This window comes from Crocodylus siamensis, chromosome 1 (assembly GCF_052110815.1).
Source record: "Crocodylus siamensis isolate JL-2025a chromosome 1, ASM5211081v1, whole genome shotgun sequence".
Lineage (NCBI taxonomy): Eukaryota > Metazoa > Chordata > Crocodylia > Crocodylidae > Crocodylus > Crocodylus siamensis.
The window spans coordinates 25877225-25948300 of record NC_143395.1 but is presented as its reverse complement, the minus strand read 5'-3'; the positions used below and the strand labels follow the sequence as shown (position 1 = coordinate 25948300).

Sequence of the window (71076 nt, the reverse complement as noted above, 5' to 3'; positions counted from 1 at the left end):
CACAAGCCCCCGCTGCTCTCGGCTCCGGGCCGCCCGGGGGGTGTCCCTGAGGCGCGGGGCGGGCTGGACTGGGCTGGGCTGGGTCCCTTCCCCTCGCGTCTATGTTGCTCTGGGGCTGGGCAGGAACCGCCGCCTTCCCCCCGGGGAGCGCTTCCTGCTCCTCCGGCCGGCGGGGGCTTGGCGGGTGCCCGGCGGGTCATCCCGCCCGCCTGCCCGCAGCTGCTCACTATTTTGGGGGAGGGGGGGCCCCACGCGGCTGCGGGAACTTCACCTTCCCGGCGGGCGGGAGCCGCTTCCTCCGCAGTGTCTGCCCCGCCCCGCTCGGCTCGGGGTGAGGTGAGGTGAGGACACACTGCTAGGCGCCCTCAGCCCTGTGGGCGGCTGCCAGTTCCGCCCAGGCTTCCCCCGCGCTCGGTCCGGTTTGTGTAAGAGGATGTACGGTAGGGGAATGACCCTCGGGGAGGACAGGACTTGCTTCAAGCTGTCTATTCGGAAACCTTTGTGGCAGCGATGCCCGGGCTTTGCTGGCTCCTGCGCATGGTACTAAGCAAGTTGCGCCTTCACGGACACTGCGGCGTGAGCTGTCCCTGTGTCCTGTCTTCCGTGGCAGTGGGCTGTGCCCGAGGGTCTTTGAGTACAGGCAGGTGGGAAGGAGCTGGCACAAACCTCTGTGCATGTCAGGTGCCGGCCCAGTGGGGTCTGTGTTCTGGGCGGCGGTCTTTGATTTACAGCAGTAATAATGGGGACTGATCTGCTGTATCAGTAATGTAGCTGAGAGGTTGAGATTGTTTGTTTGTTTGTTTGTTTGTTTGTTTGTTGGAGTGGTTTCTCTTTTAATTGATTTAAAAAAAAAGGCTTAAGGATTGTTTAAATTGGATTTTTGAACCCTGAAAGCTTCATATCTGCCATGGCTTGTCATTGGTTGGAGCACTTCCTGCAGATCTGATAGATACCAGCCTTTTCCACCCAATGTGTTTAATATGCCTGGCATGAGTGTGTGTTGCTGTATCTCTGTTTATATGTACACAGTTAGCTATCTGCATGGCCTCAGATAGCTCTGAGTCATGGGGCACAATCCTAGGCTCATTGTAGTCAATGATCAAACTTTTTTGACTTCCTTGGAAGCAGTGTTTTTACTCAGGGTATCCTTTCTGCTTCAGCTGTCTTGCTAGTTGTTGTCAGTGCAGTATCTTAGCATTGTCTGCAGGAGCTTATGAGTCCAAGGTCCTGATTCTTCATTCCTTGCCCACGCAGATTTCCAGCTGACCCCAGTTAGTTTTGTGTGCTCAGGAATGGAGAATTGGACCCTTAGTTAAAGCAAGATCGATGATGGGGAACAGTGGGGAAAGAGATATATCAGTGATAGTCTGTGGCTGCTAGGATCAACACAGCAGGCTCTGTAAAACTCATTCATTTTTCCACCACGGAAAGAAAGATCACAATTTGACCCAGACACTAGTACATGAATACAGCAGTTACTTTTGGAAACAAATTGGAGGGAGTGGAGTTTCTCTCCTGTCTCCAAATGCACTAATTAAAATCATTTGTTACTTGTTCAGAGTACCCTACAGATTAATAGTCCTCAAAATGCCCCTGTATCTGTGAATATTCCTGTCTTGGTTTCCTCATCTGTAAAATAGGAGATAAATGACTGAAATTGTTTTTGCACCTTGAAAGCAGCCAGGCTTTTTTTTTTTTTTTTTTTTTGATCTTGAGAGCCCTGCCTCTCTGTTCTGAACTTGTGCTTTTTAAGCTGTAGTAAATATTAGACTGATTTTAATTCAGCAGTCTCTTTCCAATCCAGAAAGTGGCCATGTCCAAGCAAAGTAGGAAGTAATATGTGGAGGAGGGGGTGTAAAGGAGGGGGATGATGTATTTCTTTAGAGCAACATAATCCAAGGAAGTTACTTTGGAAACCTCAGCTACATGCTATGTGTATTGGTTCCTGTCCAGCAAGGCATTCCTTCCCTGCCCCAGGCTACTTGTACCATACTGCATCTTGTCTTTTTTTAGAAAAGGGCTGGGAAAGGTTTTCCTACTCAAGAATGAGTTATTGGCAAAAATCTTGCCTTGGACATCCAATTCCCAACAACCTTCATTATGTGCAGACAGTGTATCAGCTTTGTTTTCTGACTTGTCCTAACAGCTGTTGATTCAATTGCCTTTAGGTTGACATTGTGGACATATATGAGTCTATACGTGAAAGACAACGGCATGACAGCGAAAGGTCTACGTGTAGTACCCTGGAGCAGAACGATATAGAAGCAGTCAAGGCACTTGTTTGTATGAGCTCCTGGGGTCAAAGATCACAGAAAGGTGACCTATTAAAGATAAGGCCGCTTACACCTATCTCGGATTCAGGTGATTTCACAATGCACACTGAGACTACAATGGAATTGCCAAAGGATTTCCACTCTCTGTCTACCCTGGTAAGAAAAAATAAATACATTCAAAATGAATGTGCATGGTCATATATTATATTGTTAGGGACCTGTTCAAATTGTGACTTTACATTTTTCGCAGAAGCTGCAACTTGAGGCAGTTTCCACAAAAAGCAGCGCTCCCTGTGATTTGAAGCAGAATAGCTGGAAAGGAAAAAAACCAAAAAAACTTACTGAAAATAAAATTCTGGCTCACCAGTGAGAGTCGTCGGCAGTCCTCACAGCTGCTGGCACAAAGAAAGGGAACCAAGATGGTGGCCTCCCCATCTCCCTCTGCCACTAATTGGCCAGGAGGGCTGGCTGTTGAGGGGCAGAGCCACACTCAGCCAATTAATGGCAAGAGGTGGGGCCACCACCAGAGCCCTTGGCCAGTCGGTGGCATGGGGGGATGGGGAGGCTACCATGAAAAACTATGAAAATGGCAGCAGGTGCTGTGATTGGTCTGCTTTGATTTTTGGCAGGTCTCTAGTTGTTGCTGATCTCCATTCCAGTTTAATTGCTTTGTTTTTGAGGACAGAAATGCCTTTTTACTCTTTTTTAAGCTGCTTGTTAAAATATAATTTTTGCCTCCTAACTTGTCCCTAGAAGTATAATATTGCTGTTAGCACATAAAGTGAATGTTCCTCAGTATAAGTATCTTTGTCATTGTTTGTGGCATCTCTTCTGTTACTTGAATAACGTTCTCATCTCCCAGCAGAATTTGGTTGACAGTGCATTCATTTTAACAGATGTCCTGGGGAAGCTTGTTGGGATGGTCTGTTGTAGGCATCTGTTGTGTTAGACGCCTACTCTTACCTTGAATTACTCATACTCTGAGCATGAGAGAGAAGCCTGGTGATTCTGCATTTCTTTACCTGCAAAGATAAGAAAAGATGTTCTAAATGCAGTACAAATCTTACTAAAGATATTAACAAAGTGTAAACATTAATTGCAAATCAGTTTACTGCTTCATTATGGTAATTTGTGGCTTATGAGTTTCAACATGTAGCCTCTTTTTGGACAAACTGCTGGTCCCCTCTCACCAATGAGTGGTGTTGGTTAGCTTCTACTTCTCTGCAGCAGTTTATAGCTAAGAAAAAAACTTGGATAAAGAAATTGGCTTTTCCCCATTCAGTTTAAGGCATTTATTTGACCCACAAGATGTTCATTAAGTAAAAGCAGTAGGAGAAATGTTGACGGGGAGTGATAGATCTACTATGTCACATACTGTTTCTGGCTGGGGGCGGGGGGTGGTTCTGCAGCAGAGGACAAAATAGACATGACCTGTCAATAGCTAATAGAAGAAGACTCCTGCCATTAGTTTTCTAATGCAAGATGCACTGAGCATCAAGTGTGTGGATCACTACATGTACTTTTATGTTGTGATTATTGCATTTCTTTATATAAGCTCTTCTTTACTGAGTTCATTCAGCCTCCCCTGCAGGGCACAGGGGTTTTCCTGCCTCTGGCAGCATCAGCACTAGGAGGGGAAGGTCTCTTTTTTTCCCCCCCCTACTTTGAGTCCAGCTCCCGAGACCCAGAGTCAGGCTGTGGGGGAGGAGTAGCCTGGTTTCTCCAGGCCTGGAATGGTCCTGTGATCCTGCCCTGGGCAGAGGGAGGAGAGCTGGGAATCTGGCCCAGAGACCACCTAGCCCTAGGTAGCCAGAAAGTCTCTCACTTCCCCTGTCAGGTGTGCTGGGCAGGCTCAGGCAGCTGCCCCAGGCTGGGGTTCAAGGGCATCATGTGGAAGAGCAGGTGGCTGCAGGGCTCCACATAGCCAGTCACAGGCACTGCTAGGCCAGCCCTGCCTGCTGCCATTGGCAGTAGGCACTTCTACATATGCTGTGGGGGCAGGGCAGCACTTTAATTAGAGCAGCTCCAACAGCCACTCTAATTAGTGCTGCAGCGTCTCATGTATCAGTGTCACCACGCTTAAAAATGGTGTTGGGGCTGCTTGAACTAAAACTCATTTGACAAGCTTTAGTTCAAGTGCCCCTACTACCATTTTTAAGCCCAGGGGCACTGATGCATGAAATGCAGGAGGCTGCTAGAGCGCACCCCAAAAAAGGTTTGTTTATGTCAGTAGTTTAAAATGCCTTGCATTACTACTAAATATCAGTTATCGGCTCAGCATCAGCTGATATGCTTGGTTAATAATCAGTTTTTGGTATTGGCCAACAAAATCTTTATTGGTGCACCTCTAGTCTTAGCTGTGTAAAATGTGGTCCCTGAGAATCTCTGTTGCTTTATAAATGTTTATCAAAGACGTATTTCTTTATAAACAACACTAGAGATCCCAAAGGTACATTTGTACCTGGCATTATGTTTTATTACAAAGCTGTAGTAATTGTTTTCTTTCTGTAGTGCATGACCCCGCCTCACAGCCCTGACTTTGTTGAGCCCTCTGCTGCAATGCTCCTCTCTTCACAAGTCACTTATTCCAAACCAAGGACTGTTATGGCAAATACATCTGCCTGCTTGGTCACATCCACAAACTGTGCCTCTGCTGTAGCCGCACCATCTGTCATAAATCTGGAGAGGCAGTCCAGTCAGAAGGCAGCAATATCTGAACCCCCTGGCCCTCCACCTTGCAGGGCCATGGCAACTAGCGTGATACGTCATACGGGCGATAGTTCTGCTTACCACCACATTCCAACTGTGCAAGAGAAAATAAAGGTAACTTCAGGCAATGGCAATTCCAGAGACTGGTGTGGAGCTGAAGATCAGAAACATTCCAGAGTTTCACAAGACAAGTGTACTCCTGGTGGCTTAGTTAGCAAGACTTCACCACAACACCAGCCCTGTTTGCACAACTCCAGTAACAATGCTACCTGTAAAGGTGAACAGTCAGTACAGTCTGTTTCTCTGCAGACTACTTTACCAAAGTTTTGTGAAAATGACCTACAAAAAAAAGCCACCCAGCTAACACCTATCCCAGTTTCAAACCCTCAAGTCCTCTGTCAAATGATCCCTCTGAACAGCCAAAGAGGAATGATTTCTGCCTATCTGAAGCCTCCGACTCAGACGGTCACGACGCCTGTCAAACCTATTTTGCCCCAAACAGCCCCAATTTCTCAACCTGTGCTCATGGGACCTTCTGTGCCTCAGGGGGCTGTTATGTTGGTTCTTCCACAAACTGCTGTTGCACAGACACCACAGTGCCCACAAACAGTAATGACTGTTGGAAGCACTAAGTTACTGCCCCTTGCTCCTGCTCCAGTTTTCATTACTTCTGGTCAAAGCTGTGCACCTCAGATGGACTTCTGTCGAAGGAGAAATTATGTTTGCAACTTCCCAGGCTGCAGGAAAACATACTTTAAAAGTTCTCACCTCAAAGCCCATCTTCGTACTCACACTGGTGCGTTCCACAGAATGAGTCCTCTTGGTTTGGTAAAGGGGAATTGCTTTGGGATTCTGATGAGGGCGGGGGGAGTGGGTGGCCTAGAATCCTTTTACTCCTACTGGGCAAAGAGGGGCATAGATCCTTCGAGGACAAACGGACAAATTCTCTTCCAACAGACCTTGATTAATCCCACTGATGCTGGCTTTCACAAAAAGGGAGGGCAGTCTGCAGGAGGGTGCGAGGTGAGTTTAGGGCACAAGTTTAGATTTCTATTTAGTTCAATAGTTTATCTCTAAAAATAACTAAAAATGAAAGGGAATATTTATTTTTCCATATTCCCCACAAATGAGAACCTAATGCTCTTACTCATTGCCATTGAGGCAGAAGCTAGGGCAGGGTGGCACCTCACAAACTAACTGGTTCAAAGGCATGTGCTTTTGGAAGCCATAGCCTAATTTGTTAGATGCATCTCTCTGCTGTTCAGGGTGAGTTGGCTGTAGTGGGTTACTCAGCTAATTAGCACAGTGCAGAATAGCCAGGGAATTAAGGCAGGTGCTTTAGAACATGCATCTATGATGGGGGGCTAGGCAAACTATGGCCCACAGGCCAGATTTGGCCCACCAACTGATTTGTGTCTGGCCTGTAGATTGGCAGCCCCGAAGTCAGGAGCTGGTCCATAGGAAGCCAGTGGTTCCAACTCCTGCATTGTGCTAGGTGGGCAAGCATGCATTGGCCCCATCCACCAGCTCCCGCCCCATATGCTGGAAAAAGCACTGGGTGCATACTAGCATCAGCTGTAGATGCTGCCTGCAGGTTCCTACTAGAGATCGGGGCAACTGCCTGGAACCACAGCTGATGCAGGTAATACTGCTACAGACCTAGAAGGACACCCTTATCCCCAGGGGGAAGCTGCTGTCTGCATCCAAAGCTGACGCTGGTGTCCACCTGCAACTGTTTCTGGCACACAGGTCAGGAGCTGGTATAAGCTGCAGGGCCGTGCTATAGGTGCGGAACAGTTTCGTATTGGAAATGATGGTGCGGTATGTTTGCTACTATGTAGTACGTGTATGCGGTTATCAGACACTAACAAGCAATTCTACAACCCTGAGCTCACTCTTGCATCCCTTGGGCATCCAGAACTGTTGAAGTCTCATGTGAAGTGTAGGTGTCCAGAGAACAGAATCAGCCTTTGAATTTGGCCTGTTGCACACGTTTGCTGCATACATATGATAACTACTTGTTGGGGAAATTGATGAACAGTTTGGTTCTAATTAGAAACAGAACCATAGTTGAGTCTGAGATTTTGAATCATTTCTGTGAGCAGCTGGAGGGGGAGGAGGTGTGTTCATTTGCAGAACTGGATGGATTTTTTGTGAAAACTGAGATCAGATCCAAGACTTTATTGCAGATAGTAGGTCTTCCTGACAGTGTGGCACAGGCTTTGACTCTTACTACTAAGGAAAGGGTTTTGAATTCAGTATCAGAAGATATTGTAGCTTTATGAAGAGTATTTTGTTGAACAGTTCCTAGATTAGGGAAAATGTCTAACAAAAAAATTAAAACACTAAACATTATGCTGTTGTGTAAGACTCTGCAGCATAACCACACACATTAGTTTCATCTAGTCAGGTGCTTAAATGGTTCCAAGGCTGGGATCTAATTCAGTGGTTCTTAAAACCTCATTGTATTTGTTAGTAGATCTTTTTAATGTATTTAAGTAAAGTCTTGTTTTTCTTTGCATCCATTCAGGAGAAAAACCTTTTAGCTGCAACTGGGAAGGCTGTGACAAAAAATTCGCCCGCTCAGATGAACTTTCTCGCCACCGTCGAACTCATACTGGGGAGAAGAAATTTGCTTGTCCTGTGTGTGATCGTCGTTTCATGCGCAGCGATCACCTGACAAAACACACTCGGCGCCATATGACTACAAAGAAAATGCCCAGTTGGCAGACAGAAGTGGGAAAACTGAACAGAATCACTACAGCGGAGAAACCGAAAAGCACTGGCACATTGAACATGCTCATCCCCATGCCACCACCTACTTGAGTGGACATGTTGATAAAAAATCTGTTCTTGGAACTTTCTAACAGTTGGGAAGCGCTACAGTGGCTAAAACAAAATTGACAATGGCTTCCTAATTTCTGTTTGCTTTTGTGCATTTCCATGGGGGGGGAGAAACTGTCCTTTTTTGGTTCAGTGTAACAAGTCTTTTGTCCTTTAATTGTTTTTTTGTTTTTAATTTGATAGTTAGGAAACCACAATCACCAGCACTTATGAAAAACTGAACTCTTTGAATCTATGTTGGCAATAGACTCACTTAAGGAACATTTTATTGTTACTGTTTTTGATGGAAAGTGAAACAGGGTGATATTTTTAATTTTTATACTAAAATTTTCTATACGAGATATTTTTTGTATTTGTTCAATCAGGTCCTGGCACACAGTCAGTGAAACAGTTTGCATAACAAAAGGTGGAAACTCCTTTTAATTAAACCTAAAGAAACATAGTTAAAAGCATCGTATAAACTCTTAATGGTGGTCAACTCAGACTGTTTTTGAGTGTTATGCATTTAGATCCTTATCTAGCAGTAGCTAAGCACACTCAGACCCTCTCATAGATGAGATATGCAGGGTTTGGACATAAAAGCCTGTCGCCATTTAAGAATGTCTCCAGGAAAAGATGTAGGCTTCTTGAAACCCACACTTGTTCATCAAATAAGATCCTTTGCAGGGTGGGGAACAGAAAATGCATTGAATACATCTCAGAACATTTGCAATGGAAAGGCATTGTGATTTTGAGGTAAAAACTTGAACTTCTCTATTCTTGAGTTGTTGTTCTAACTGAGCAAAATTAGATGAGCCAAGATTACTCAAATGGAAGCACATTCACAATTACTTCTGAAGAATTTTGTCACTAGTAAATGATTTTACCTTCAGTCTTACTGGAGCCAGCAAACCAGAGTTTACAGTAAACACAAAACCAATAAGGTCATGACAAAACAAGCTATCTTGATCTCTGATTTATATTTCTCCTGTGCTACAATTATAGACTTTCAGATGCTTATAGTTTATTGTAGATTTTTGCACAGCTAGTAAACTGTTCTTCAAGACTTCCATCTATTTGTATAAAAATCACCAAAAAAATTTAACTTTGAAACGCAGCCACTTTGTTAAAATCATGATCCTCTTGTGGCCTTATATTTCACGATACTTTGTATACAGAAACACCCTTTTTATTAAATGAAATATTCTCTCTGTTGAATGGACTTTCTTTTACACCAGAGTACAGCTTGACTAAGATCAATTGCAAACTTGCCAGTGTCATAGTTATAAACTATTTTATAACTATGCCAATTGCAAACTGATGTGTTTATAGTTATATCTAGTAGCATGGTATGAGTAACAACATTAGATGTATGCAGCACAATTAGACCTCTCAAGTTCCATGTCATGAAGTTTGGTCTGAAGAAAATGAACATGCATATTTTAGGAAACAATGATTTGTTGTCATGCACTGAGGTTACATAAGTAGTGTATCACCTTTCATTTCCTTAGTACTCACAAGTATTGGCTCTAGAACAGGCATAAACAACTCCTGTGCCTTTTTTAATGCAAATATTTCTGTTTTCATTTGTTAATTTCCTGTGATCTTTCCTCATTCCAACATTTCCTTCTTTCAACATTGAAACTATTTTGAGCTTAGAGAAGAAAATTTAATTTTTCAAGCGAGTAAGACATGGATAACTGGGTTACTTTATTAGTCTTCAAACCTTGTTTTGCTCTGCTGTTTGTAAGCAGGGTTCTGCTCTCCCCTGGACTGCTGCAAACTGGACTAAGTAGCAGTTCACCCATACTTATTGCTATTGTTCATTTGTAACAGAACAAAATGTACCCCTATATTTAGGTTTTTGAACCTGTGGTTATAAATATTGACAATTAATCTTAAGACTTTGCTTAATGGGCATGTTGTGCTCGGTGTACTAAAGCTTTAGGCCTAGCCTTTAAAATATCCTTTCCTAGTTCCTTGACATTTGTAGTGATGTCATTGACCATAATGTATGTGTTGGTACTTATGCAAATGTCATTTGTACTTTCCAAAGGGCTCCATTGTAATTCCTCTTTTTTGTAAAATGGATGCTTGAACTTTTGTTTGTGTTTGTATCCAACATGCCAACATGTTGCACAACAGATACAGTCCTGCTATTCTTGCTTCAGGGAGCAAAAGAGGGAAAAGGTCTGCCTTTTGGATATCTTAGCATAGCTGTACTGTGGTGGTCTTGGAACCTGACCTGATCATGCCTTCTCGGTTTCAGAACCCTGTTATGCTTTTTAAATGACAAAATGCTTGATAATGCCCATCAGCAAAACAATTTAGGAACATCTTGCAAGTAATTGAGATGGCTTTGTTCTCTGGTAGCATCTTGGGACAGGGAGGTGGGGGAAGACGCTCTGAAGAATATGTGGTCTCTTTCAAACGTGCATGCTTGAAGTCATTGATCCTATGTAGTGTTTGCATGCTCCCATTCAGAGGAGTTGAGGCCCACTTAGAAGTCAGGTGTAGCTATGTGTTAAGGCCACTTTATCCCTGGCTTTTGGAACTTGAAGGGCACCTGGGAGACATGGCTATGCTTGTGAACATGCATGAATATCTAAGCCAAAATGTGGTTCCTTTTTGTTTTCGTTTTACTATTTTGTTGACTCAGACTGTGTAAGTCTTGTCCATGGATTAAGCATGACTAGACAAACTGTCCCAGTGCACTTTATTGCCTGAGCAATTTTGTTCACACCCTTTACTTTGAGCTTGTTTAAAAAAGAATAACATTTTTGTAAGTGTTTTTAACCTTTATTTAATAAAACAGTGTAATATGGCTGTTTTAAATCATAAATACGCCTTTCTTTATCCAAGTGGCTAGTCCAAGAACCATGTAAAAAAAAATAAAAGTAGATTAGGCATAGTTAGACAAAGTTGTTGGAAGAAGTTTTATGTATTTGGTGCAATATAGAACTGAATTAAAAATGATTACTTTTTGTGTGCCTTCTGAAAGCAAGAGCTCCGCTTAGAATAATTTGCCTATACGATCTGATGTGGCACTTGCTGCTAATACATATTCATGATACAAAATTCTGCACTGCCGCTTGTCCTTTAATTCCATTTTCTCTCAGTGGAAAAATACTAAGTCTGAAGTGAAATGAAACTGGTTCTTCATTCCACTGTGCACATTTATTCCATTGCATTCATTCAATTAATTGAAAGTTGCTTGTCCAGATAATTCTGGGTTTTGTCGTTAGCTGTCAAGCAGAGAATTCTATAATGGCAAAGAATTTTTTTTCTGCTATCCATGGTTTCCTTTTTTCTAACCAAGTCATTGTTTTAAATGTCTATTTCTGGCTTAGTCTACAGCAATGCATTGGAAACTCATGGACACATTAAGACTTAAGCAAGAGAACTGAAGAGAACCATCTGCAGTAAGATTAGTTGGTAACCTTTCAGTCTGACCTCACTTTGGTAGTGGGATCAAAGCTGCTGCAAGCGTGAGGAGAACGCATCACAGCCCACTTTCCCTGGAAAGAGCAGACTTTCCTCAGATCTTTGAAACGGGAAGAGTCTGAAGAGGAAAAGAACTCATGGAGATAGGGTTCGTCTCCTCAGTAGGGTACTCTGTGTCCTCCATGGAGGAGGCCTTTGTGCAGGATCCATCTCCTGGTGTTAGCTAAAATGCATCCTCTCCCACAAAGCACAGTTCTCTTTTTCCCTGATGTCTGTCTCCCCTTAGGCAGCAGGACAAGCAGGATATTTGCCTAACCCCATCTTTCTTTACTTGCAGGACTTCTGGTTAACAAATTAGACTCTACTACTTCCCACTTTGTGCTACACTTTGGGCAATAGCATACAGGAAGCTTTGTTCATGTTTTGACTCCTCATTGCATCTTACTCTCCACCCTTCACATTTTGGCTGAGCTATTTAGCTGCAGCCACTGCTACTCTTGCAGGAACACAGACCCCCATGCACCTACATGTTTTGTGTTAGCCAGTTGCTCCATGGGTTAAAACAATCACAGTTTCTGTTTTGGAAGTTTTTAGCTAAAAACCAGCTGGCGGCAGAAGGATGAGTGTAAACTGGCCCTGAATAAATTTGGCCTAGAAGAAGGTTTCTAAGTATCAGAGGAGCGAGTCATGGAATGGCCTTTCAGTAAGAAAAGTGAAGGTGAGAAACCTAGCTAAGGTGATAAAGTAGATCTTCAGTTTATGAAGGGGATTACATGATTTGGCGATGTGGTTGTCTGCAACAGATATGGACTGGATTTGATGGTACAGGAAGTCCTTTGTGGTCATACACCACTACTGGGGGACTAAGTTTGGAAAGCTTTCATCTGACTGGCCTACCTGGCTAAGTGAAAGCTGAGGGAAAGTATTATGGCTGTAATGGACCCATGAATCTCTGAACAGAGTTGAGAAGATGCAGTGCTTTATCTTGCCCACAATGACTGCTTACTGGTGCACAGAGGATGTAGATAAATGCAGACTGAGAAAATATTGGTACTTAGAGGTAAGTGCATATTTGTGGTTTTTCTTGAGCAATTTTGTTGTTCTACCTCAAATTAGTGCATGTGTTTTCCACTCCTGGTACACACATGCCCCATATATAAGACATGTTTTGAATAGCACTCTCCATAAGGGCTATGCCTGCACCCAGCATGTCTTTCCAGGGCCCTGTACTGGGAGGCTTAAATGGCAAGTGGCCACAACAAAACACCTTGGCTTTCCGCATTCCTGCGAACTGCCCAGTAAGTTTTTAGTTGTTTGTAATGTAACTAGTTAGTCTCACTCTTCTTTTTCCTACCAGCTTAAAGAAGAATAGAATTTAGAGGGCTTTGAAATCAGGAGGTTCCCAAATATATCCTTCAAGGTGCATGAGATGCACAATCTGCAAGACAGCTTTTCTTTGAATAATGGTAATTTTTGACTGCCTCTTTTCCCTCTGAAGCACAACATGCTGTACCCTGTGAATTGCTCCTTTTCCAGCCGCTGAAGTAAAAGGGCATGTGCAGACGAAACGGGCCCTAAATTGAAGTAGTGGACTTTTAAAAACACCACTTCAATTTAGGGTGGAGTAAACTGCCGTGTCATGTACATCCATGTTTTACCTGACTCTGGTGGCAGGGAGGGGAGGGCAAGCTGCTGGTGGGGGGGCAGAGCAGTCCCTTGCTGGGGGAGGGGTGGGAGAAGCTAGTGCTTCCCTCCACAGCAGCAGCAGCAGTACCTGCCCATAGGCATCCAGCTCAGGCGTTCCCAGGGGGCACCACAGCTGTGGAGGGAAGGAGTGGGTCCCCGTACAGCTCATGCAGGCAGGCAGGCTCCAGGAAAAGAAAAAAAAAAAAAAGGCGCTCTGATGCCGGGCTGCCTGCCCAGTCCCTGAGCCTCATGGAGCCCAGTGCTTTGCTCCACAGCTGTAGGGCAGCAACTAAAACTCCTCAGAGGTGTTTTAGTTTGCTGCACCCCAAAGTCATTTAAGGACCATTACACCACCAAATGTGCTAAAGCAGCTGGAACTAATGTGCAATAAGCCTCTGACACGTGCAAACACCAGCACTATTGAAGTGATGCAAAAGAATTTAACCTGCTTCAAAGTGTCATGTATGTCTACACACACCACCTGACTACTGAGAGCACTCTGGGTTCCTGAGCCTATTTGGCATAAATGAAGACTTATTCCTCTGCTATGGAGTTGGGCATGGCTTTCCTGTCATCCTCTGCTCAGTTTTCTGAAGGAGGAAAGCATAAAGAAACAGCATTGTCCTATAGTGACCAGAAACACCGGTTGGTTCCAGGTTAATCCAGGTTAAAAGGCAGTTTAAAGGCCAAGATAGGTCCCACAGATGTCCTGGCACCATGTGGCCACTGTGTGATGTCAGTGCAATTTTCCAAGGACTCTGGTATGTCATGTGCTCATGGCCAAACATCAAAATAGTCAACATAAAATGTTTTGGTGTCAAGGCTGGCAACACAGGAGTTGTGCATTAGACCTTGTCCTGTCAGCGCTAACGACTGAACTTGGGACAAACTGAGTTGTTCCAACTTTGCTCAATAACTATCAGATCTTCCAAGAACTTTTCAAGCAAGTGCCTGATGCCTTGCAAACTACAGTCAAAATAGAGGTCTCATGCACTTGTGGGCATACTGTACTCATCAGTTGCTGACAAGTTAACCATAGAATCATAGAAAATTAGGGTTGGAAGGGACCTCTGGAGGTCAGCAGGACCATCCCCAACTAGATCATCCAAAGTTTTGTCTAGCCAGGTCTTGAAAACCTCCAAGTATGGAGGTTCCCACAACTGCCCTGAGAAACCTGTTCCAGTATTTTACTACCCTCCTAGTATTAATGATACCTCCAAACAAAGGTATAATAGAAACAGACAGAGAGCTTTGGCAGACCCTAACCTGTGGGATATCCATCTTGAAGAAGATGTACAAGCTCTCCTCAGTCTCTGAGGGGTTCAGATATTTGTATAACCAGTTGAAATAAGGATCTTTGGCCATGGCATTGTCCAGGAGAAGTCTAAACAACAGGGGATGTGCAAAGGAATACCTAAGGATGAAGACTGAAAAGTGGGAACTCTGGCCATAACTTGTCTTCCTCAGCCAGCCTACAATACTTGCCAGGGACTACCAAATCCTCTTGGCTAAATGCATCTTCCTAAATTGTGATTGGGTATCCTAGGTCTTCCTCACAAGCACAAGGAAGGGCTCAAGTCCCTGCACCAGGGACTTGAGCCACACATGGACCTGTGTGGTTGAAGCATTCAGGAATATGAAGTAGATTCCAGCAACCACTGAGGGCCTCTTCTCAGGGTTGCAGCCTCTTCATCAGAACACGTATGTTTGGTTTTGGTTTCTTCAACTAGGGGGTGGTGTTTCAGGAAGATGGACTGCTGGGGAGACATAGAATCCATCTGATAAAACGAGGGAAGATTGTCTTTGTGTACAGGCTCACTCACCTAGTGAGGAGAGCTTTAAACTGAGTTCACTGGGATATGGAGACAAAAGCCCAGAGGTAAGTAAAGAGCCTGGGGATCAGGATAAAAACTTAGTAAGGGGAAGCAATATTGAAAATCTTAGCATTGTTCCCAGGGAGAGGATATTTCAGTCAGTTAGGTCACTGAAATGTTTTCTTTAAACAACTGGCAGAAGCTTCCAGATTGCAGGACCTGTAGTGAAAAGAGTTAGACTTGGGAGACAATCCCTTACAAAGGAATGTCTTATCATGTGAGGAATTTTAACATGATCCCTGGAGAGTAAGGAGAAATCAAGATGGAGGCAGTCACCTGGTCTATGTTGGAAGAACCTGTGCTGCGGTATTATTAAAGGTCTGTTCTCTTCCTCATTCATCATTGCTGTTATTCACTGAGGGACCTAAATCATAACATGGTCTCAGAGTGGTGAATGAGGAAGATGGGATGGATCTGCAGTGTTATCCCTAGCAGAATGCTGGTAATTTAGGGCCTCTGCAAGGCAGAAGTGTAACCAGCTCAGACACAGTTAAACATATATGCGCTACAAGCCCCTTCTTGCCTTTCATTGTCAGGCAATATAGCTTAGAATTGGAGAAAATTTAGACAAAGGTTTGAGTTGAATTTAGTTGCTATAGGAGCAGAAGAGAAAACTGATAAAGTTAAATCATCCATTTTCCTGCATGTGGTAAGGGAAGAGGCACTTGAGATGTACAACTTTGGATTTGCTCCAGGCCAAAACATGAAGTTAAATGAGATGCTGAATAAATTTGAAGAATATTGTGTGCCAAAACACAATGAGACTTTTGAAAGACATATATTTTTTTTATGTGCACACAAAAACCAGATGAAAGTATAGAGCACTATATCACAGAATTAAAAAGACTCAGTAAGACCTGTCTTTTTGGGGGCGTAATGGATTCTCTGATCAGGGATAGAATCATTTGTGGCATTATAGACAGTGGAATAAGAGAGAAGCTCCTATGGGAAGGAGGCCTATCCCTAGAAAAAATTATACAGATTTGTAGAGCAGCTGAAACTGAAGGCTCAGACCAAAGAGCTGAATGCAGTTGACGGCGTTTTCCAGGCAATATACAGTAAACACGGACAGAAAAGGCCATTTCAAATGGACATTGCCTCAGCTACCACAACTACTACTAAGGGGCAGATGGAGTACAGGCAAGCATGCAGCCAGTGTGGAAAGCAGCATGGCTCCAAACAATGTGCTGCATTAGGAAAGCTTTGTTTTAATTGTGGTAAGAATAATCATTTTGCCAAATAATGCAAGGTACAAGCCCATAAAGTCCAGGTGCATACAGCTGAAGTTACTCCAGAGGGAGAGTATTATATAGATACAGTAGAATCAAACAGAGCTACTGAGAAGGACGAGATCCTGCCACTGGACGTTTATGGGATAGTGATTCCATTCAAACTGGATACAGGGGCTCAGGTGAACATTTTACTGGAGCAAGATTATAAAAAGCTGAAAAGTAAACCAAAACTGAGGCCTACAAAAGTAGCCATAACTGCGTATTCAGGAGCAAAGATACTAGTCAAGAGAAAGTGCCTAGCCTGCATCAAACATAAAAAATGTGGTGTACAATCTTGCATTCTTTGTAGTACCTAAGGAGGTGACACCTATTTTGGGCCTAGCAGCTTGTGAAAAGCTCAGTTTAGTTAAATGGGTGCTTGCATTAGAATATTCTGGCTTGGGTTATGAGGATCTTATCTTGGAATATCAGTATTTGTTTCAAGGCCTTGCTTGCTTACCAAGGGAACATACAATTGAGATAAATAAACAGGTCCCCTCCAGTTATATACCCATGAAGAAAGGTGCCTTTTGCCCTCTGTGATAAAGTAAAGGCAGAGCTAAAATGGATGGAGGAAGCCCAGGTAATACAGAAGATTGAGGAGCCAACAGAGTGGGTGAACTGCCTAGTTATTGTGGAGAAAAATAATGGATAGCTGCAGGTATGCTTGGACCCAAGGGATCTCAATAAGACCATAAAGAGAGAACTTTTTAAGTTCCCCACCAGAGAAGAGATTATGGTTCAGTTTGTGAATGCGCAGTTCTTAAGTAAATTGGATGCTTCCTTGGGATTCTGGCAGCTGAAGTTAACAGAGGAAAGTTCTAAAGTATGCCCATTCAATACTCCATTTAGAAGGTATCCGTTTCTGTGTTTACCTTTCAGTATAGCTTCAGCTTCAGAAGTGTATCACAAAACTATACATATAATCTATGAGCATATTCCAGGTGTAGACACCTCTATGGATGATATCTGGGGCTCCACCAAAGAAGAGCATGATCGCAGGCTCTGAGAGGTGTTGGAGGCAACTAGAGATGCACATTTGAAACTCAATAGACAGAAATGTGTTTTTGGAGGGACAGAACTGACATTTGTGGGAGACATTATTTCTAGAGAAGATTCATAGATTCATAGATTCATAGATTTTAGGGTTGGAGGGGACCTCAATAGATCATCGAATCCAACCCCTTGTATAGGCAGGAAAGACTGCTGGGTTCAGATGACCCCAGCCAGATGCCTATCTAACCTCCTCGTGAAGACCCCCAGGGTAGGGGAGAGCACCACCTCCCTTGGGAGCCTATTGCAGATTTTGGCCACTCTAACTGTGAAGAAGTTCCTTCTAATGTCCAGTCTACATCTGCTCTCTGTTAGCTTATGGCCGTTATTTCTTGCGACCCCCCAGGGGTGCCTTGGTAAGTAAAGCCTCATGGGGGACTCTGCACCCCCAAGAGGTGAAACCTGACAAGAAAAAAATTCAAGCTATTGAAATGATGCCACACTCCCAATCAAAAAAAGACTTGTAATGCTTTTTGGAAATGGTAAATTATCTTGGAAGGTTCATACCAAACATGTCTACAACATCAGCACCTCTAAGGATGCTTCTTGAGAGTAAAAATGAATGGTGCTGGAATCCAAAACAGGAAGAAACATGGAAGTGCTGAAGCAACAATTAATACAAGAACCTGTATTAAAATTCTATACCCCTGGCAAGCCAAAACAGATATTAACAGGTACTTCACAGTTGGGATTTGGTGCTGTGCTACTGCAGAATTCTGACAACCGATGGCAAATCTAAATCACTAACTGAGGCAGAAAGCAGGTATGCACAGATTGAGAAAGAGTTGTTAGATGTTTTGTTTGCATGCCAGAGATTCAATCAATATTTTTATGGGCAGAAAGTGAGTGTAGAAACAGACCACAAGCCCTTGATAGCACTGTTTTGCAAGCCTCTGAACTACTGCACCTTAAGGATTCAAAGAACGATGATTAAGCTGCAGAAGTATAACTTAGTTGTGAACTACACACCCAGCAAGTTACTGTTTACAGCAGAGGTGCTGTCCAGGGCAATAGCCTCTACTGGACAGAAAAGACCTCCGAGACAGAGATTTTCATAGATTTTCATAGACATTAGGGCTGGAAGTGACCTCGGGAGATCATCGAGTCCAGCCCCCTGCCCAAAGGGCAGGAAGTCAGCTGGGGTCATAGGATCCCAGCAAGATAAGCATCCAATTTGCTCTTGAAGGTGTTCAATGTAGGTGCTTGAACCACCTCCGCTGGCAGACTGTTCCAGACCTTGGGGGCTCGGACAGTAAAGAAATTCTTCCTTATGTCCAGCCTGAAACGGTCTTGCAGGAGTTTGTGACCGTTCGACCTCGTCATCCCTTGGGGCGCTCTGGTGAACAGATGTTCACCCAGATCCTGGTGGTCACCCCTGATAAACTTATAGGTGGCCATCAGATCACCCCTGAGCCTACGCTTTTCCAGGCGAAAGAGTCCCATGGCTCTCAGCCTGTCATCGTAAGATCTGTTTTCCTGACCTCTGATCATGCATGTGGCTCTCCTCTGGACTCTCTCAAGCTTCTCCACATCCTTTTTGAATTGTGGAGCCCAAAACTGGATGCAGTACTCCAGCTGCGGCCTCACCAAGGCCGAGTACAAGGGGAGAATGACGTCCCGGGATTTGCTCGAGAAGCATCTATGGATGCACGCCAGCATTTTGGTCGCTTTACTAGCCGCAGCATCGCACTGCAGGCTCATGTTCATCTTGTGGTCAATGATGACCCCCAAGTCTCTTTCTTCTGTAGGGCTAACCAACGTAGCACTGCCGAGCCTATAAGGGTGCTGCAGGTTTTTCCTCCCAAGGTGGAGAACCTTGCATTTATCGGTGTTAAACACCATGAGGTTCTCATCTGCCCATTTGCTGAGCTTGTCCAGGTCAGCCTGGATCACCCGCCTATCTTCTGGCGTGGATGCTTTGCCCCAAAGTTTGGTGTCATCGGCGAACTTGGCCAGTCCACTCCTGACTCCAATGACCACGTCGTTAATGAAGATGTTGAACAGTATGGGTCCCAGGACAGAGCCTTGAGGGACCCCACTGGTCACAGGGCACCATGATGAGTGACTGCCATCAATCACAACCCTCTGGGTCCGACCACGAAGCCAATTTCCCAGCCAGCGGATCGTGGTGGAGCCAAGGCCACAACTGTGCAGTTTGGCCAAGAGGTGATCATGGGATACCAGATCAAAAGCTTTTTTGAAGTCAAGATATATGACATCAATCTCTTCTCCCTGGTCCAGGTGATAGGTCACCTGGTCATAGAAGGAAATGAGATTGGTCAAACAAGACCTACCCGCAACAAACACGTGCTGGCTGTCCCTTAGAATGTTAGCCTGGGCCAGTCCATCAAGGATGGCCTCCTTAATAAACTTTTCTAAGATCTTCCCCAGGAAGATGCAAGCCTATGTCGACTTGATTGTTAGTTCACTTCCAATTGCAGACAGGAAGCTATAACAAATAAAAGAAGAAACTGAGAAGGACCACTCATTAGGGATCTTGAAAGAAATTATAATTTGGGTTGGCTAGAGGACAGGAGTACCTGTGACTTGTGCGTGTGGGACTACTGGTATTGCCAACATGAACTTTCAGTCATTGAAGGAGTTATTTTCAAGGGCAGTGAAGTCATAATATCCCTCCAAAGAGGAATGCTACAAAAGATCCATGAGGGACACTTAGGTATTGAGAAATGCAAGAAGCAAGCAAGAGAGATGATGTATTGGCCAAGGATCAATCAGGACATTGCTAATACAGTTGAAAACTGTTCTACCTGCTTGAAATTCAGACCCTGCCAGCAAGCAGAACCACTAAAGTCTCACCCTGTTCCACATGGAGCCTATGAGAAGGTGGGCACTGATCTCTTTATGTGCAACTCCAGGGTGTATTTAATAGTTATTGATTATTACTCTTTGTATCCGAAAATCTGTACACTGCAGTGTAGCAGCAGTTGCTTGAAGGCCATATTTTCAAGGTATGGAATTCCAGATGAAGTATTCAGTGATAATGGGCCACAGTTCTCCACTGCAGAGTTTAGGCAAATTGCCATGGACTGGGATTTTCGTCATACCACGTCAAGTCCTAATTATCCCCAATCAAATGGCCTTGCAGAGCAATCCCTTCAGACAGTGAAAAACCTAATGAAAAAAGCACTGGACAGTGGAGGGGATTTATATAAAGCACTACTGGCTTATTCTAGCACATCTCTGGACAATGGCTGGTCTCCAGCACAGTTGTTAACGGGCCTACGGATACAGTCGAATCTGCCCATTACTAACACCTTATTGGAAAGTCTTAACAGGGCCTAACAGCCAGGGCCTAACAGCCATAAGGAGAATGAAAGAAGATCAGAAGAAGAAACAGATATGCTACTTTGATACAAGGGCTTGTGAGCTGTCACTACTAAAGCCAGGTGATAGAGTTTGTCTGAGGAATTACTTGTCGAGAACATGGACCAGCAGGGTACAGTGAAACATTTGGTGCAGCCATGGTCCTGTCTAGGGGTATGCCTTGACGTAACTGACGAGACCTACTCCTGCTTCCACTTAGCTCCCGGACAACAGCAGGAGATACAGACTTGGATTAGCCTCAGTTAACAGTACCTAGTTCCTCGTCCTTAGAAGGTAAAGATACTAATGATCCAACAGACAGCCCCCAAACCTCCAATGAGGAGCCAATACTCCAGTGATCCAGGAGACGGGTGAAATGGCCAGAAAGGCTCATCGAGGTCTGTGAATAAGTTAAAGGGACCTGAAGAATAGGAAGTGGTAGACAGTCACTCCGGAATGAAATGCTGGTAATTTGTCTTCAGTAGGTCATGGATTGTTTGGTGTGGTGGTGGTTTTATCTTGCATTGTTGTTGTGGTGTTGTTGTGGATTTTTTGTTGTTATATTGTGATGGTTATTTTTTTTTAAAAAATAAAAAGGAAGAAGTAGTGATAAGGGTTAGACTTTGGAGACAGTCCCTTACAAGGGAATGTCTTATCACATGAGGAATTGGAACATGATCCCTGGAGAGTAAGGAGAAATCAAGACGGAGCAGCCACATGGTCTGTGCTAGAGGGACCCTGTGCCATTAATAGTCTGTTCTCTTCCTCATTCATAGTTGTCATTATTCACTGCGGGACCTAAATCATTACAGTGAGGGACTGAATGACTGGGATACCTGCTGGGAGGGAGATATGGTAGTACACAGACAGTCCAGTACATTCTTGGACTGTGTTTGGGATAATTTTTTGTTACAGATGTTAGAGGCCAGCTTGAGGGAAGCTTTTTTTATTTTCTGGTCTCAGACAGGGAAGAATTGTTTGAGAACATGAAGGTGGAAAGCAAGGACCCATAGGTGGAAAGCAAGGACCCATGGTCCTATCTCCACCCTAGATAGGACCATGGGTGCATGTGACAGTGACCACAAAATGAGAGTGCAAGACCTTAGGGGGAGGAAGGAAGGAGAGCAGCAGATTAAGGGCATTGGATTTCAGAAAAGCAGATTCTAACCAAGTCAGAGAACTGATGGGCAGGATCCCCTGGGAGATGAGTCTGAGGGAAAAAGGAGTCCAGGAGAACTGGCTGTACTTTTAGAAGACCCTTTTGGTGGTGCAGGAGCAAGCTATCCTGATGTGATGGTAAAATGGGAAGTGCAACAGCAAGTCAGCCTGGCTAGACAGCAATCTCTTCCATGAACTGAAACTCAAAGAGAAATCCTATAAATAGCGGAAACTTGGTCATAGTATGAAGGAAGAGTATGACAGCATTGCACAGGCCTGCAGGGAGGAAATTGGGAAGGCCAAAGCATGATTTGAGATGCAGTTGGTAAGGGACATAAACAGCAATTAAAAGGGATTCCACAAGTCTGTCAGAAGTAAGAGGAAGACCAGGGAAACCATAGATCCCTTATGGAATGCAGATGGTAATTTATAGGAAGCAAGGCTCTTTAAGTAGATGTGATATCTTTTATTAGACCAACCAAATAGTTTGAAAAAATGTTCTTTTCAAGTTTTCGGGCACAAACACCCTTCTTCAGGCCTAGGGAGACTCTGCTGCTGTTATGAGTTCTCCAAGGTTGAAAAGAAGCTCAAGTAAACAAGAAGTCTCTGAAGATGCAAAGGAGTGGAGGTTTGGAAGACAAAGGGTAGAGATAGAAGGAGAAGTGGGGAAGGAATGCAAGAGGTCAGCTGCAGAGAGGTTACCTGGTGTGTCAGATATCAGGCAGGCTGTAATGTGTCATAAATCCAATTCCTATACTAAGTCCATGATTTTTTGTATTCAGTATATTTATGAAGTGATGTTCATAGGCCTATCTACAAAAGGTGTTTTGTAAGCTCCCTTTGAAGATTAGAACTGAGAGATCAGAGAAGGAGCGATTGTCTTGTGAGAAGGTAATCTAACATATTTACCTGAATCCCAGATTACTTTGAATTTAAGATAACTCCCAGTAATTAGATTATGTAGGTGGAAAATGTATACATTTATTATAATTTTCCAAGTATAGAATCTAATTATCAGAGGGTCATCTTAAATTCACCTCCCCACCACTCTTATTGTGGAGAAAGCATCAGCAGGAGGGCAAGTAAGTGTGGGGCGCAGATACCCCCCCCACACTTTTCCCCTGCTTCAGCCTTCCCTCTCCCAGTGGTGCCTGCACTCTCTGCTGCCTGTGCCCCCTGCCCCTTTTGCAGTTTCTGCCCCTTGCCTACTTTCTACAGCTTCTCCCCCACCATCAACCTCCCTACAGCCTCTGCTCCCTACTTCCCCCACTTATTGTCAGGTGTGGCTCCAGCCCCGGCTCTGGCTCCATTCTCTCCTGGACACAGAAGCAATGCAAGCTCCGTCCCCTGCCTGGCCATGCAACATCTGAAGCTTGCATGTGCTCCATGCTTGGAAGAGATAGAGCCAGTGCTAGAGCTGTGCCTGACAGTAACCAGCAGGGGGAAGGGGCAGAAGCTGTACAGGGGCAAGTGGGAGAGTGGACAAGTAGCAGCTACAGCTCTGATTCTGGCTCTGACCCAGGCTCAGACCAGAATCTGAGCTGCAATAGCAGTCTATCCCCCCAGCAGCTTGTACTTTAATCCAAGATGAGGGACTTTTTCCTCATGTTGAATGAAAGAAAAAACCTTGTCTTGGATTTGAGTAAATACAGTAGTTACAGAAGATGCAGAGTTGGCAGAAGTATTTAATGCCTTTTTTAAATTCCGTTTTCACAAATAGGGGCTTCTACCAGATGAGGACTGTAGTTGGCAGCAAACATAAGGAAGGAGACAAATAAGCGGGGCTGGATGGGATGTACCATAGGGTACTGAAGGAGTTGGCTCCATTAATTTTAGAGTCATTAGCTATCCTCTTTGAGAACTAGTGCCCATCCCTTCTTTTCTCCTTCTCTGCTTCCATGGAGTCCTTGGCAACTGGGATTTGGGGTTGATGAAACTGGTTGCAGCCCCCTCTCCTTTAGTCCTCAGCTATGGGGTGCTGGAAGGCATACAGGGTACAGGCGCTGCCTAAAAGGCTGCACAAGAAGTGTAATATATATGGACCAACTGACTCTTCGAGCCACCGTTCTGTAGGGGATGTGATTGTTTTCTCAGTCTCACTTGCTCACGCAGTAAGCCACAGCTTCTCCTTCTTTGATTCTCCCTCGGTTCCTAGCTCACTTTGTTCCTGACTAGTTTTTCGAACCCTCAAAAAAAAAATCAGCTGGCCCACAGCCAGCCAAAGAAACTGCTCCAGAAGTAACCCCATTTCCCAGTTGCTCGGATAGATGCAGACAGGCAAAACAATTGTACTGGTTCAGGGGAGCTTGTGGTAAATTAGTACCATTTGAAAATACAAGATTTGAAAGTACTAGAATTCCTTTGTTTGCTACCCCCTGCGTGTTGCATCTTCCACGGGGCCCTTCTGCATGGGTCAAACTCTGACTTGCACCATGTCAGGAACTGAACACATGCAGTTTCCAAGTGTGCACAAACTTCCAAGTGTGGTGGCGGGTGATGGTGGGGGTTTTGGTTTAATTAACTGCCTTTTAAGAATTACTTTGCAACAGTTTTATCACAGAGTCTTCTGATGTCAATGTAAGGCTCCTGCCTGCAGCCTGTGTAACTAGGTCAGCTGCACTTAATGCATTCAGCATGGCCAGCTGAGTCCAGTCCCCTCCCTCCGATTGGTTCTGGTGCTGTTTTTAAGGAAATCCTTTGGCACCTGAGCCCTACTGCACAGCTCTCTGGTCTCAAGTGCCTGAGTGGCTCCTGTCTCACTAACTCCTCTGGTTTCCTGGCTCTTGACTCCTGTTACTCCCCTGGCTTGGTGTTTGAATTTTGGCTTAACCTTGACTCGCTTCCTGACCCCCTGATTCTCGTTAGTCCTCTGGCTTGGTTTCAGACTCTTGGCTTTGGATCCCGCCCCTTGCTTTGCAACACAGGGTTGTCCTCGGCTGCTTCTAGCCTGCAGTTCATCCCTGCAACCCTGCCAGTTCTCATTGCTGACTCCTCCCACTAGGCATGGCGCTCTTGTGAACCCTGACAGTTAATGTTTGTGCACATCAGCGAAGAAATCTTGTAAACTACTGCAAATCGCAAGAGTGAAGCTGGTCACGTGAAGTGTGCCTTGCTTTTCTCCTCTCAGCAAGTGTTTTTTTCTTCTTTAAATTAGATACTGCTTATAGTAACCAACAAGGCACTCATGTGTATTTAAATCTTGCAGTGTGTGGCATGTCCTATATAATTTTGTGTCAAAGGTTTTTACTAGGCTAGGGAGAATACTCAAAGGTGGAGAATATTTCATTTTCTTGGTCAGTATAAATAGATTTGCTCTAAATGTCACTCCTGTCCACAGCACCCTAGGCTGTTTCTGTCTCACAGGAGGATGATTTCTAAAATGATGGGAGAGATACATGGTGTAACCCGTATGTTTAGAGGACAGAAAAAATGGCTAGACAAGCTGCATTTTAAAAATAGGAATGTGTTCTGTCTTAGGAACAAATTCATATTGCCCTAGGAAGGTGGCTGTCATAAACTGGATAATGTTACCCAAAGTGCTAATAGAAATAAAATGGAAGGAAAAATCACTTTTCCTGCTAATCACTACCATCATTCTAGTATATAAGCCAGCTCTTGTTCTATTTTTTGAAACACTATTTCCTTTCCAACTGATCAGTAGAGGTTGTAGCTGCCTGATGCGACCCCTTCTGCTAGAATTCTCAAAGGTGCACTTTGTTCTGTCTTTGTATCCTTGGATATGACAACCTGAAGAATTACAGTTGGAGTGAAAGAAGATTGACTATCTCAGATCAACATTTTTGCCTTTATTAATAGGTACGTGAAACATAGATATATTTGTTTCTATTTCACAAATATCATATGCAAGCACAAAGGCAAGGTCAAACCTTAACATCCTAAGGTGTATCCCACTGTTTCCAGTAGCATTTATGTCATCAGTTTGCCTTATTCTCCTTGAAATTTCATCTGGCATGTTTTATATATTATCAGAGGAAAGAAATAAGGTATTTTTCTACTTCTGATATTAAACATTTGTATCATATTACAGTCCAGCGAAAATGCAGGAACAAATCTTAAAAATATAAGGATTCATTGTCTGTAACAATTGAAAGCCTGTGAATCTTTGGCTATTTAGGTTTTTTGTTTTACTTTTCAGTCTTCAGTGAGAAATGTGTTTTTCCTTGTAGATTAAGCATAATGGCAAAATGACATATAAACCAGAAGCAATGAATTCCAGTGAAGAAGCAATGATTTGTGAACTAAGGTCCTACATAACATTAAATCCCTTCTCAAAGTGGCTGTCCCAACAGCAGCAAAGATGAAGTACTGAATTTGGGTGTGTGTCACAATTTTCTGCTTTCCATGTAGGTTCTGTGTCCGTGAACAGTAGGTAAGAAGGTAGACAAGAATCTTGCCCTTTCAAGAAACAGGATTCATGACTATTTCAGACCCGCACCAATTCGGAAGAATGGAGCTAGCAGAAGGAGCCAGGGAGATATCCACAATTTGAACAAATCCCGCACCTATTATTTGATGTCAGTGCCTCACCCACTTAAAGAGTGCAATTTGAACCTTTACATTTTGGATGATGTATTTCCTCCTTGTGCGTGTATGTGTGTGGTCCGGGGGAGATGGGGCAGAGGGGAAGGAGGAGAGGGTGTGTGTTGGAGAACATTGAAGAAATGTTGGGTTAAATTTAGACCACATGCAAAGAACTGCAAATTGCATGCGTTAGGAGTGAATTTGCCCCACAACTCTTCAATGATGGTGTAGGTAAAGGTTCTACAATGTCTTGCCAAATGCAACCAAATGGTTTGCTGAATCTCTTGGAAAAGTAGTCTCTCAGAAAGGTACATCTTATTCTTTAAAATGCAGCAAGTCTTCACACACACGTACTAGTTAGAAACAGGCTTTTAAGTATTAGTTTGGAAAATGAAAATAATGAGACCTTGGTTTTTTCCACTGCATTGCTTTTGTTCAGCAGTCAGTGAAGTTGCTTCATGAATGGCCATCTTGCCCAGTGCATGCCAGAGATAACTTATTCACTGGCTTCAAAGTCATACCACACTGCCAGCACTCTGAGAGATAATATTCTCCCTCATATAACACTTGCCTTTTCCCCTTCAACAGTGCTTTTGCTCCATATATGCCCTAGAAACTTGTTCACAGCACTGGGTGTCAGCGACAGTACTCCCGCTCAATACTCGCCATGAGCTCTTCTTCAGAGTAATCATACGATATCGCGGACTGCCCCTCAGGCTTCTTGTTGTGCTGGACTGGACATCTGCAGGTTAAGAAAACAACATCTAGTTACTGTAAAAGAAAATCCAAGCTCTGAGACAGACTATAATCACTTAGATCTGTGAAAGACTGGGAGCAAGACACCTGGGTCTCCAGGCTTGTGTTCAAGAATGTCAGGAATCTCCTGCTCCCTCCCTAACAGGTCCTGTTCCCTTAAAGAAGCTGCTCCATTGTTTAACAGCAGAATCATTGCTTCAATACCTGGAGATAACAATTATTTCTCTAAATACCATGTATAGAATTACCTAAGTGATTTACAGCACAATTCCTCTGCCTGGGCCTGTAATACTAGGATAGCCTTGTGTGCTCTAAGGGACCAGGTGCAGCCCAGTAGGGTGTATGCAACTCATTCTCCCACATGTTTTCTGAGTTGTAGACTCAGTCACTCCAGTGCAGCACAGGAATGGGAAATAAGGTAAGGGACAAGAAAAGACCCATCCTTGCAGCTGGAGATGGGTGTTATCCAAGAAAGCCTGCCAGAGGCACGGGGCTTCCTAAAGGATCTTCCAACAGGGAGGAGAAATGGGGAGAAGGTGACTGCAGGAGTCTGCCAGATGATTTTGGGGCCTGTTGGAGCCTCTTTGGGGAGTAGGGACCTGCAACAGAATAAAAGGTGTATTCTGTTTTTTAATCTAATTTTAATCTAATCTGATTTTTCAGATCACCTCAATTTAGTAAGCAATATTGAATTCATCAACAACATTCTTATCTGAGAACATTATATAATCCTTGCTCTCATATCATTGTTCTCCATAGCCTTGAGCAAATCAATTGGTTTTGTAGCTTTTATTTCTCTACTTATAAAATGGCAATAGTGCTGCAAAGAGGAATGAACGTGTCTGAAGTACTGAGACTATTCCCAGAAGTTACTGAACTGCTTAGGAAGGTTTAATCTACAAGTGTTTTTGTTCTCAAGAAGCTGAACAAACACCTCCCTAAGATCCTGATTCTGACAATGACTATGGTTACATCTTGCTGGGCCTGGTAGTTAATTCAGTTTTCTTGTCATGTCTCTACACCACATTTGACCATTTTTTTATGCAAGCTCATGCTCGCTTATTGTACTTGACAAGGTCTTGCATTATACATGTGCCTTCAAGCACTGGGCATTGCAGCAGGTGTTGCATAGTGTGAGGCTCTGTGCCACACTCACAGGTGGTTGAACCAATGGTATAGCCCCATTTCTTCATTAGCTCCTTGGAGTGTCCGACTCAAGTGCATAGGCAGTTGAGACACTGCCACCTTTGCCGTGGTTCATAAACCCATGGTGGGAGACTTGGTCACTGCAATGTCCATGTTTTTTCGTGTCAGGTATTTTCTTCAGCCTCTTGTTCCACATTTGTAGTTGTGTCTCCTTGGATGTGGTATTGAGAGGTTGGGTGCTGGTGAGGAAGCTCCTGCATGATTTCAGATGTTTGTGTGCTGTGGGGTGGTCATACAGCAGATGTGTCACATCTTCAGTTTGTCTCCATTGTTCTGTCCTTCTGGCCACTACTCTTCTGATGTCAGGCAGAGAGATGCCAGCCAGCAGGTACACACTGTTTAGGATGGTAGGCTCAAGACATCTTCTGATGTATTGGCAGCTATCATTCAGGATGGGGTCAAGGTGCTTAGCATGTATAGATCTCTCTCATACAGGGTATGTATACTTGGCAGCAGAGAAGCTGAGAGCCAGAGCAGTGGCTTAGATGGTTTCTATAAGTAGGGTTTCTACCAGTATGCCAGTAGCAAGAGGAGGATCCAGGAAATTCTGGATCCCTTAGTGAGTGGGGGAGGCAACCTTGTGACAAAGGATGCAGAAAGGATAAAGTACTCAAAGCCTATTTCACCTCAGTCTTCACAGGCAAGGTCAGCTCCCAGATTACTACATTGGGCAGCACAGTTTGGGGATGAGGTAAGCTGCCAACAGTGGCAAAAGGACAGGTTAGGGACTATTTAGAAAAGCTGGACATACACAAGTCCGTGGGGCCAGATGGGATGTACCCGAGGGTGCTGAGGGAGTAGACTGATGTGATTCCTACACACACACACCTCTCCTGCTCTTGGCCCCCCCAGAGTACCAGCACGGGCCTTGTGCTCCCGCAGTCTGGCAATGCAGCCGGGGGCCACATGGTGCTGGAGTGGCAGGTGGGAGGGCAGGGAAGCAGTGAAAGCTGCAGCAGGCAAAGGCTTCTGGGTGTGTGGGGAGATGGGGTGGGAGGGGCCTGGGGGTGGAGTGGGGCTGGACTGGCCTTGCTTCTGAGTCCCGCTGGCTTCCTCTGGGTCCTACTGCCTCTGGCTCCTGTCATCTTTGACAGGCAGCCAGGAGCAGATTAATATAAATTTTCTAAATATTTTAGGGGCCCCTCAGGCCAGATAGAATGGCCTGATGGGTCAAATCTTGCCCGCCACTGATTTAGAGTGACCTAGACAAATTGGAGGACTGGGCCAATAGAAATCTCATGAGATTCAATAAGTACAAGTGCCAAGTCCTGCACTTAGGACAGAACAATCCCATGCACTGGTACAGTTCGGGGGCTGACTGGGTGGGCAGCAGCTCTCCAGAAAAGGATGTGGGGGTTACAGTGAACAATAAGCTGAATGTGAGCCAGCAGTGTGCCCTTGTTGCCAAGAAAGCTAATGGCATACTGGCCTGCATTGGTAGGTGTGTTGCCAGCAGGTCAAGGGAAGTGATTATTCCCTTCTGTTCAGCACTGGTGAGGCCACATCTGGAGTAGTGTGTTCAGTGTTGGGTCCCCACACTACAGAAAGGATGTGGACAAATTGGGAAGAGTCCAGTGGAGGGCAACAAAAATGGTGAGGGGGCTGGGGTACCTCCACTTCTGAGGAGAGGCTAAGAGAACTGGGCTTATTTAGTCTAGAGAAGAGGAGACTGAGAGGAGGTTTAATAGCAGCTTTCAACTACAGGTTTCCTTCACCAACCACAGTTTTGCCAACCACAGTTTTGTGTATCCATGCCTAATATACTATATACCATTTTGGCTACCACAGTATACAGTTTTGAGTAACCACAGTTTTCCATGTCCACACATCAGTATACCACCTGCCATTTTATCCATAAGTCTCTTGTCTTGCCAACCACAGTTTTGCCAACCATGGAAACTTTCAGGAACCTAACCCCAATGGTTGGTGAAGGAAACCTGTACCTGAAAGGTAGGGGGGAGGCTTGAAAGAGGATGGAGCTAGACTGATCTCAGTGGTGACTGATGATGATGGAACAAGGAACAATGGTCTCAAGTTGCAGGAAGGAAAGTTTAGGTTAGATATTAGGAAGAATCTTCTCACTAGGAGAGTAATAGAATACTGGAACAGGTTACCCAGAGAGGTTGTGGATTCTCCATCCTTGCAGGTTTTAAGACCTGGCTGGGCAAAGCTTTGGTTGGGATGATCTAGTTGGGGATGGTCCTGCTTTGAGCAGGGGTTGGAGTAGATACCTCCTGAGGCCCCTTCCAGCCCTCATTTTCTATGATTCTGTGGTTGAGGAGCTAGCTCCCCATTTCAAGTTGATGAGCTTATATAAAATGTTGTTCTGAGTGCTCACCTTTGCTTTTGTTTTCATGATGTGCTTTTTGTATGACAGAGTTCAACTGAGGGTGACTCCAAGGTAAACTGGGTTTGAACAGTCAGACAGTGGGGTCCCGCAACATGTAATGTGTTAAGCTGGTGGTTGGCCTCATGGTTTTTCAGGTGGAAGGCACATACTTGTGTTTTCACTGGGTTGGTATGTAATTGGTTTTCAATGTAGTATGAGGTTAGGCCAATTAGTGCCTCAGAGATTTTTCAACATGGTCAAAGCCAGTGTTTTGGGCTGTTATGCACAGATTGTCTGCATAGACAAAACATGTTGTTTCCAAATCAGTTGGTTGGTCATTCATATAAATGTTATATAACAGCAATACAAGTATGCTTCCTTGGGGGGGGTCATTAAACTGTTTCCTCCTTCTGCTTCATTCAGTGTAATGTGGGTTTTGGTGAGGCTAGTTTTTGTGACTCCAATGGTGGGGAAAAAACAAAAGGAAAGAGACAATTTCTTCACATTTTTATGTACTTGGTTCCTGAGTAGGGAAGAGATATCAAATGGCATGGTGCCATTCCAAGACTCATTAACTAGTGTCTGTAGACTTCCTGAAGTCCTGTGAGGATAAAATTGAATGGTGTACCAATTGCATCTGCCAACTAAAATCATATGGGAAGCTTGCATGCTGAGTAGTCAGAACCAGGTAGGATGCATTGATGAGAATCATAAGTGAACAAACCTAAGAATTCTTCTCTAACACTAGACTATATTCAGTTTTCAAAATAGGCAGTATTGAACACATGCATGGTATCCCTGGGAGGCATGTATACCTCATGAGCAGTTGTTTCATGGTTACCTAGAAGCAGTTTTCAGCATGGAGGGGTAGTGTACATTCTTCTGTAGCATGCGGAGTTATCCTCGCCCTAGGATGCTCTATGCATACATTAACCAATTACTTCTTTACCATCAAAGTGGCATGGCACTGGCAATGCCTTTGTCTCCCCTGCTTCTACTTGTGGCTTGCTGTAGGGCATTCTTGGTGTTTCTGGTTTTGTGCTTTATGGTCCATAAAGAGTGGAAATTTTTTTAGGGATCCCTGGTAAATGTTTGCTTGTGAATACAGGGAATTGGACTCAGTGGCCTGGGAGGCCCATTCAAATCTTGTGCTTCCTGTGTAGACCAGCTGGTGATCAACTGGTATGACATCATGTGGGTTTCTGAAAAGAAAGGCAATTTACTCATAAGGCACATTGGCAGAGCCATAGATGGTTGCAATCTGTATTTAGCAAGCAGAGGCTTCAGCTGATTCCTCCATTCAGTTTCCTTCTTTTGACAGAGTGGAAATAATTGGATTTTCATGCAGTAATTAGTCTGGGAAAATGCTTGAAATCAATGCCCAGAAGATGGAAACATGTAGCAACCAAAAGGTACAAATACTTTGCAACAGTTGTAAAAAGGAAATGTAGAAATCCAACTTAAGCCTACAACTGGCACATGATGTATTGATTACATCCCCCCATGCAACAGGCCCTCCACTAGGTTTGTATTAATGTTGAATGATGGATCAGGAATAGAGCCCCAGGCAAGATTTCTAAGACTCCATTTGAAGACTCACAAAAGGTTCACTGTTTATCTCACTCTTTACATAGTATTTTTCCCCCTAATTATTCCTGGTATCTTGGCCTTCAGCAGTGACTTAAGGGTGACAGAAAATCTCTTTTAGTATAAACCAAACTTAATGAAAAACCAAACTTACTGTCAACTTAAAAAGTCACATGCTCACATCCAATGAACAACCAGGACTGAACTGAAAACTAATGAAGGGAGGGGATGATTGCCTGGAAAAGACAAGAAGCTGCTTAGTCTTTACTGTATTTACCTCCCTCAGTGTGAAAACTTCTGGAGAATACAATAGGGATGAAACCTATAGGGTTCCAGAGAAGTATAATATGGTCCTGCAGATATTATTTGAAAACCTAAATAGCTGAATTGTCTGGTCTACTTAGAGTTGCCTAAAATAGCCAGTGATAGCTAACAGAGGGTTTTTCTTATGTAAGGGAACTCTTTGCTAGAAGAGAGCACTAACAACCAGTCTGCACCAGCCACATGGGTAAACGAGAGAGATGTTCTAGGTGCTGGACATGGTGTGTAGAGGGCATGGTGGAACAGAACTGCACTGTGCCCAATACTGAAATGATGGCAGATGTTAGAGCAGGCCCCCAGGTGCTCCCACCAGGGCCAGGTGTGAAAATGAGGGAAGCGCAGCTGCTTTCAGGCAGTCTTGTGTTCTGTCTATTCAATCTAATTGATAACTATTACATATTCTGTCCTGGAAAAGACTAGATCAACACATCTGGGAGAAAGTAATACAAAATACAGCTGCTCAATGGGATGGATAAATCTGAAGAGCAGTAATGTTGAAGGGGGGAAAGCATATAAAGAAGTTTGCAGTGTAGCAGGTTTTTTAAAAAATGGAAGGGCTGGGGGGGTGGGGGACCAATGCAGCTCCATCAGGCATAGATGCCTTCTTACCAAAACATATTGACAGTTTGGAGGGAATGTAAAGAACAGAAACAAAAACCATCCATGAGCTGAGTAGAATGACTTCAGAAAAAAAGAAAGAAGTAGACATATTTAACTGGCTAATGTCAGCTGTAGAAGGGGAACAGGAAAACAGTCTAAATGCTGCTGCAGCAGGTTCAAAGATACTAGGGTAGGTGAAAATATAATTTACTTTCTATCAGCTTAAGGCTTCCTAAAACTGGTAGAGCAGAGACAGTGGTCTAGTACATGTAAGGCCCTAATTTTTCCATCACAGACATGCAGCTGTTACATATTTCACCCATCTCTCCATATCACCCAAAGATTCTCTAGATTTTCCTTTAGGAGAATTTTCCACAATAAGCCATTTTATGTATTGAAACTTCAGTGATCTTTTTTGCAATTAAAAATATGAGAGAGAAGCACTTTTCTGCCAGAGGCTTAAAATGGTATGGATTAGCTAGAGCCTGTAGCTTCTAAGCTCCACTTGGGAATATTTAGACTGAATCTTTGCCAGGACAGGTCTCTTAAAGGTTTAGCAACCATTCCAAGACAAATCAGATGACAAAGGACAAAGTAAAGCATTGTGAAGGTAGGGCACAGGGCAGCAAGGGTGCTGGAAGATCTCAGAAATTATTTGCATTGAGGACTCCTGCATGAACTTTCTGCCTTGTCCCTGATCTCTGGAGAGGGAAGTGGAAGAGAACGTGGCTCCCTGAACACTTCAGAGAGGAAGACTCTAATCCATTTCAATTTCCTGCTGACTCAAAAGAAAGAGCTGCTGAACCCAGGGCAGGAAAAAAGGTTTCACTAGCAGGTGAGCTCCTCTTGTCACATCCATCAGTAGTGTTCATTCAGAGTAGGTGACACAGTCTGACAGCCTGGGTTTTCAGTTCACAAGGATTCTAGATCAGTCTAGAGAAATGAGGCTGCTTAAAAAATGGAGAGGACTTAAAATAAAAACCCATACTGTTTGGGGAGAGAGGGTGAGATATTGAGGCCTTTCAGTTTCATCAGGGTCCCATTAAAACACACATTTGACTTATTTCCAGGGCTCTTCCCTGAAGGCTGTCGTAATGGAGCAGACTGCATTTTTGCTAACGGAAATACTATTTCATTCTTCCTCTCCTCTCCTGCTCTGCAGACACCCACAAGTTTATTCCAGCCAGCCTTCTTTGTACATCCCAGCTGCTTGAGCCAAAACACTGAGTATCTTCTCTGTAACTGTGCAACTGAGGGAATAAATATGAAGATGAAAGAAGTAACCCTGCTGGAAGTGTGATGACGAGGTGGCTCAGCTCACCTGAGAGCCACTGAAAATCCTTTGCCCATCCTTGCCTTCCTGCAAGTATTGTTTGCTGCAGTCTGCACCCAGCCAACAGTGCTGATGCGAGTAAATGTTTGCTTTGGCCACCAGATGGACCAGAGAAGCCTGTGCATACAGCACTCCTACACCTGCACTGTGGGTATCTATCCTTTCTTCCATACGCCATGTCTATATGAGACACTAACTGTGCAGTAGCTCGTTTACTACTGCGCAGCAACATCATGTGGCAGGAAGCATGACATGACACGACACTACTGCATAGTCAGCATCACCTAAAAGTTGTTCAGCGATGCTACTGTGCAATAAGTCCAATTACTACACAGTCATTTAGTACCTGTTCAGTCAATTAGTAGTATTTGTATAAATAAGTACTGCCCCACCACTTGTTTATACAAGTACTAAATGACTGCAGTAATGACTGTGCAGTCAGCATCTCATATAGACACAGCCATAATGGAGTAGAGAACAAAGAAAGGGCCTACTCTATCCTGAGACATGCAACATACAGGCTATGAAGCTGATTAGTGAAATAGTAACAAAAATTGTCACCTGTAAAAGGGAAGTGTGCTGTCTGAAAAACATAAATACTCATGCACTACTTACTCATTGGTGAAGTTGCTTTTCTCTAGGTCTGGTGTGCTTCTTGTTATGGCCTTGAAAAGAACAAATGTCACAGGGTTAGTCTATGCAAAATAAAACATCAGCAAATCCATAGTTACCTTTGTACACAAATGACCTTGTTCATCTTGCCAAACAGCCCAAGCAACTTCAGGGAAGGTAGGGCTCCTAGTCTACCCCCACTCCCTGCATTGTTCTGCTGATGCTGTTGGGGTCTCCTGGGCCCCCTCCCTCCTCCTGCTTCTATTTCCTGCCCCTGGGGACAGCAGACAGTCTGTGGGGCTGAAGGAGCCCACAACTCAGGGTTTGGCAGGACCTGGGGCCACTTGTGGGGGGTGGGAGCCCCACTATGGTTCAGTGCAGGGTGCTGACATCATGGCATGGCAAAGGGTAGCACCTATGCAGCATAGCATGTGGGCACCATAAGCGTGCAGTGGTACTGGGTCCATGTGGCACATGGCTTGAGGGGCAGGCGGGGGTGTGCAGCCCATATGGTACGTGGCTGGGGGGCTAGGGCTCATGGCCACTCAGAAATTGGACAGCCCTGGTCTAAATCACCCCAAGACAAACATCTGCCTAAGCTGTCCTATGAATCCCCCTCCCTTTTCCATGATGGAGAGAAAACACTGTCATCCTTTGCTGTTGCCTCTGAGGGAAGGCAACACTGGTCTCCTTATGCTGCAAACCCACTGTAACACAGTTGAAACTTTCACCACCCTCTACCAGCAGCGATGAACCTGATCCCAGTCCACAGCAGTGCACACACCATAAGCCCTGCATTCCAGTGACAGTAGGATCCATCAACACCAAATGGAGATGCACACTTCCAGCAGCTGTCAGTGTTACAACTCTCATCACAGCAAGAACATAGCCAGGGGTCTTCCATCCCAGCACTTTCCTGAGGGAGGAGGGTGTGGGGTGTTTAAATTATACAATGGATGTTTTTCCTGTGGCTGTCTCTTCCACATTGTGAGATATATTGTTATGTGGGCAGAGGAGAAAATCAATTAGTCATGAGGACTGAGTTAGCAGAACTTGCCGCTCACTGCAAAATTAGATCCTACCTCTATGAGGATCTTCTAGCAACAGTACTTGTTTCTCAAGAGAAATGTTTTTTGGAGTATGTAGGCATCTACCAACTGTTCATCTATTGCATCAAGGAAAACTATGGGAGAGTGAAAAGAGAAGAAAGCAAACTACAGTTCACACTTTCCCAGTTCTGTCCTTTGACTCTGCTCTCCATTGACTCAAGATGAGCAAATAATGGAGATTTGTAATGACCTGGTTAAAGTGATTTTAGCAGAAGATCAGGACATGGCATGAGCTGTCACACAGTGTATGGCATAGAACAGGCATAATGAAAACTAATCACATCCCAGGGTGCTCACATTAGAGGTGATATATGCTGCAAATGCAGCAGATAATTTGTGTCTGTGTTTATATGGGTTAAGATGATGCACATTACACAGGCCTCCCCATCCTACAGCTAACTGAAATATCACAGGGTTGTGAGTGAGGCCTGCTTCCTGCAAACAGGACAATGAAAAGTTAAGTAAATTCAGCATCTCATTACTGCAGTTTACAGCCATCTTTTTATTACTCATCCAGACCCCAGTGAGTCTCCTCCTTGTTTTTTTCCATTCTATTTTCAGCTTAGGAAGGAGGTTTTGGCATAGAAATCATTATGACTCAGTACATCAGACACATTGTGTAGTAGAACTCCTCTGAAGTTAGTATAACTATTGCAGTAGGAAATCTGGCCTAATGTGTGACCAGCTGGGCCAACGTGGATTATGGCCAAGCTGAATCCCAGACAGTAAGGAGGGCACTCATGGCCTCTGGGAACACTTCCCACCCATCTTCAGCAATATCAGTGGAGCAACTGGGGAGTGTTAGCGATAGACCCTGGAGGATGTGTTGCTCAGAATATAAAGAGGAATACAGGGAGGTCACAGATTATCCCTTCTTTTCTGCCAAAAACCTTCAAAACATTTTAAGGAGTCTCCTAAGGACTCTACTCTCTAGTTTTGCTTTAGATCAGCAATCAGTTTCAGGGACAGCAAAATGAACCACACTCTTAGTCAAGGTGAGAAAGTGATACTGGTAGAAAACAAATTACCTATGCAGCTGGGTATGCTACCTTGAGCATACTACCAGTTTTAACTAGAGTGCAGCACAGCTGGGCTTTGCAGATGACATCAGTGTGGCACGACGGCCCCTAGGGGTGCTGTGACCTCACCTACCTGTGCCAACTTGGGTCTTGAATGCACCCCGTCTCGCCCACCACGTCTTGATCTTATATTATTAATGGGAGGCTGCCTTCCTGCCCACTGTGGCATGGTGCCCGCCTTACGATGCCGGGACCCTACTTGATGCCCTTTATTCCCCCCTCTCCTGGGGCCTGCTCCAATATCCATGCCCTCTCCCAGGGCCTGCTCAATGTACACGCCGCGCTCCCACACACTTGTCCCCAACCGGTGCTTCTCTTGCACAGATAGTGCCCTACTGAGGTCTGTGCCTCGCACTCCTCCCCCATCCACACTGGGGCCTCCTGTGCCTGACTCGGGCTTCCCAAGGTTGGGGCTCAGGCAGCCTTAGCCTCACCTGGCCCCCAGACCCACCTTCTTGGGCCTATGCCCCACTGGGGCTCTTCCCAATTGGGGCTTGTCCCGATATCACCCCCACTGGGCTGAGGTCAGGATACCCCACTAGCTCAGACTCACCTTCCTGGGCCTACGCCCCACTGGGTTTCTGCCTACACTGAGCTCCTCCCAAAGCTGCCCACACTGGGCCAGGGTCAGGACACCCCCACAACACAGCACCCTGTGGCACCAGCAACTCCCCCTCCACCAGGGAGCTCCCCTGAGGCCTCCTCCACCCCCACAGCCTCACCCAGTCCTCCGGTGTTACTCACACACCCCAAATAGAAACTCAAGACCACAAGCCTACCAGCTGAGACACAAAATAAGCCTCCTGGCTATAACATACACTCCTGTCAGGGTTCTCTCCCCCCATCTTGTCATGTAGACTCAGCCTGCTGCGCTGCACTGCTGCTCCTCAGACTGCCAGAAGAGAACTGGCCCTGGCCTTAGCCTCCTCTGTTTATAAAGGCCAGGCCCTGCCCCCTGGCAGTCAGCTGACCCAATTAATTACCATAGCAACTGGCAACTGCTGCCCTAATGAGTGGCAGCTAAACCTATTTACTACTATTCAGTATCAGGCAACCTAGTGCATCAGCTCTTTAAAAGTGGCATTGTTACTGGTTAAGATTTCAGCTCAAGTCACTGTTTCCTGGACTGGTTGGTGATGTTTCAGACTTTTATAAAAAATACTAGTTTGGGATCCATTGAGGGTGTGGGGGTGAGAAAGACAGAGTGACACTGAGCTTGGAAATACCCAAATACCAACCTGGAGCTACACAGTTTGAGAATCTGAATTTCTTTGGATTTTTCATCAGACTTTTCCCTCCCAGCTAGGAGCTTTCAGAATCACAGATGTTAGGTCTGGTAAAGACCTACTGATTAGGTCATCCAGTTCCTCTCCCAGCCAGTGTTCCCTTACGGGACATATTCTAGTCTTATGAATATGGAATGAGAATGACTTGTCTCGAGATTTCTTTTGAGCATTAATAGCATTTCTTAGAAATGCTAAAAACCAACTTTTAATAGCACTGAATCAAAAAGTAAATTATTTTCACCATGAAACATAATTCAGCAAGAGTAGAAAAGTAATGCTATTGTAATTTCTGTTTGAAACTAATTTGGTATGATATTAAAAAGCATGTCTATGCACACACACACATATTTAAACAATGAGGAATCTTCTTCTAGACTTCCCGTATGAAATAAAAGACGTAATCAAGAATAAGCTAACCGACCACAAGGTGACACTGTTTCACACTAATCTACTAAAAGAGCATTTATCTGGATGTAAAAAACAGGCAATGCCTTTCTTACCAAACCCGATTTTAAAAAGATGCATTAAAATTATTTGAAATATGTTTATTATTCATTACATGTTTTACATATGTGTTATTGCAGGTAGGAGCATTGAAGATAGGGCAGGATGTCACCTTAGAACAGTGGTTCTCAAATTTTTGAACCTCAAGGTGCTCCTACATAACTTCATTTATGTGGCCAAAGAAGGTTAAGAACCACTGATCTAGCTGGTGCCATGTGAAGGCAGCAAGGGCAGAACCTAACCCTACCATGTCCTGCTCTTTCCATTGTTTGTTCCCCTCACCACCCCCCTCCCGTCTGCACCTGATGGGGCAGACCCCGTCACTGAAGCTGCTCCTGCAGGGTCTCACACACTGATGACCACCCCCATGGCTCCTCTCACCGGTCCCAGTAGGGTGGCAGAAGTGGTGGGAGGTGGGTTTCAAAATGTAGCTCTGGTCCCATGTCTGCCCCTTCATCCACCCACAGCAGAGTACACTGCTGGGAGCATGGGGGTAGCTGACACAGGCTGCCAGGGGGTGAGGGAGGGCATCGGTAGTCCCTAGAGGAGCAGCTGCAAGCTCCACTGAGTAACTGGGACAAATGCAGGGCACTGGATAGAGGGGAGAAAGCATTTACTTCCTCACACAGGGACCAGGCAGCATGGCACGCCTAATGGGATCTGTGCTGTGGCACCCCTGTTGAAAATCGCTGCCTTGGGACACCTATACACATGCCCAGCGCCTGCTCCAATGCATTCGAATTAGAACGTATCAGAGCAGACTTGATTAATCGAGTCTGCTGGATCATTCTAACTCAACTGCTCCAGCACCCTCGGCGTCAGCATCCCCACATTTCAAAATGGTGGTGGGGGCGCTTTAACTAAAGCTTGTTGAATGAGCTTAATTAAAGTGCCCCCACTGTCATTTTGAAGCATGGGACACTGAATACATGAGACTCTGGATGTTTTAATTAAAGCGCTTCCCGAGTGCTGCTCTAATTAAAACGCGCCCCCCAATGGAGCATGTGTAAAGACACCCTTAGAGATTAACTGGTTCAGAGTTTTCACAGCATCAGACAATGTAAGGTGCTGCCTATGAAAGGTCATGCTTCTCTGAACCAGTTAGTCTCTGAGGTGGCACCTTGTCCTACCTTCTGCCTGACTTCACACTAACACTGTTAAAACTACCTCTGTGCATGTAGGATGATGCAGTTAAGTAATCATTTTCTGTCTGTATTCAGCAGGAGCTACAGCACTGCAGAAAAACCTAACAAAAACACTGACATCCTATGAAGGGTGATAAATAAGGCTATGGTATCACCAGTCCTTTCTTGTTTCCAAGGAGAGCCACTGCAATGTACTGTAATATGGCACAATTTGCAAAACCACAAATATTCTCTTTGACTTGAGCAAAGAAAAGTGAGACAAAATCCTCAGTGTAATAGTTGTGGACAAAGGAGTGCTGAGATTTAAAAAAATGAATGTTTAACACTGTGAGTGTAGTTCAGGGTCTAAAGGGAATAGGTGGTCAGTACAACTGGGGGTTTGGTGATAGAGTTGTCATTTGGAGATGCTCCTTTACTAGGATACAGAGGTGGGAATTGGGAGATGGTCTCTCAGTTCAGCTAGTTAGTCAGAGGCAAACACAGGGGGTGTGCAGAGGTCATCTACTGCTTCACAGTACAACTTATCTAGTTCTTCTCATTCACTGTGGCTGCTTACAGATGTTAAAAAAAGGAACAAAAAACTGGTGTTTTATTTTAAACTTGGTGGACTCCCACACCAAGCCCAGCACATGGCGAGAAGAGGCAGTGCATTAGTTGGACGCAGCTTGTCCAACGTCTGTATACATTGGGCACTTTAGTGGGGCTTTTTTGACACCTTTATCTAATAACTGATTGAATCAGCTTTAGATAAAGGAGCCAAAAAGACCTGCTGAAGCACCCAATCTATACAGACACTGCGGAGCTGGGTCAAAGTAACATGCTGCTTCTTTTGGTAAAGTACATTTTTTAAACGTCTGTAAACAGCCTGTATGGCTATGATTATTGAATCTGGTGATTGCTACAGAGTCTATTCCAGACTGCTGCTGGCCTCAGATTCCCCATCTGTCTAATCTGACTGAGGGCACCAGGACATATTGGAGAAGTGCTTTGAAACAACTAAGAGAAAACCACTTGTAAGTGCTAAGCATTAACTAGGGCACCTAAGTTTGATAAACTTTTAAAAAATAGCAGTTTCTTTCTTTTTTTTCTCAGCATCTGCCTGGTCCATAGGGTAGTGCTTCCAAGTTTCTGTCAATTAAAAAAACTAACTGAGGCTCACATGCAGCCACTGATGCCAGGTATACCTTTGCCAAGGTATAGCTAGGAAATACATGCCTCAGTAGTCAAGTTCTTGTCAAGGCAAATTTCCCCCTACCACATGGCAGAAGTCTCTCTTCTCTCAACCTCCCCAGGAGTGGATCCAGAGGGGATGCAGTTGCATGGTCATACCTTAATTTCAAACCAGGCAGAGGAAGCAGTGCTAAGGACTTTTTAAAGTCCCCAAGTAAGAATTCCCCCGCCCCTAGGACCTCCTTCCTTCCCCTCCATGCTGAGTGGCACCTCCCTCCTCTCCTCTGCTCACCCACTGCTGCCACTGTCTCCAACTGCCCCAGGGGCAGGGAGAGCTCCAGAGCCACTCCTGTCCCACTTCAGTGGGATTACATGGGGAGCCAGGCTCAGCCAGGGACAGTGGCCGTTGCAGGCAGGTGCCGGCAGTGGGAGCCCACCTGCTACCGCTGCTATCCCTGGCTAAGCTCAGTTCTCCATGCAGCCACTCCCCACAGCCCTAGCTAGAACAGGGCAGGAGCAGCTGGGACTGTGGTGGGCAAGCAGGTTCCCTTCCTGTAAGTAGAGAGGCTGAGAATAAGAATGGGAAGGGAAGTGCTGCTGAGCATTAAGGAGAAGTGACTGGGTGCCAGAAGAGGAAGGGGGAATTTTACCTGATTCAGAGACTTTTTTAAAAAGTCCCCAGATGCATGGTCAGCCTGCCCCAGTTGAGAGGGAAGGATGGGAGTGGGAGTGCAGCCACCCCTGCAGTGCCAGTCACTGCTCCCACACCTCTTTTTAAAATCCTGGATTGCCCTATGCACCTACTCAACCCAAGTTCGGTCCTGCCTTGCCTCCAGGTTGAAGGGACAGCATTTGCTTGTCTGACTTCAGCTTACTTTTCTGCTGTAATGTCTTTTTCACCCCCATTCTCTCACTTCCATCACTATCTTGCTCTATTTAAACCCTACATGTGCAAATACCATATGCCCTATATCAGTGGTCTCTAACCTTTTATGATGAACATCATTTTTTGGCACCCCAGGATCAATTATTTGGATGTGAGAGTGAAGAGCTCACTGGTCAAGTACATGGATGACACCGAGTTACAGAGAGCATGGCCCCGCCCTCCCCCCCAACAAGCTGCCTGGGCTCTGACCCCACTCACCCAGCCCAGCCCAGGTGGCAGGGGGCAGGGGGCATGGCTCAGCCCAGCCATGTGCATCCTGCTGCTACGGATCGTGGAGCCTCTGACAAACTGAGATAGACTGTCAGAGACTCCATGATTGGGATCGACTGGTTGGTGACCATTGCTCTGTATGATTATGAACCTTTTTCTGTCTTTATTACCTAATCCCTTTTCTTCCCTTAGTTTGCTATAAGTAGGGGAAGTCACAGGAGTTACCATTCTTTGATGGGAAGAACTCATTAATGGAGGAGTAGCCAACAAGATCATGAGAAGCTGCCTTCAAAAGCTCTGAAGAAGAGCAATAAAATGTATTCTCAGTTAAGCAAACATAATCATCTTTTCCAGACTTATTATATGGCCAGCAAAAGAGTGGAGCAGGAGTGCACTTTGTATGATGAGCTGAACACCTACACAGCCTAAGTAACTGCATTTTTTCTTTTGCTTTTAAATAGTTTCACTTGGTCTTTTCTCTCAGGCTGTCTGATTTCTTGGACCCTGAAGATCTAGATGGGTAAGTCCATGATGGTCTTTGACTGGAGTCCTGTTACTTCAGATTTAGGATGGCTGCAACAGTATCAATTAAAGAATAGCCTCAAAGGATGGAAAAACCTACAAATCTAACCAGAGATTTTCTTCCACTTCTTTGGAAACTGCTGGTGGTGATATTTTATCTTCCTTCAAACAGTTTGTCTCGAAAGGAATGGGTGCTTTCTTCAATTGTATTAGCACAACTGAGTTAGATGAATATGGCTGGAAAGCCCTTGGAACAGCCCTGTCTATGCTGGCCACCAGCACCGTACCTAGACTCCTGGTGGCCCTGGGCGAACTTTTAGTATCGGGCCCCCCTTTGCCAGACATAATGATAATAATAAATTTAAAATTACCATTTTTGGGCCCCCTTTCTGTTTGGGCCCCAGGCAGCCACCCAATTCACCCATGCCTGTGTCTGGCCCTGCTAGCTACCACCTCTGGAGTTGTGGTAGCTTGTTGTACTGTTCATGGGCTACATGCCACCCATTTGTGGTCTCTTGGTGAACCTCATTTTCCACAGACTGGGTCTCTAGACAGCTTGAAACCAAGGAAGGTATGAACAAAACTCCATTCAGCCGAGTGTTTTAGCAGCAGCTGGACAAAGAGATTTCTAAATGCCTCAAGTTAGTGGACGGCACCACATAACTGGTGTGTGCTCTCCTCAGCTAAGCACAACCGAGTGATCTCAGCTATTTCAGCATTGCTTGCACTGTTGTGGTTTGCCAGTTCTTAGCATTTCACTAAACCATGCTCTTACAGTTTAACTTTGCCATACTTATTTTTGTAGAAAGAAAACCTTTTATTGCCTACCAGCCATAGCTTGCTATAATTTATGAATCTGTTGGGTTCTTAATAAGAACAGACCACATTTTAAAGTACAGCCATTTAAAAATACTGATCCTATCCTGACTTGGCCATGTTCAGCTGGGTTGGTTTGATCCTTTTTGAAAATACTAACATTAATATTCCAGCACAATGATGGAACAAAAATGTACATCCATTTCATCCAACTCTTACTCAAATGAGTAAAGCTTAAAGCAGTGAAGTTGGTGGGGTGGCTCACATAGAGAAACTGCTCACCAAGCTCTGAATCTTATAATAGGGGTGTTTTTGAGTTAGTCAAGCCATGAAAGCGCATGAAACCACAAGAGCTCTGTTTTTTTCCACATCTAAAACTTGCTCTGCCAAAACAAGGTTTTAGTTTGAAGGCTGTCTTTTAATAGGACTTATATATAAAGTTTCCATGGTGATCCTGGCCAAGTTTCCTAACAGAAAATGTACTTTATATCAACCTTATCATGCTCCCTTGGAAATAGAGTAGTTTGACAATGGAAATGAAGATCTTTTAAAGAGAGAGACCATCTCTCATGGCACGAAGCCCAGCTGTATCTGCTGTGGAAGCCACAGGGGAAGCCTGCCATTTCCTTCCTTGGGGTCCCTCCCTTCAGCCCTATCATCTTTGTGGTGGGTCTTGCAGCTCTTTTAAATCACCAGCCAAAACAGGGCTGTCCCCAGAGCCGGCATCAAGGGTGCTGGCGCTCGTGGCATCAAAAGGGGCTGGAGAAGTTGAGTTGCCTCGGCAAGCTCCGCCTCACCCGGCCCGCGGGCTGCGAAACCCCGAAGGAGTTTTCAGAGGACAAGCTCAGCCGAGGTCCGGGCGGGTCCCGGCTGTCCCGGCAAGGGGCCCGGGGCCGCCTCCTGCCTCCCGGGAGCCGGGGCCGGGGCCGGGGCGCGCTGCCCGGCGGGCGGGCGCGAGGAGGCTGCGGGCGGGGGCTTTGCCAGGGGCACACGAAGGCGCTTCGGCTCCACAGCAGCCCGTGGGTGACAGGGCTGGGCGGGGCCGGGCTGGCGCGGGGCACCTACCGGCTGGGCCGCGGGCAGGGCGGGCGCGGCCGCCTCCTCGCACTCCGCCAGCACCTCCTGCAGCAGCCGCCAGTCCGCGTCCTCCGCCGCCGCGTCCTGCGCGCCGGGACTGCCGCCCCCGGCCCCGGCCCCGGCCCCGGCCGCCGCCGGGCTCCCGCCGGCCCGGCCCGGGCTCCCGGGGGCGCCGCCGCGGCTCCTCCGCCGGCTGCTGCCGCTGCCCATAGCCCGCTCCGCGCTTCAGCCGGCGGCCGCGGGAGGCGCAGCCCCCCGGCTCCCCGCGGGGCGGGCCCGCGCCCGGGCCCTGGAGGGGGCGCACGTGGCGAGGGGCCGCTCTGGGCTCCCCCGGGAGAGCAGACAGGAGCGCCCGCGAGGCCGGGGCCGGGGCCGGGGCACGGGTGACACGTCGGAGCGTCCCGGCACCGGCTGCTTCCCGGCTCTGTGACGTCGGCACCCGCCGTTCCCGGCTCTGTGACGTCGGGACCGCCTCGTTCCTTGCTCTGCGACGTCGGGGACGGGCCGTTCCCTGCTCTGCGACGTCGGGGCTGAGCCCCAGGGGCTGCCTCAGGCCCGGCGGCCGGCGCCCCCGGCTCCTGTTTGTAGTTGCCGCGTTGTTGGTTGTAGCCGTGTTGGTCTAAGGACACAGGAAGCAGGTTTTGGGGGGAGAGGAGACATCTTTTATTAGACCAAGTGAGTAAGTAGATGGGAAAAAGTTCTTAGCAAGTTCTTGGGCACAATCACTCTTCTTCAGGCATGGAGCATATCTGCTGCTCTGAGACTCCAAGAAGTGAAAGAAGCTAAAAGTGTGACAGGACGTCAGTGAGAATGTAAATAGGTGGAAATCAGGAAAACGAAAGGTAGAGCAGGGAAGGGAGGAGGAAAAAAAAGCAAGGGGGGGAGCCAAAGGTGAGTAAGGAGACTCTGCAGTAGTAGTAAGTCAAGGTAGAAAGGAGGCTGTCTGTGAAAAAGGAAATAGCTGGAAATTAAAAAGATTTTTTTCCAGCTACTCGGTTGATCTAATACAGGATATCACATCTACTCAAAATAACCTTGCCTGTTTGCAGCCAGACTTCCAAACTGGCTGTGGGGCTGCCAGAGAGGAGCTTGTACGGCAGAACAAAGTTTTGAACTTCATTTGTGCAGCCCCAGGACGATTACAAAGCAGAGAGTGAGGTTAACACCTGGGGGAAGAGGCATTTAGAAGGGATCAGGGAGATCAGCAGTTTCGAAACTCAGACAGATTGCAAACCACCAATTTAAAATGATACAACCTTAAGTACCACCAGCAAATTTTTGTCATATGAAGTCCTTATAATAAATCTGTTAATAGGTACTACTGATAGGTCTGTGTACCACTGGTGGTATGCATACCACAGACTGGGAACCACTGAAGTAGATTATCATGATCCATGAAGTCAAGTGACCTCTCAGCACTGTGACAGCCAGGCAGTAAAACACTTTGGATGGTGCAGGAATCAAAGGGGGGCAAGTGCTGTACCACCACTCCTCCGCCCCTGGTGTCCCTGCATTTCACCAGCATATTCTCAACTCTTGAAACAACAGAAGGCAAAAAATTTGGTGGTTTTTTTTAGGGTGGAGAAGGCTGCAGTCTTTGTAACTATGTCATAGAATTATAGAAAATTAGGGTTGGAAGAGACCTCAGGAGCTCATCTAATCCCCCCAACCACCTGCTCAAAGCAGGACCATCCCCAGCTAGATGATCCCAGCCAGGTCTTTAAAACCTCCAAGGAGGGAGATTTCACCTGCTGTCTAGGTAACCTGTTCCAGTGCTTCACCACCCGCCTAGTGAGAAAGTTTGTGCTAATATCCAACCTAAACTTCCCTTGCTGCAACTTGAAACTTGAAACTGCTCCTTGTTCTGTCATTTGCCACCACTGAAAACAAACAGTTCCCCACCCAACCCCACCCAAGTAAAACCCCCAAACAAATGCAGAAGAAAAAAAATCCCCCTCCCTCCCAAAACACCAGCCCAGTTAAAGAAAACCATACCTCATTCATAGAACCATAGAGAAGTAGGGCTGAAAGGGACCTGCAGAGCTCTAGTCCAGCCCTCATAAAAAGAAGGCCGAATACATTACAAGTTACAATGTAAATTTAGGCTTCATTATGAAGAGGACAAGAGATTGCTTAACGTTATTGCAATAGTGTAACAGTGGTGTTGTAGCTGTGTTGGTCCAGAAATTATGCAAGAGGCAAGGTTTTCTTAGGGTGATATCTTGTATTGGGCTGACTATGCAGTCGGGGTAAAGTTTGATGAACTTTCCAATGTAAGAGACCCAAGGAAAAATGTCTTACATTTGAAAGACTGTCTAACTTTATCCTGATTATATAATTGGTCCAGTAAAAGATCTCACCCTAAGAAATCCTTAATATTAGTTCCTCTGTTAGTTGTTGTAGCTCACACTAGTTTAGATGTATGCAATGTAGCTAAAACCTCACCTGCTGGCTTCCTGCAGCAGTTCAGAGTTTGCAGAGGTATGGAGGACAGGGTTTTTAATGCAAATTCTTAGATCTGGTCTATATCAGAAAACAGAACCACTGCTGAAAACATCTTTTAGTATAGGTTTTCTGTAAATTGGTATAAAAGTTGTCATTAGCATCTAATCTAGACAAAACCATTTCCAGCACTGTGACCATGTTGCCTTGTCCTTGTTTCTGGGTGGACACCATTCTGTTGTACATGGACTCAAATCCTAGATTGCATGTGTTTTGCAGACCTTTCCTCTGAATCTGGGGCTGGAGGGGATGGGGGAAACGATTATCGTTCCTAGCTCTGGGGCCCCTAGATTCCCCCCGAGGAGCTTGCCCGCTTCCTGATACCACCTTGTTGGGCAGTACTATCCTGCAGTCAGGCTGCTTCAGCCCCCCACCTCCCAAACCAGTGTCTCCATCCTCGTGAATCCCCAGTTGCTTTGAACATTTCCAAGGGTTCACATACCTGTGGAAGCTCTGGTTTCTAGTTAGCCTTTCAGGGACAGTATGACAGGTAAGGAAGGGACAAATGCTTAGCAAAGGAATTTCTAATTCAGTCATTTTACTCTTAAAGCAAACTAGAGCAGCAGTCCCCAAAATCTCACCAATTGTATAGCACCAATTTAAAACAATACAACCTTAAGTACCACCAGCAATTTTTTAAGTTCAGCCTTAAGTACCACCAGAAAATATTTGTTATATAAAGTAATTATGCTAAATTTCTTAAGGTGTACCACTGACAGGTTGTCTGCGTACCACAGATTGGGAACTGTTGGACTAGAGAGTTGGTTACAGATCATTAAACCACTGCCCTTAGAATGATCTCAACCCCCTACTGCCAGTCTTTCAGGTAAGGGTTTTGTTAACATCTCTAGACTCAACACTCTTCTCTCCTTATTCTTTAGTTTGGTTGTAGCTTGTGAGAGTTGTCTGGCCTGTTAACTCAGAGAAATGCCCACCTTTAAAACTCTCTTTACCCACCTCTTTCTCTCTCTCTCTTCCTTCTGCCTATGTGTTTTTATGTTGCGTTTGGAAAGTCATTCAACACATATGGCTCTGTGTTGGGCCTCTAAATGCTTCCCTTCTCCAAGGTGCCTGCTTGAGCACAGCTTGAGCAAACCAGTGTCTAGAACAGACAGACCATTTGGACTCTGTAGGTCTAATTTAATATGAAGATTGCAGTTGTCTCAGTCTGACAATCTGTTTGGTTTAAGAGCAATCAATAGTAAAGCTTCTAGGAAACTGATTTCTGGAAATAGCTTAGCCCTGATCATAATTCTGTTATCAGAACCAATAAGTAACATGCATCAGTCAGTGAAAGAAAAGGTTGCTGCTGCTGTTGTTGGAGACCCAATGTGTTGGGCACTTTACCAACAGGTAATAAAAGTTGGTCCCTGTTATTAGACAAGATGTACAGACGGTCATATAGGATTTCACAGCATAAAGCTATAAGCTGTATTAGCAACAAGTATTAATTCATGTCTTCCTCTTTGGGATTTCTTTTATATTCAGGTAGCTACTTAATTGCTGAAAGCTCCAGATATTTGTTAATATTTGTAATGCCTCATTCACTTCCACAAGCAAAAGTAATAATATCAGAGATAACTTCTCAATATGGAAAACCAGTCTAAACATAACTAGCTGTGCAATTTGTGATATACTCTGTAATACCAATGAACATACAAGGAGAGGGAAATTCAATAATGAAACAGTTAAGCCCAATACGGAACCTATTGATAATTAAACTGGACTAAATTCTTCAGTCGTCTTGTACTTAAACTTCTGGATGCCATTGAAAATTACTCATTGCATAAAAGATCTAATATAATGAACACCAGGAGAACCAGTGAATAAAAATAATGACTTTGCATTGAAGAAGACCACCAAACAAAACTCTATAGTGAAGTGGAATGATAGACCCAAATAGTGACAATGTACGAAATCAGTATAAAGAGGACCTCTATTAATGCGGGAAAACTGTACAGGCTTCTTTTTGACTCTGAGTAACTAAAAGTTGTTCATGATCAAGAATTGAATGATGTAGCCAAGTTCATGTTTGAGGAACCCAGACTGAATGTGATTCAGTTTCCTCCTTGTGTCTTTTGCAACATGCTACTAACTCCCAGAAGTCAACAGAGCCTTTGTTTTTCACAGCTGTACTGTAGTGTATTTGGACATAAACAGTGTAGGAGGCTCCTTGGAGCAGCAAAGTTGCACATATGCTTTCTGTGAAATGAAAGATCTGTTTTGCTGGAATGTCACAGTTCAAAGGAAGGGATAGTTAGCCTTTTGTTTCCAAGCAGTGTACAGCTAACATACCCAGAATATACCATCTAAAGGCACCTATACACATGCAGCAATGCTGCTGTGATGCACTGTAATTGGCAGTGCATCGGAGCAGACTCAGTTGAATTGCTGCCTGGGGCAGTGCCTGGCCATGCTCCCTCCACGCCATCGGCCCCACAGACTGCAGGATAGGATAGGGGTTTAAACCCCTCCCCAGTCATACTTAGCAGCCTGCTGGGTCCTGCCCATGCCTCCCACCCCAGCTTCCCTCCCGCCTTGCAGCTGCTGCAGAAGGGAAGGGAGGGCTCACTCTAGCACCCACCCCCGACTTCTAGCCTGAGCCACTTCAGGCATCTGTCTGCATTTCCAGAATACAAAGTGAGTGTCTATTCACTTGCAGATCGGTTCAGTCTACACAGTTTAGACTAACTTTCAAAGACTGAATCAATTCAGGCTTGGGCTTTTTGAATGCCTGTCCCTAGCCTCGATGTCCAGGCTACCGCCAGATAGGCATGGTTCTCTTTTTTGCCTAGTCCAAGCCCAACACAAAACAGCCTGGTGCTCTTTTGCTGTTTGGCTCAGGCCTCAGTGCAGGTCCAGCTTAGCCCTTTTTGAGTTCTCTTGCAGTTTTCATTCCCAGGAGAGCTGCTCCTGGGAGCAACAAGGGATCCCCTGCAATGCAGAAGTACTGATGGTCACAAGCAGCTGCCCAAGGTGCTATGAACTCAAGAAGCAGCTCATAGATGTCTCCAGTGTGAGCCTCCTGGCTAGCCTGTTTGCTGAGTGGGCGGGTATAGGGGTACAGGCCCCCAGACCCACCCTGTTGGGTGAGCCCCCCCAGTCCCAGACTGCCTGGGCAAAGGGAAATTTCCCCAAGAGGGTGCAACCTATAAACTATGCCTTGTAGTTGATAGTGTTTTAAATGGCATTTGGTGTTTTCCTTTGTTTCCCTTTCCTTTATTTTCTGTAAAAAATCTATCCTTTGTGTTTATATACTGCTTACCAGGAGGGAGTTTTGTTTATGCAGGACACCTGAGCCAAATTCAGTGATCCCAGATTTCTGAGTGGGGGCTCGAGCCACACTGAAAACTTATTGGATACCCTGAAATGTGGACCCAGGCCTTGTTACTACCGACCAGCGCCCGGCAAAAGGGCTATGGTGGGTAAATTTATTTAGACTGTGCCTACAGTCAGCATTCCCTTACTGTGAATGTATATATTTGTACAGTGTGTGTTGCATTTGCAGTTACACAGAATCTGGTCCTGCAATATAGCAAAGATCCTCAGCTCCTATAAACATGAGTGGGCCACATTCTGAGGTCCTTACTTGGGACAGATCTTTCACTGCTGCCCGGTGTAAATGGTAGTCAATCACTGTCACTGAAGTCAGCTACAGTTTACATTATCTGAGGATCTGTTCCACGGGGTTCATTCAGGTTCTGCCCCCTTCACATTTCATGCAGGCTGTCTGCAGTGGTGGGGTGGGAAGAGTATGCTCTTTATTTGGATCAAAAAGGCAGCGGAAACAAAGACAGGGTAATTTGGATTTCTTGGGTCTGAACACAGATAAGCAGCTTGCATTTACTACAAGCACCCTCCCCTTGTTAGGTTTCTATTCAAGCTGCTAACTTAAGTTAAAATATAGTTCTTGTCTGTTCTACTAATCAAGTTAAGAACATGCCTCAGTGTGGATATCCCACAAGTCCTTTGACAGAAAAAGTACCTATACTTTAGTAAGACAAGGTTCTTTGGGTGAATCTGATATCTTTTATTAGACAAACTTAAGTAGCTGGAAAAATAATTTTTATCAAGCTTTCAAGTTTAAAAACCTATCGTCAAGCTGAGGACGCATCTGCAGTTGGTGTGCGCTCTTCCTGGATGGAATGAATAGTGAAGAAGCCAGAGCCTGGGCTGGTCTGCATGCAAGAGAGGCAGTCAGTGAAGATGTAAATTGAGGAGTCAGGGGGTAGGGGGTGGGGGTGGGGTGTCCCTCCTACATATTTTCCATCAAGGCATTTGGTGGATTGGATGAGATATATTCCATTTCTGGAGGTGCAGCTGTAAGATACAGGGATGCTGATGGCTCTGTTGTGGGCTGTAGTAATTGTGGGGGTGGTGGAGATGTATTGGCAGGTTTTGCGTGTCTTGTCTTGGTATGGTCTGGATCTACTCAGTGTGTTCTGGGCCAAAATCATGGACTAACTATAGCCCATGGATTTATGGCACATTATAACCTGCCTGACATCTGACTCCCCAGGTACCTTTCCAGTATTTAACTGCTACATTCATCCACCTTTTCTCTCTCCTCAATTTACATCTTCACTGGCTGCCTGTCTTGTATGCAGACCAGCCTCTGATCTCTGGCTTCTTCACTATTCATTCCATCCAGGAAGAGCACACACCAACTGCAGATGCTTCCTCAGCTTGACAAAGGGTTTTTAAACCTGAAAGCTTGCTATTTTTTTTCCAGCTACTTAAGTTTTTCTAATAAAAGATATAAGATTTACCCAAAGAACCTTGTCTGCCTATGTCCTTAGACTAATACGGCTACAGCCTACACCCCTGTATACTTTAGTAGAGAATAATGGAAAACAGTGAGCAGCTCAGGATATTAACAGATCGCAGAGATTGAACCAGACATAACTGCCAATGACGTTGCCTTGCTCTTTTACCTTCTGTAAACATGCTGTGAGGAGCCGCTGCCCTATGTACTTGCTGGGCTATTGTGCTCAGCTGTGTTCCCTTGATCCATTTTAATGACCCGCTTTGAAGAGGCATTTTTGTCGCTTTCCAAATGTAATTGTTGCTTGGGCTTCCCCAAAAGGATTGAAATTTCCTTTGTGCAGTGCCTAATGGGTACATTCCTCTCTGATCGAAAGGGCATCCCAGATATCAGGCACAAAACCTTTCTTTCAGCCTTGTAACTAGAAGAACTGAGCAAATTCCTCCTCCTGCTCCGTCTTTTCAGCCAGGGTGAGGGCTGTGCCAAGCCATGGCTGCTATTTGTTGACTCTCCCTCATTGTGTCCAGGAGGAATGTACACAAAGGCACAACACAAGGTGTCTACTAACCTCCCTCTCCTGAGGCTGGCAATAGCATTGTGTCCAGGCCCCAAGTATTAGCAGAACTAACTTTAGACATCTTCTGACTCTCAGCAAGTACTAATGCAGAGACCTTCTCAACTTTCGGAAAGACTGAAAACTCCAGGAACGTTTCCTGGCTACGCCTTTGGAAACAGCCTGTTCTGTATGCTTGGGCAGCCTTCTCTAATTCAGTTGGATGGGATGTTTATATAGGTAAATTGCCTGCCAAGGTTATTAAAATATGTGGATTTTGACTCGATTTGCTGCAGATTGTGTTTCAAAGGCAAGCATCCCATCCAGCAAAATACTTTGGGATTCAACAGTAAGGAGCCAAATGAATAAGCAGTACAGAGCAGTGACAGGGAAGCACTTGGGGCCTTTCCTACAGAATACCGTAAAACTTCTTTTCCATAAAGACTTTCTTTTTCTTTCCAGTAAAAAAGTTGCATTCATAGTTTCATAGCTTCATAGTTGGTAGGGTCAGAAGGGACCTGAGCAGATCATCAAGTCCAACCCCTTGCCATGGGCAGGAAAGAGTACTGGGGTCAAACAACCCCAGCAAGGTGTTCGTCCAGCCTCCTCTTAAAGACCCCCAGGGTAGGAGCCAGCACCACTTCGCTTGGAAGTTGGTTCCTGATCCTAGCCACCCTGACAGTGAAGTAGCACCTCCTGATATCTAGCCTAAATCTACCCTTTGCAAGCTTGTGACCGTTGTTTCTAGTCACTCCTGGGAGTGCTTGGGGGAACAGGGACTTTCCCCAGTGCCCGCTGGTCCCCCCGACTAGTTTGTAACAAGCCACTAGATCCCCGCTCAGCCTTCTCTTGTGGAGGCTGAACAAGTTCAGGTCTCATAGCCTGTCCTCATAGGGGCTGCCCTGCTGCCCCCTGATCATGCGAGTGGGCCTTCTCTGGACCCTCTTGATGCTATCCACATCCCTCCTAAAGTGTGGTGCCCAGAACTGGATGCAGTACTTCAACTGTGGCCTGACCAGTGCCGCATACACGGGGAGGATCACCTCTTTGGACCTGCTTGAGATGCATCTGTGGATATGTGACAAGGTGCGGTTGGCCTTCCTGACTGCCTCCCCACACTGCCGGCCCATGTTCATCTTGGCATCAATAGTGATTCCAAGATCCTTTTCTGCCTCTGCACTGATGAGAAGGTAGTTCCCCAACCTGTAGGTATGGTGCTGGTTTTTCCTCCCCAGGTGCAGCACCTTGCACTTGTCAGTGTTGAAACCCATCCTGTTCTCATCCCCCCACCCCTGTAACCTGTCCAGGTCTGATTGCAGCCTATTCCTCACTTCTAGCGTGTCCTTGTACCCCCACATCTTAGTGTCATCTGCGAATTTGAACAGGGTGCGTTTTACCCCCCGCATCCAAGTCACTGATGAAGATGTTGAACAGTGCGGGGCTGAGGACTGAGCCCTGGGGGACCCCACTGCCCACATCCCTCCAGGTCGAATAAGACCTGTCCACCACCACTCTCTGGGTGCGGCCCTCCAGCCAACTAGTGACCCATTTGACTGTGTAGGTATCCAGATGCCACAGTCCCCTAGTTTTTTAATGAGAATGGGGTAAGAAACAGTGTCGAAGATCTTCCTAAAGTCCAGAAAGACTACGTCCACCACGACACTGGCACCCAAGGATTTCGTGTCCTTGTCATAGAAGGCCACCAGGTTGGTCTGGCAGGACATCCCTCTAATGAACCCATGTTGGTTGCCCCAAGCATAACCTCCCCCGCTGGCCCCTTGTGGACATGCACCAGGATAATTCTCTCAAAAAGCTTACCCAGGATTGAGGTAAGACTAACTGACCTATATTTTCCTTTAACTAGCAGGTATAGTTTTGAAGGGCACAAAGGGCAGCTGAAAATCAGTGAGAGCTGGTACCAAATACCACTTGAAAATGAATGCTAATAAAACTAATTATACCCACATATACATATGTATGTACATATTAAAATGTACCTCCCCACAGTTTTCTATACTACCTAACTCATTTCTGTCAAGCTGCAAGGGATGAAAATCTCATTTATGTTGCTGTCATTATTCAAACCCACTAAAACCACTACAGTGCCAGTGTGATATTTGATGAATAGGGTTTTCTGTATTTAAAAGAACAAAAAGCAATGTAATGAAGGGAAATACCAGTATATGATTATATGGACAACCTACTAAATCTTGATCTCATTATTCTAGACTGCTTTCTAACAGTCTGAGGATAAAGTAGGATAGATTTAAATCAGCCTCCTCCTGACTGGGAATGTCTACATGTGCGTTTTAATGAGCAGTAGCTTATTCTACTGTGCATAGGCAATGTGTAGGAGGAATGCAGGGGGGCATGTGCCCCCCCTGAGATTGGCCACCACCAAAGCTGCCACTTGGCTTCTGTGGGTGGTCGCCACCTCCTCTTTGCTGCTGATGTGGCTGCAGACGGTCCCCGCCCACCACTTGCCACCCCCACTGCCCACCACCAACACCGCCGGTGGTGGCTGGGGCAGTCCCCACTTGCTGCTTGCCATCATGGTGCCCCACCAGTTGCAGGAGGCATCAGTCATTCATGTTACGGTGTATTAAAGTATCAAAAAGAAAACCATGCCATTAAGCTAAAGCATAATAAAATAGGCTACTGTGCATTAAGCATCACTTAAAAACAATGCACATTCATTACTGAGCAATAAGGTAGCTGATGTGCATTTCTTTAGTACCTCACATTGGAGGTACTAAATTTAATGAGCATTAGAAAAAGTGCCTTAATACATGTGTAAACACACCCACAGAGTAGCAGGGAATAGTGACTGTCAGTGGAAGAGTTGTCTACCACTTTCCCTTTTATTTTCTTTTTTGGAAAAGAGAACAGGGACTTTTATTTAAAATATTAACCAGTTCCCCTTTATGTTGACTGTTCTTCTTCTGCTTCTCTTCATATTTTCTTCTTCTGTCTCTCTTTCAGATTTTTTCTCCTGCAAATTGGTCAAGGAAAATGTACCATGACAGCCAAGAAAAAAGACAGTCACCAAAGCCAACAATTACCTAATTGCATCAGATACCATATTTGTAGCTTGAATTGCCATTGCAGTAAAAGATGACTAAAATTAGATCATTGTTGGGAATCCCTCAATTCAAGGACTATCTCTACCATGGCTCAATGATAAGTCCTGAAATGACTTAAGCATCCAGTCCTTGAGCCACAGATCTGCTCACAAAAGTTGTAGGTCTTTCTACAGGGGAGAGTAGGCTGCAGACTGGGATTCATCTCCTTTTTCTTCCTTTATTCTCTCTTCTTTGCTTTGAGGGCAAGACACTTTATGTCAAAGTGGGTTGCTGCTTGGTTGAGGTTGCAGTGCCATTGGAATTGGTTAGCAGCCAGCTCCTCTCAGCTCTTGATGTCAGTGTCCATTTTCTTGAGGTACGCATTCAATGTGTACTTGTAGCATTTCCTTTGGCTGCTGTAAAATCTCAGGCTTCTAAGCTGGGAATAGAGTACTTGTTCTGGGATTTGAGAGTCAGGGTCTGCACACAATGTCTGGTCCAATGAAGTTGGTGCTTGAGGATCACTGACTCAGTGCTGGTAATGCTGGCTTCAGGAAAGATGTTGGTACCCATGCACTGATCTTCCTATTTGATACCAAGGATTTTCTGGAGGTATCACTGATGTTACCTTTTCAGGCTCTTGTAATAATGACAGTAAGTGACCCATGTTTCACATCTGTAGAGGCAAGCAGGGATGATGACTGCATTGTAGATCTGGACCTTGAGGTCTTTCTGGAAGTCACAGTCAGTAAAACACACACCAAAGCAATTTCCTGAAGGAGTCACTTGTGCCAACTTGGCTCTAACTAGGAGAAGGGTAGGACCCCATGTCTCTTTCCTATGAGCCAAAATTTCTCTCAACCACATGGTACCCTTTGCCTCCAGGTAGGGGACCCTCTGTGCACAGAGCTCATCTTCTCCATACAGAAAGCAAGGGGTGAGGGTCAGCTGTTTCCACAACAGCACTGTACTTCCCTCAGACCATGCAGCTTGTGTGTGGGGAGGGAAGGATATCAGACAGAAGCAGATGGGAGCACAAAAGGCAAACATCAACCTGCACTGCACCTAAAAGTCAGCTTGCAAGTGCTCTTCAGGGCACAGGTCCTGTAAGGCAGGTGATGCCCCCCAGAACAAACTCCCAGACACAGGCAGCAGCTGGAGAAACTGAAACAACATGGCTCAGATGCCCTGTGAACTCAACTAGCCTTTTGGCAGCATGGCTCACATTGGGCCAGGACTGCACTGCCCATTTGTGGCACCAAAATCAGGTGTCACATAGGGTTACAGAGGTGTGGGGTTTTATCTTTATTACTGTGGTGCCTACAGGTCACTTTATGCCACGTGCTGCACCACCAAAGAACAAATGCAATGACTGGCAAGGCAATGGGTCTGTCTTCAAATGAACTAATCCATTCAGCATAATCAAGGTCACAATTTGGGCAGGTAGTGAATGTCTCAAGAACTAGTTCCTACCAGGAGATTTCTAGGGTGAGTGCATTTGGTCAGATAAACCCATAATGTAGATAAGGGGGCACCAGTCCTAGACACTGAGTTGTGGGGACAGCTGAGGGGCTGGGGGTGCAGAAATAGCTGCTGCTGTGCTACAAGCTCAGCTGACAGAGGCAGCACAGCCACTGATGCTGATGCATGGGCTGCCGCTGCCCAGGGGCCAGAAATACCCAGGTATGCCTCTGAAACAAACCAGGAAAAGTCCTTGTCTTGTGACAATGCTCAGATAAGTATGTAGTCTGGTTGTCTGGTCTGATACTCTACCTTGTGCATATGGAATTGTTTTTCTTTTTTGGTACTTACACTGTTTTCAACAAAACTCTCATTGAGAATACTGTGCTCCTTGTTTCTGAGTTCTAGATGCCCCTCAATGTATAGAAGCTCAGAGAAGTTAAGAGGAGGAGGTGTCAGTGATATCAAAAACGTATCACATGATAGACTGCAGAGGAAATCTTTGCCTTTTGCTCACTGAAAATCCTCTTTGAAGTTTCTTCATTGTTTGACTAATTCTTGGTTGCTTGACCAGAATGTATTAGCTGTTGTAGATGAATATTTATTGAGAATAACCTACTGGATGGCACTATACATCTGGAAGTTTTTTTAGCCATCTGAAAAAGTATATTTAGTTTCTTCTGCACTCTGTTTCAAATAAAGGATGAGGTCTTTTCAGGGTAAGCAGGAGAAACTTCATCTTTCTCACTGCTGCCCAGTCTAGCGTCATCCTTCAGTGAACAAGGTTTATTTATTAATCTTCTTTTCTAATATTAACCTGTATGTACATAAGGAAGCCCCTTACTTTACCAGCACTCAATTAAAAGGGCAATTACATGAAAAAAGCAGAAGAATGATTTTTCAAAACCTTTGCAAACTTATTGACCTTAGGTGGAGTTGCTGGAATGCAGAGCATTCCCAAAAAATCTGACCCAAAACTTGTATATTTTTTTTTAAAGTACACCAAAAAATTGGAAAGCTTTTAAAGCACTTAAGGCAGAGATTTCTTGCCTTCTAGGACTGAATATTGACCTGACTGGATAAAGTACAAGGCATAGAAAAAGCTGTTCCTGAGAACAAAGCAAGAATATTCTACTATGGAAAGGAAAAGGGTTTGACTTCACTGCTACAAGCTAATGCAGGATAAAGAGAAATAATAGAGGTGAGGTCTAATGGCTAGCATTTGAGTGCCAGGAATTCCTGAGTTAGTATCACTACTACATTTACAACATGCCTACCACCACAAGCACTACTTTCCAATAGCTTTAAGATACTGTTATGCTGCAATCCTAAAACCTTATCCTCCTCCACTGGAGATTAATGGCAGTTGAGGATTCTTAGCACTTTACAGAATCTGGTCTATTTATTGGAGGCAAATCCTACAGAAAAGGTTACGACAGGGAGTAAAAAGAAACAGTGGAGCAAATTAAAACTACAGGGGAGATTCAGGTGAGCAGATTGTAACGATCTGAACTGGCTTTTAGCTTAGTGCTGTGGTTTCATGCTTTTAATTTGCAGAGAACTGCTGTATGCATTAGTATAGGGGTTGTCAACCAGGGGTACGTGTACCCCTGGGTGTCCTTGGAAAGGGGCTAGAGAATCTGTGCAGGCAGAGACAGAGCGCTGCTACCCAGCACCCCGCTCCACCGCCCCCCAGGACCAGGGCTGGGAGGGTGGGAGAGGACATAAGGGCAGCAGCTCCCCTGTGCAGGCTGTACAGATGCTGCCCAGCTGGCTAGACACGGGGGCGGGGAGCTTGCACATGGTGGCTGCTGCTGCCATCCACCACCCTGCACCACCGTGTGCAAGCCCCCTCTCCCTCCCACTCTGCATCTGGCCACCACCCTCCACCCCCTGCTCCACCAGAAGTGTGCCCAGAAGGGGTACACTCCTTAAAAAAGGTTGAAAACCACTGCATTAGTACAAAGAATACATACTTCAAGTCTGCAGCCAAGCATCTTTCAGCATATCTTAGCTTTTACTGCTCATACTATTTGCAAATATTTGTGCTTTACCTTGATCAGCATTGTGAGAGGAGAAAGAGATTTTATTTAAGAAATCTGCGATCTGAAATCAGACCTGGTGGAGAGTTGTTTCATGTGCTTCACTACAATCCTGTTCTTCTTCCTTGGAAAGAGAGGAAAAGACCAGGTCCACAATTTAAGCTGTGACAGCATTTCCACCAGCCACAGCATCTGGCTCCTTGGCAAGCGTTGCACTGTACTGAAAAGGCAGCTTTGAAGTAGGCGGAATATGGTATGTTTCATATGATCAAGCTGCGTGCTAATGGACTGTACTTTTTAACTAGTCCTCCTGAACTACATTTCCCATATTGTCCTTTTTCAGCTGTGAAGATTGCATTCATCTGAAGAACACAAAGCCCTGATATGGTGCAAAAGCAGTCTTTCTTGGGATAACATATAGGCTTGGGTGATGCAGGAACTTGGGGAGGTCTTTAGAGCTGTGTGTTTGCTGACAACTTGGACTCAAGTGTTGGCTCTGCAATTCACAGCTAGTAGAAGGAATACAGAAGACCTGTGGAGAAGTCCAGGTGTCTTGGATGCATGCAGGCATATGCACTTAATTGGCGGGGGTGCAACCTCTACATATGCAAATATGCAATGGGATTAGTTAATCAGCTGCATCTAGATGCACTGGGCTGGCCCCAACAGCCTTACTTGGGGTTCTAGGGGCCTCCCAGGGCTGCAGCCGCTTGGGGAACTGTGATGTTGACACCTACACAGTCAAATGGGTCGCCAACTGGCTGGAGGGCCGCACCCAGAGAGTGGTAGTGGACAGGTCATTTTTGACCTGGAGGGATGTGGGCAGTGGGGTCGCCCAGGGCTCGGTCCTCGGGCCCACACTGTTCAACATCTTCATCAGTGACTTGGACGAGGGGGTAAATAGCACCCTGTTCAAATTTGCTGATGACACTAAGATGTGGGGGGGATGTGGGCATGCTAGAAGCGAGGAATAGGCTGCAATCAGACCTAGACAGGTTACAGGGGTGGGCAGACAAGAATAGGATGGATTTCAACACTGCACCTGGGGAAGAAGAACCAGCAGAATACCTACAGGCTGGGGAACTCCATTCTCATCAGTGTGGGGGCAGAAAAGGATATTGGAGTCATTATTGATGCCAATATGAACATAAGCCGACAGTGTGGGGATGCGGTTAGACAGGCCAACCGCACCTTGACATGCATCCACAGATGCATCTCGAGCAGGTCCAAAGAGGTGATCCTCCCCCTCTATGCAACACTGGTCAGGCTGCAGTTGGAGTACTGCGTCCAGTTCTGGGCACCGCACTTCAAGAGGGATGTGGACAGCATGGAGAGGGTCCAGAGGAGGGCCACTCGCATGATCGGGGGCAGCAGGGCAGCCCCTACGAGGAGAGGCTATGGGACCTGAACCTGTTCAGCCTCCACAAGAGAAGGCTGAGCGGGGATCTAGTGGCCTGTTACAGACTAGTCAGAGGGGACCAGCAGGCATTGGGGGAGTCCCTGTTCCTCCCAGGCGCTACCAGGATTGACTAGGAATAACGGTCACAAGCTGGCAAAGGGTAGATTTAGGCTAGACATCAGGAGGTGCTACTTCACGGTCAGGGCGGCTAGGATCTCGAACCAACTTCCAAGAGAAGTGGTGCTGGCTCCTACCCTGGGGGTCTTTAAGAGGAGGCTAGATGAACACCTTGCTGGGGTCGTTTGACCCCAGTACTCTTTCCTTCCATGGCGGGGGGTCGGGCTCGATGATCTGCTCAGGTCCCTTCTGACCCTACAAACTATGAAACCTGTAGCTTTGGATCTAGCTCCCCAAGTTCAAGACTTGTCCACCCTCATATTCCAAAGAGAGGGAGCTTTCTTCTTAATTCCATCATGAATATGGCTGGAATCTGTCAAATTATCTGATTTCATGAGACTTTTGTTATTCCAAATGGTCAAAATATGCAATGGGATTAGTTAATTGGCTGCACCTAGATGCACTGGGCTGGCCCCAACAGACTTACTCGGGGTTCTGGGGGCTTCACTCCTGCTGCACGGGGCCTGGCTGGCAGTGGAGTGTGGCACCAGCTGGCCAGGTTCTAGCTTTGGGTGGCACACACTGCCTCTGTGTGCACCACTCTGCTTTTTTTTTCAGCTCTCTTCCCCTCTGCGCTGTTTCCTTGCAGCACAGAGGACAACTGAACCTGTAGCATGTGGTGCCGCAGACATATCTGCTGCACCACATATTTCACAGCTGTGCTTGTCTGGATGTGGCCAAAAAGCTTAAATGATTTAGGATAGAACACCTTGGACAGATTTCAGCACTGCCAAAGCCTAAACAGGCATCAATAAAGCTCCCACATCTCATCTCTATTGTTGACTATGAAATGCAGGAGCTAGTAAATATGGCTTTAAACTAAGATACAGAGTTCAGTTCCTGTCTCTGCCAGACTCTCTGTGTACATCAGGAAGGAAGCTTTTAACAAATCCGAATGAATCCCAGGATGCTAAAGGAATGAGCTGAAGACATCTCAGAGCCACTGGCAATAATATTTGCAAAATCACAGAGGACACATGAAGTCCAAGAAGACTGAAGAACGGCTAACATACTGCACAGCTTTAAGAAAGGGAAAAAGGAGAACCCAGAGAATTGTATAGTAGTTAGCTTGACTTCAGTACCTGGGAAATGATAAAAGCAAGTTATATAAAACAGACAGCTAGCAGAAAACATGGATTTGTTAAGATCTAATCACAGCAAACCAACATGTTTTCCTTCTTTAACAAGGTAACTGCTGGATAAAGGGAATGCAGTAGATATAATGTACTTAGATTTTAGTACCGCTTTTGGCACAGCCCCACATAACATTCTCATAAGTAAACTAGAGAAATACAGGCTAGACAAATTTACTGTTTGGTGGATACATAACTGGTTAAATATCTTCAAGTAAAGGGTAACTATACTGATGTCAGAATGGTAGGGGGGTTTCAAGTGGGCCTCACAGAGGTCTGCTTTGAGTCCCATGCTGTTTAATATTTTGACTGATGAGGGGGTGCAGGAATAGGGAACTCCCTAGTCAAGTTTGCAGATAACACAAAACTGGGCAGAGCTGCAAACACTTTGGAAGAAAGGATTCAAAGTAGTCTTGATAAATAAGAGAACTGAGCTAGAGGAAAACATAGAATTCATCAAAGACAAATGTAAAGCACTATAATAAGGGAGGAGAAACCAAATGCAGAAATACAGAATGGGAGATAACTGGCTGCATAGTAGCACTCATGGAAGGGATCTGGGGGTTATAATGGATCACGCACGCAACATGAGTTATCACTGGGATGCTATTGCCAAAAAAAGCACGTACAGTGTTGGGCTGCCTTAACAGAATCATTGTAGGCAAGACACAACAAGTTTTATAGTTTCATAGTTAGTAGGGTCGGAAGGGACCTGAGCAGATAATCGAGTCTGACCCCCTGCCATGGCAGGAAAAAGTACTGGGGTCAAATGACCCCAGCAAAGTGTTTGTCTAGCCTCCTCTTAAAAACCCCCAGGGTAGGAGCCAGCACCACTTCTCTTGGAAGTTGGTTCCAGACCCTAGCCGCCCTGACTGCGAAGTAGCACTGCCTGATGTCAGGAGTACCACTCCGCCTAGTGTTGGTTAGGCCTCAGCTGGCCTCTTATGTTTAGTTCTGGGTACCACAGATGTAGAGAGGCAACTGGTCCAAGGCAAGTGATAAAGATGAAAAGGGTCTGGAATTCAGGCCAAAGGAATTAAGTATTTTCATTCTGGAGAAAAGGGGATTATCATAACAGTTTACTACTTTTTGAAGGTTACCATAAAGAAGAGGGCGAACAACTGTCCTCCCTGACCACAAAGGGCAACCCATGAGGCAATGGGTTGAAGTTGTAAATTAAAACTTGGAAAAAACTTTCCATCTGTGTTCCTGTATTTCAGTTCCTCATCTTTAAAACGGCGCTAATATTTCCATTCTTCACAGATGAGCTGAACTTTTAAAAAACATTCCTTATTTATACTTTATTCTAACCACTGAGTTGGCCTAGTAAAAGATATCACATTTACTCTAAGAACCTTGCCTGCCTATGTCCTTAGACTGACATGGCTACAACCAAAACCTAGCGTTCCTTATTTTGAGGCACTCAGACACTGTGTAGTTGAGAGCCAAATTAGTAAATAGTATTTGCTTCTTTCAAGGACAATTTCATTAGCATTGCTTTTGGTTGTAGTAGCTGTAATGAATATTCACTGGGTTTTTACTTCTGCTTAAATTATGTACACATTAAATTGTTGGTTCAACCTTGCATGCCACATCACTGTTGGTCCCCTCAAGTCCAATGAGGTCAAACAAATGAGCTCATGCATTCTGGCAGCATAATTTAGACAGACACCATCAGCTTTGTCAGACTGTGTTTATCAGGAGACCAGAGGTCAAGTGGTCACACAAATGGTTAGTGGGGATCAAATAATAAGTGAGCTGCAGTCTCTTAGTTGTCCCTTTATTATGAGGGATTTTTCTTATTCTATACCAGTGTCTCCTTCGTTCTGCTCAAAGCTAGGAGTCTCTCACATACTTTATTAGTGCGGTGTTATAAATTATATATCTCGCTAATGTGGAATCCTGAAGCAGAGATTGCAGGTGTAACAGGGGCCAACAGAGAGTTTTCTCTGTTACTGAGTGGGGCTGGGCCGCAGAGACAGAAAGCTGCAGCGCTCCCAGTGGAAAACTGCTGGCAGCTAATTACAGTTCGGTATAGGTAGTTAGGTAAGGGCCTGCTGAGGTGGAGGTGGCCACTGGGCAACACCTGGAGCCTGTGGAGAGGATCCCAGGTCAAGTGACTGGAAGGGGGTGGAGTTTAGGGCCATAAAAGCCTGGGTCCTGGAAAGGAGCCTCAGACTGGAGCCTGTTAGTCTGAAAGGAGGAGTTCTGCAGGTTGTGTGGAGGAGGGAAAAAAAGGCCTGGAGGGTGTAGAGCTCACACTGAAGCTAAGTGAATTTGTGGTTCGCGTTGATTATGTTGCTGTTCCACCTGTGTGGCAAGGGAGTGACTGCAGGAGAGATCGGAGGCTCTGAAGAGCACCCTGGGAAGGGGTGCTGTTGAGACTGTGCTTAGGGAGAAACACCTTCCTGTAAATGAAGTGAAGGGTGATGGAGCCCAGGGGCCCAAGACTTCTGGGAATGGGCTGCTAGGATCCTGGTGGACTGAGCAGGGCCCCAGATACATTCTGGCTCTATGGAGACACTCTCCGGAGTTCACAATAACAACAAAGATGTAACAGGTGAGGCCAGGGTAGTACCCAAAGAGACCAGAGCAGAAGAGACAGGGTCATTATGGTTGCCAGAGGGTGCCATGGACATCCTCAGAGGTGGATACTGTTACAGTAGGATAATGTATTTTAGGTTAAACTAATATAATTCCAAATAGCATTAAGCTTCCTGGTCTTTTACTTTTAATTTGGTTCCCCATTTTGGGACAGGTTCAATTAAAACCAGTGAGCTTTCTGCCATTAACTTCTAGAGAAGTAGTGTCAGGCTTTCTCTATAGTGGGCATGGGTAGATCCAGGATTGTGACAACGGAGGTGCGGCCACATCCCATTCAGCTGGGCGCATCTACATGAGATGTTTATTGTAGAGCTTAATCAGCTCCACAGTAAAATGTCACTGTCTATACATGCAACCCTATTAGGTTGCAGTAGACTAACAAACACTACCACAGGCTAGTCTTGCTAAATACAAGCACTACCCTGCAGTAGTGTTATTTTGTGTGCTGCAGTGAACGTGTAGACAGTGATGAGGCTGGCTGGGTGCTTCAGTGTGGGGGCTAGCCGGCGGACTGTCTGCTGGCTAGCCCCTGTACTGAAGCACCCTTATGCCTCAGCCAGCTCCCTTGCAGCATATGGATCCCAGTCAGAGCAGCCTTGCTCCAACTGGGCTCCACATGCTGTGCACAAGTGCTCCTGGGCGCATGTTCAAACCATGCCCCTGAGCAAAAAACTGTGGAGCAATAAACTCTGGAGTTTATTCATGTGCATTCATTGCACTTGTAGATGTGTCTGGAAAGTGAGAGAACAAGGCTAAGAGTAGTAGGAATGCATGAACAATTAGATGCTTTTCTGACAGTCAAAGGCTTTTATTCTTTTAGATAGGAGGCATAAATAAAAATGCCACTGATGCTGGCAATCCCAAGTTCCTCAGCATTGCATGCAGTCGTTGCATTTCAACAGTCAACATGCAAGATGTCTCCCATTCTTTCACACATATTTATTTAAGAGGTCTTACTCACTTCATGGGAATTAAAATCATTTCACATCTTGCCAAATAGCTCAGGACAAATAAGTAAACTTTTGTCACCATAGCGATTGTGTAATTATTCACTTTAATAACCAGTGTTTAAATAACAGTCTTTGGATAGCTCTCTAGGGAAGCTTGTAAAATGGGTCACTTGCCTCTCTCCCATTGGCAAGCTACAATTCATTATTCAGTCTAGAAATCGACCCAGGATAATGTTTGTGGTAATCCGTTCTGTGCTTTGGACTAGTTGTAGCATAAGACTCACAGAATGATCTCTTCCAAATGCCGATAAAAATACTCCGGTTGTCTAGGCTGGTTTTCAGTCCTAAAGGCTGCTCTATGCATTTTTTTGTACCAGTAGAACTGTCAGAGAAGATAGATTATTTTTTTAAACCAATATAGTTGGTTTTAACCTAGTGGCTTTTAACCTTTTTTAGACTTGAGACACCCTTTGGGAAATGGCAGTTCTTAGTTTTAACTCTTTTTTGACTACAGAAAAATAACAGAGAAATTCTTCTTTGGAAAAGAACTCAGAAAAACCAGAACAGGTTAGAGTGTTTTTACCACTACAGATCCCATATTTGAAATCTTTGGGTTTATCATGTGCACCAAGTTGGTACTTCTAACAGTGCTAACATTGTGTGGCACCCTGCAGCACCCATGAAAGGATCTCAAGATACCCCAAGGTACCATGACACCCTGGTCAAGAATCATTGTTTTAACCAATGCAACCTCTAATGTGGATGTAGTTCTATCAATATAAAAGTGTCTCATACTGGGATGGCTTAGGCTATGTGTATACTATAAATTTCTGCCAGTAGAGCTATGTCAATCACAGGTGTCAGCTGCGACCAACACAGCTGTGTTTGCAGAACTGGCTAGTGCAGACTCAGACATGAGTAAAACCACATTTTTACTGGTAGAGCTTGTCTTATTTGTGGTGTTTTTATCATACGTGGATCAGGCTCAGACTTGCCACTTATCTGCATCCATACTAGAACTTAGTTTGCATTGCAAAGTTTTGGCAATATGGCTACAAGGGTGAACAAAATTACATCCTTCACCTTTGTGGTTCTCAGCTTGTGGGCTGCAGGGGTGCTGTGGAAAGCAGTGCTTCCTCCTGCCAGCTGCTCCCCCCCATGTTTGTTGCCCCTTCCCCTCCTTGCTGAATGTCCCCAGTGCCAGGTGGCTGTGTGTGTGCTAGCTCTAAGCTGGGGAGCAGAAGAGTTGTCTGGATGCAACACGGTAGGCAAGATATTGAACTCGGGTGTAGTGCCACATAAACGTAGTTCTGCTATTTCTCACAACAAAGAATGCACATGTAGAGTGGGCTTGTGTGGAAACATTTTGTTGGGGTCGGGTTGGATAATGAGGGAAATCATGCATGGGGTTGGCAGGGTTAGGAATATGATGAAGTGCTCCACTTGGGGGATGTCATCCTTCTGGCAGCCAGTTATTGGTTTATGTGTTGATAGGACACCAACACTGCCCCAAACACAGCCTTAAAACCAGAAGAAAAGACAGTGGGAGGTTGTATGCACAGTAAGACTGTTGGTGAGTTGACTCCTGACACCAGCACCTCACTTCAGCTCTAAGCCTTGCATGCTGTTCCTGTGCTACTGGGCTCCATGTCTGCCTTCTGACTCTTGGCTTGCTCCTGATCCTTGTGGACTGTGACTCCTGCCTCTGTATCTCGGACCTTGGTTTGAGTGTTGGCTTCCACATTCTCGGCCTTGGTTCCTGACCACCACCTTGGTTCCTTGTCTTTAGCCTCATCCTCACCATGATTGTTGACATCTGGATCCTGTGACTTTGTCCTGACTCTGGACCCAACCACTAGCTAGGACTGTCCAGGGCCCAGTCTTATACAGGGAGGACTGGAAGTGACGTCTTGGGAAGCAGACATGGGTGTGTGGATAGTGGGTGATGGGACTGCAGGTGAGGGTAGGGTTGGAGAAGTGCCAGGGATCTTTCTCAAGCCCAAACTATGCATCTGTATTTCTCATGAGATGGACAAAGCTAAATTTCTTGGCATAACAATATATTCTCATTCAGAATGGTTTCGCCCAAATCTCAAATCAGTTAGTAAATCCTGGAGTCTGAAAAGAATGTACATAGGACTTGCAAAACCATTTGTATCTTGTAGTAAATAGTGTTTGCTTACAGTGAAAAGCTTACAGTGAAAAGTCCAGTCTTCCAGCATCCTTACTGTGTATTATATTGCTGGCCAAGCTTCAAATGGGCTGGCACATGCACAACTCCAGAATAGCACTAGCTGGTTGTTCAGTCAGCTGGCTCCATGTGTGCTTGTTGTTATTAATTAATAGGGACAGAAGCAAGAGGCAGTCCAGAGTAATGTATAATCATTAAAATGTTTCACCTCTGACAGGACACCTGGAATGGCTGGCAAGTCAGGACTGGCAGGGCTGGAAATAGCAATTTGAGCGAGCAAGAATGTGATGCCCTCCTACACATTAACTCCCAATGGATGGGGGTGGGGCACTGGGGGCAAAAGCTTAAAAACTGTTGTGAAATCTGAAAAACTCTCTTAAAATAGCTAAGCTTTTGTCCACCCCAAAAATTGTTGTGAAATCTATCTTAAAAACTGGTGTGAAATCACTGTACAAATCTGAAATCTGGGAGCTGCATGCAGAGCATAGTCTTTAATACAGAAGCTGGAACAAATTTGTGGATGACACCAAATTGGGTAGAGTTGCAGACACTCTGGAGGGTAGGGTTAGGATCTAGAATGACCTGAATAGATAGGAAAAATGGATCACAATCAATGAAATAGGATTCAGCAAGGGCAAATAGGAAGACCTGCACTTGGGATGGAATAATCACTTGCACAAATACGGGGAGGAGGGGTTAGGGGGTTACTTACAGTGGGGCTAAGGTGAATTTTGGGGTAACTGTAGCTCCTGCAAGACCCTCCCCCCACAGTGTCTCGCCTGGCTCTAACCCAGGGTAGGCAATTATTTGGGTTGAAGGGCCATTTAAGCAGTTTTGGTGAGCTGCTGCAGACTGGGGCGGTGCGGGGACTGACCCAGTGTACCGGGGGGGGCAGCTGGTCCTTTCTGGACCTGGGCTGTCTACCCTGCACCCACTGCCAGGGGTGCTGGACGGAGTGGGCAGGCAGGGTCTCCATGGAGACCAGCCTGGACCCCCTGGGCAGAACATGCTTGGCCAGGTGGATGGGATGGGGCCACAGGCAAGCAGGGCCCGGTAGCGGGACACGTGGGCAGGGCTGGGGCCATGATTGTGGAGTGATAACAGCGATACCTGCTCTACCATGAGCCCTGGCTCCTTATTGTCACCACCCCATGATACTGGCCCTGGCCCCACCTACCTGCTCCCAGATGATGCCCTCCACCTACCTGAAGCCCCATCCCATCCACCCGGCTGAGTGTGTCCTGCCCATGGGGGTCCCAGGCTGCTCTCTAGGGAGACCCTGCCCACCCACCTGCCTGCTTTGTCAGACACCCCTGGTGGTGGGTGTGGGGTTGACTGGCATTGGCAGCTGGGCAATGAGCCAGTGTGGCGAGGCTACTCGGAAGCCAAATCCAGCCACCATGACACCCCTGACTCTCTGTGTGCCCAGAGGTGGCAGAACCAGCTGCATGCACCATGGTCTGGGCTGCCACCCATGCCTGGGGCAGGCAGGGCCAAGGGACCCACTACATGGCAGATAAAATCCCTTGATGGGCCAGATGTGGCCTGCAAGCTGTATTTTGCTTACTCTTGCTCTAACTTAAAAAGAAAAAAGAGGTGTACACACAGTGGAAGCTAGGGACAGTCCTCAAGGAAGACTATACAACAGTGGTTTGTACTTGTAGGGAAATGATTAGGAAAGCTAAGGCGGCGACTGAGTTTAAGTTAGCCAAGGGAGTCAAGGACAATAAGAAGTCCTTCTTTAGGTATGTAGGGAGCAGAAGGAAAACAAATGGAAGTGTGGGGCCCCTGCTTAACACCTCAGGACAGCTGGTGATGGACACTCAGGAAAAAACTAAACTCCTGAATGCCCACTTTGCTTCAGTATTTCACAGGACCAAGAGGAAGGACGAGTGAGATAAGGATCACAGGGGCATGGTGGGAGTGATAGTCTTCCCACTGTGGATGCTGAGCTGGTGCAAAACCAACTAGAAAAGCTAGACATTTAGAGGTCAGTGGGACCAGATGGACTTCACCCAAGAGTGCTGGTGGAGCTGGGTGGTCAACGCGGAGCCCCTGGCAAAGCTCTTTCAAAAATTGTGGCACACAGGGGAGATCCCTGAGGATTGGAAGAGGGCCAACATTGTACCCATCTTTAAGAAGGGGAAGAGGGAGGACCCAGGCAACTATAAGCCAATCAGCCTAACCTCCACCTCAGGGAAAATCATGAAAAAACTCATTAAAGAATCTGTGTGCGATACGCTCTTTGAGGGTAAGATTCTGAACAGCAACCAGCATGGCTGTGTCACAGGTAGGCCTTGTCTTACCAGTCTCATTTCCTTCTATGAACAGGTCTCTTGCCACCTGGACACAGGACAGAAGGTCAAGTTATATACCTAGACTTCCAAAAGGCTTTTGATCTAGTATCCCACGATATCCGTGTGGAAAAATTGTAAGATTGTGGGCTTAACTACTGAACAGTTCAGTGGGTGGAAAACTGGCTGTATGGTAGTACCCAGAGGCTTCTCATGAACGGATCTGTGTCATCCTGGTGAGAAGTGGCCAGTGGTGCCCCTCAGGGGTCCATGCTTGGATCGGTGCTTTTCAACATCTTTATCAATGATTTGGATGCGGGGATGAAAAGCACACTGGCCAAGTCTGCGGATGACACCAAGTTATGGGGGAGCGTGGTCATGCCAGAAGATTGGCTGCAGATACAGGTGGACCTGGACAGGCTGGAGAGCTGGGCATATTGGAACCAGATGAAGTTCAACACTCAGACGTATAAGGTGCTTCACCTGGGGGCAAACAATCCTCAACATACCTACAGGCTTGGTGGCAACAATTTGACTTGCACCACGGCAGAAAGGGACCTAGGGGTAATGACTGACTGTTGCGTGAACATGAGCCGGCATGATCTACAAGGTCCCTTCCAGCCCCTAACAATGTGTGAATCTGTGAACCTGTTTAGTTCAGTTGGTTAGAGCGTGATGCTAATGTTGCAGGTTCAATTCCTGGTCATGCTAGATGAGATCTTAGGGTCCCTTCCAGGTTTAATTTTCTATGAAATGGTCTATTCAAGCTGAATATGAGCCAACAGTGTGCTCTTGTTGCAAATAAAAAGAAAAGAAAAAAAAGAAAGACCCTCCCTTCCCCCACTAATGGGATCCTGGGTTGTATTAACAGAAGTTAATACAAATGAAGAGAAGTTTTTTCTGCTCTATTTGACATTGGTGAGGCCACTCTGAAGTACTGTATCCAGTTTCGGGCCCCACACTTCCAAAAGGATGTGGATAATTTGGAAAGAGTCCAGTGGAGAGTGACAAAAATTTAACCAGCAGCTTTTGTTTCAGCTGCAACAAGCTGATTAGCCAAACTCTGATTAGTGGGTGAGTCAAAATGGTTATTTGGTAACAACCTTTTCTGAGAGGCAGGTACACACTTGCATGTAAGGGAAGACTTTGCATACGAGCACGCATCAGTCTGGCACAAC

The 71076-nt window shown here is 45.5% G+C and overlaps 2 protein-coding genes and 1 long non-coding RNA gene across 4 annotated transcripts in view; 2 read left to right on the top strand and 1 right to left on the bottom strand.

Moving 5' to 3' along the window:
• KLF11 (KLF transcription factor 11) overlaps positions 1-10805 on the top strand; it is a 10997-nt gene extending 192 nt beyond the window's left edge. The window contains exons 1-4 of one of the 2 annotated variants that reach the window (XM_090032252.1): positions 402-540; positions 2169-2429; positions 4785-5778; positions 7513-10805. In XM_090032252.1, the coding sequence (XP_089888378.1) occupies positions 511-540; positions 2169-2429; positions 4785-5778; positions 7513-7808 (1581 nt within the window). In that variant the 5' untranslated portion in view covers positions 402-510 and the 3' untranslated portion in view covers positions 7809-10805. Of the gene's footprint in view, positions 1-401; positions 541-2168; positions 2430-4784; positions 5779-7512 lie in introns of those variants that run through there. The other variant, XM_090032242.1, reaches the window with a different exon arrangement.
• Positions 10806-25401: 14596 nt separating this feature from the next.
• On the bottom strand, positions 25402-44975 carry CYS1 (cystin 1). The gene is made up of 3 exons (XM_090032221.1): positions 44754-44975; positions 34905-34954; positions 25402-26899 (listed from the first exon to the last, which is right to left on the bottom strand). The coding sequence occupies exons 1-3, from the start codon at positions 44973-44975 to the stop codon at positions 26794-26796; spliced, it is 378 nt and encodes a 125-aa protein (XP_089888347.1). The 3' UTR covers positions 25402-26793.
• Positions 44976-45305: 330 nt separating this feature from the next.
• Positions 45306-55704, top strand: LOC149872653 (uncharacterized). The gene is made up of 4 exons (XR_016440190.1): positions 45306-45440; positions 47972-48093; positions 50536-50688; positions 55568-55704. It is a non-coding gene; the product is annotated as an uncharacterized LOC149872653 (long non-coding RNA).
• The last annotated feature ends 15372 nt before the right edge of the window (positions 55705-71076 follow it).

Coding starts and splice junctions, on each gene's coding strand:
- CYS1 (XM_090032221.1), bottom strand. CDS start 44,975: ATGGGCAGCGGCAGCAGCCGGCGGAGGAGCCGCGGCGGCGCCCCCGGG. Junction 34,955..44,753: donor CCCTGCCCGCGGCCCAGCCG/GTAGGTGCCCCG, acceptor GTTCTTTTCAAG/GCCATAACAAGAAGCACACC. Junction 26,900..34,904: donor AAAAGCAACTTCACCAATGA/GTAAGTAGTGCA, acceptor CTTAACCTGCAG/ATGTCCAGTCCAGCACAACA.